The sequence below is a fragment of the Triticum aestivum genome, chromosome 3B, assembly GCF_018294505.1.
Source record: "Triticum aestivum cultivar Chinese Spring chromosome 3B, IWGSC CS RefSeq v2.1, whole genome shotgun sequence".
Classification (NCBI taxonomy): domain Eukaryota; kingdom Viridiplantae; phylum Streptophyta; class Magnoliopsida; order Poales; family Poaceae; genus Triticum; species Triticum aestivum.
In genome coordinates this window covers 119,692,444-119,764,360 of record NC_057801.1, presented here as the reverse complement: position 1 = coordinate 119,764,360, position 71,917 = coordinate 119,692,444, and the positions used below count along the sequence as shown (strand labels likewise).

Genomic DNA, 71,917 nt, shown 5'->3' with positions numbered 1-71,917 from the left:
TCAATCTCACGCATCAAAGGACGCCGCACTCAATATGGCGCGCGATCCGTCCAAGAATTCGCATCAGAAAACTGGCCCAACCAGATCCATCTATAGGCCAAGAAAGCAAGCTCCAATGAGTGATGCAACGCAAAAAATACCCTAACATCACGGCACACCTAAATACAGGGGTGCCGCACACCCCCTATGTTTTACCGATGAGGTGCTGGATCATGAATTCCCAGCCGGATTCAAGCCAGTAAACATAGAAGCATACGGCGGAACAACAGACCCTGGAGTCTGGATCGAGGACTACATCCTCCACATACACATGGCCAGAGGAGACGACCTCCATGCCATAAAATACTTACCCCTTAAGCTCAAAGGGCCAGCCCGGCATTGGCTTAAAAGCCTTCCCGAAAACACCATGGGAAGTTCGGCAGTGCTTGAGGATGCTTTCCGGGTAAATTTTCAAGGGACCTATGTCCGGCCCCCGGATGCAGATGATCTGAGTCATATAACTCAGCAGCCCGGAGAGTCAGCCCGGAAGCTCTGGAACAGATTCCTTATCAAAAAGAATCAGATAGTCGACTATCCGGACGCAGAGGCCCTAGCAGCTTTCAAACATAGCGTCCGAGACGAATGGCTCGCCAGACACCTCGGCCAAGAAAAGCCGCGAACAATGGCCGCGTTAACAAGCCTCATGACCCGCTTCTGTGCAGGAGAGGATAGCTGGTTGGCAAGAAGCAGCACCAGCGACCCGAATACGTCCGAACCCAGAGATGGGAACGGGAAGCCGCGCTGTAACAAAGAACCGCGCCGGATAAAGGACAACAGCCCGATGAGCACGGCAGTAAACGCCGGATTCAAAAGCTCTCGGCAAAATCAGAAAAAGCTGCCCCCCAAAGACGATAGGGATGAGCTATCCAACCTCAACAAAATTTTGGACAAAATATGTCAAATCCACAGCACTCCGGGTAGACCTGCAAACCATACCCACACAGATTGTTGGGTCTTTAAGCAGTCCGGCAAGCTCAACATCGAACACAAGGGGCTCAACACACCAAGCGAAGATGACGATGCACCCCACGAGCAGATCACCGGAGAACAAAAGAAGTTCCCACAAGAAGTCAAGACAGTAAATCTACTTCATGTGATGAAAGGGAAGAATAGAACGGCACCTACAATGACACGCGCCGTACAGCCAGGCCCGAAGGAGCAACCCCACTGGTTGTTACAACCAATCACCTTCGATCATCATGATTACTCTAGAGGAGACCAGAACGCAGGCTGGACTGCCTTGGTCCTAAATCTAATCATTAACGGACTCCAATTTACAAACGCCCTTATGGACGGCGGCAGCGACTTGAACCTGTTATATCAGGACACAGTCCGCAAACTCGGGGTAAACCCAGTCGTAATCCACCTCGGCAACACTTCCTTTCAAGGAGTAACGCCAGGTTCGGATACCCCAAGTATGGGTTCCCTTACGTTAGAAGTCACGTTCGGATCACCCGACAACTTCCGAAGCGAAATGCTAACATTCCACATTGCCCCATTCGTAAGTCGCTATCAAGCGCTACTGGGACGTGAAGCTTTCGCCCGCTTTAACGCAATACCGCACTACGCATCCCTTACACTTAAAATGCCCGGTCCAAAGGGCATCACTTCATTACAAGGGAACATAAATTGATCCCCAAAAGTACGGGCAGGGGTGCGGCTGCCTAGACAGCCGCCCACAAATCCAGCCCTACTATCCCGGACACGGCTAGACGAGTCCGGCGTCAACATGCTCAAATAGCCGCATACCCTTGTGTAAGGGACTCCATGTGCTCACGCCCGGAGACAATACGGCCCAACTCTTGCTCCAACTATATCTTGTTTATTTCGATATAGATTTCTCGCACGCTTATTTTTTACTAAGTTCCTCTCTTTCGCAGACGAACATCGTGCTACGCCCGTCCAGGATACGGCACAACGGAGACACAGGCGCAGACGTGCAGCAGGGACCCGTTCCAAGGATTCTTTTCAGATTAAGACCCTGCGTAAACCTTTTTTACTGTCTCTTGTTGATAACATCCCCCGGTTTTCTCTATAGCCGAGGAGGAGGCTGGCGTCTTGGCATGTGGCCACGCCAGAATTTTTGCACATACCTGGACACTAGGGGCTTTTTTACCAAGGGCTCTATTTCGGCCCGTCTTCATAAAGACCGAATACCTTAGGGAGTGTTCGGCGTCGCGAGTTTGGCCCTATATGCATCAGCTCCGAATCATGTCTTTGGTCAAATGTTGGGTTTGCCCGGCTCCTGTGTTTTGCTGCCTTACGTTCCGTTATATCGGCTAACGCGGCACCAGGAGAACTACTGCGATTGTGCCCCGGTTCGGCCGGGTGAGCACCTCAGTAGAGAAAGCCGAAAACTGACTGTCATGATATAGCGAGAGACTGGTCAACCACTCGATGACTTTCGGAATCTTTAGGATTCCCCCGCATTAACGAAGGGCCGCTTCCCGGTCAGGCACACTCGCGCCCCGAATTCGGGCGAGCGCGGTGCCCCTAGGGGCTATTCAGTAGTCCCACTGTCAAACTCCTATGGCTAAGTGAAAGTGATAAAGCATTATAGTCCGGTTGCCTAGTTCGCCGCGCCACCACCTCCTTTGTAGGACCAAGACGTTGGATTAAGTGTGAAAAGGCGCCTTTTTGCGAACACCCCCGCATTCTATGCGTGGGGGCTGAAGCCAACGACTGCCATCTTTCAGGTTATATACAAATATATACATTAAACGGCCGCACAGGAGGCATCATGATTCTTGCAAGCACAAGTATAAAAAAGCTTTTTTCATAAAAACACAATTCGTCTTACAAATAGTATAAGCTATTCGAACACAACATCCTTCGAGCACTGCGACTCTATTATACGAGCGCCAGGAAGAACTTCCTCAAAATAGTGCTTGGCAGGTACTCGGCTTTCGTCCGAATCCTGGGACGCAACAATACTGGCCTTCATATCTGCCCAGTATGTCTTGACACGGGCAAGAGCCATCTGTGTGCCCTCTATGCACGCCGACCTCTTCATTGCATCAGCATGCGGCACCGAACCAAGGAATTGCTGCACCAAGCCAAAATAACTCTTCGGCTCTGGCTTCTCCGGCCACAGACGACTCGCAACATACTTCATGGCGAGTCCGGATAATCTGTTCAGCTCCGCCCAGGCGGCTAAACGGTCGGATACTGACAGTGGGCGTTCTGGATTGTGGTACTGTGACCAAAAAAGCTCTTCCAATTCATGGTCACCTCGGTTGCGGAAGTGTTCGGTCGTGTCCGCCGCACTTGCGGCCAAATCCAGATAAGCGTTTTCCGAACTCCACTGCCGGTCTAATGGAGCATACTTGGGGTCTCCGAACTTCATCCGCAGCATATAAGGCTTTCCATCTGTGATATCTCCGGCCTGACATAGCTCCTCCTTCATCGCTCTCATGGCAGAGCGAGTATCCTTTGCTTCGGCAGTGATCTTTTCAAAACCCTTCTGAGCCGCCCTATCTTCTTGTTCAAGCAATCTACAGCGGTCGGTAGCATCCTTCAATTTTATGGCCATCTCGGCCATTTCCTTCTTGCTCTGGCAGTGAGCAGCCTGTTCGGCTTTTAGCTCTTCATCCGCTTTAACGGCAGCCGCATCACTCTTCCTTGCTTGCCCCTTTGCTCGGGCAAGTTCCGCCCGAAGGTTCTCCACGGCAGCAGCACCATCTACATAAAACATATATAAGGCCCAAGCATCAAGCTCCTATTACTGGGTGTCTTTTGGACATACCTTGAGCCTCGTCTAGCCGCTTATGTACAAGCGTGATGTCAGCATCTGCTACATCAAGTTGCCGCTTTAGTTCGACAGATTCATCAGTCCGGCTAGCCACCGAACGCCTCGCCACCTTCATGGAATAGGCGGCACATTATACCTGGGGTTATGATCCTCTGTGCGCCGTCACTCGTGACGACACAAAGAGTCTCAGGGGCTACTATTCATACAGGGCACATTTAATATGCGGCTCTACCAAAAGGTACACTATTTTACATACCTCAAAGCCTGTTAGTAAACTCCTGGCAGCCTCGTACAATCCGCTTTCCACGGATGAAATCCTTCCAATCACCGTATACATCAACATACGGTGTTCTTCTGAGATGGACGCCCTACTAAGCAGATCCTTCAGCCCCTCCGCCGATGCGCAAGAGGGTGCCGGACTAGTCTGACGACCTTTCCCAGGGTCCGGACTTGAAAAAACCCTCCGGGACGATACCTCGGGGTCGCCAGCCTCGTGAGACGGTGGAACAAGAGGAGGCATTTCACTCTCTATCATCTCTGGACGAAGATCCCCTGAAGATGAGCTCTGCTGAGAAGGGTTGAGACCCGAACTGCAAGATAATGTTTCAGTTATTTTCCTCAGGAATAAAACATGAATGTGATTCATTATGGAACCTCTCCCTTCACTTACGCCTCGGGGGAGAGCGGGTCCCCTTTACGGGGCGATTCGGCTGGGGCGTTCTCCGGTGCCGAACCCTTTGACGAAGATTTCTTTCCCCGTTTTGAGGTTATCACCTCCGGGTCTTCAGAGGCAGTCCTTTTCTTTCCCTGGTCGGGAGAATTTTTGATTCTTCCCTTCCTAATGGCCTCCTTCGTGGAGGTGTAGCTCCTTGGTTCCCCCCTTCGCCTTCCGCCAATGGCGCGGCCTCCACCATCCTGGTTAGCATGGGATCCGGTACGGTCTCCGGCAGGGAGGCTGGACACCTGATAAGCTTCGCCTTCGCTATCCACTCCTGTTCAAAGGGCAACTCTGTTAAAGGGTAGATTTGATAAAAATATGGATGGTGTGTTCAAATACGGGGCTACTTACTTTAGCATCCGGGCGGTTGCAGCTTAGACCTGTGTCCTCAGACAAATCCGGACACCTTGCTTGTGATCCGAAGAACAATTTGTACATCTCCATGGGTGTCATTCCCATGAAATGTTGTAGGACTCGTGGTCCCTCCGGATTGAACTCCCACAGGCGGAGAGGTCGACATTTGCAGGGCAGTGTGCGGCGAATCACCATGACTTGCGCCACTATGGTCAGATTGATATCTCTTTCTAGAAGATCTCGAATACGGCCCTGCAGCAGGGGCACGTCTTTTGGCGGCCCCCAGATAAGTCCTTTGTTAACCCATGACGCCAGCCGTGGTGGGGGACCCGAGCGAAAAGTAGGCGGTGCCACCCATGTGGTGCCCCTAGGGGTTGTGATGTAAAACCAGCCCCGTTGCCATAAGCCGAGCTCCTCTTAAAAAGAGCCTTCGGGCCATGGAGCGTCATCCATATTGCTTATTATAGCCCCTCCGCACTCAGCGTGCTGCCCCTCGATCATTTTTGGTTCCACTTTGAAAGGTTTTAGCCACAATATAAAGTGAGGGGTGATATGGAGGAAGGCCTCGCACACGACAATGAATGATGAGATCTGGAGGATGGACTCCAGAGCTAGGTCGTGGAACTCCAGCCCGTAGTAAAACATAAGCCCCCTCACAAAGGGATCGATCGGGAAGCCTAGTCCCCGAATGAAGTGAGATGCGAACACCACGCTTTCACCAGGCTGGGGAGCGGGAACAGCTTGCCCTTGAGTAGGCAGTCTATGCGAGATTTCGCCGGTTAGATACCTGGCATCTCTTAGCTTTCGCACATCTTCTTCCGTAATGGAGGAAGGCATCCACCGGCCTTGAGGGTCGGAGCCGGACATCTTCGAAGGTCTGAAGCGCCTAAAACTAGAGCTTTGGGTGTTGGAACTCGAAGCGAGGGGCAGATTTGATTGGTTTAAGAACAAGGGAGCCGGGTCTTGGTTCCTTTATAAAGGAGGTAAATACCAAGAGCCCTCCCCATAACCGTTCGAGACTCGCTTTTAATTAGGGAGTCATACCTAAGTCACTTAGGTTACCCATGCCCGTATTGATGAGAATCCCGGAATAAGGGGACACGATCTCTGCTTTGACAAGACGTGCCAAGAAAACTGCCTCGCTAAACGCTCCAAGGTGGAACAGTAAAATGAATAAAAACCTGGCCGTGGCATGATGTCACGCCGCGGAATACGTCAGCAGATTCGATTGATGCAAATATTATTCTCTCTACGATGGAATGTGGGGATTATTTTGCAGAGCCGGACACTACCCTAGTGTTCAACATCTTCTATGAAATGTTCAGAGGAGGAACCCGCCTTGCAATGACGAAGACAACTTGCGAACCGGACTCGTCATCATTGAAGCCTGGTTCAGGGGCTACTAAGGGAGTCCTGGATTAGGGGGTGTCCGGATGGCCGGACTAAGACCTTTGGCCGGACTCCCGGACTATGAATATACAAGATTGAAGACTCCGTCCCGTGTCCGGATAGGACTTTCCTTGGCGTGGAAGGCAAGCTTGGCAATACGATATGAAGATCTCCTCCCATTGTAACCGGCTCTGTGTAACCCTAGCCCTCTCCGGTGTCTATATAAACCGGAGAGTTTTAGTCCGTAGGACGAACAACAATCATACCATAGGCTAGATTCTAGGGTTTAGCCACTCCGATCTCGTGGTAGATCTACTCTTGTACTACCCATATCATCAATATTAATCAAGCAGGAGTAGGGTTTTACCTCCATCGAGAGGGCTCGAACCTGGGTAAAAACATCGTGTCCCTTGTCTCCTGTTACCATCTGCCTAGACGCATAGTTCGGGACCCCCTACCCAAGATCCGCCGGTTTTGACACCGACACACATCATTCGGCCGTCTTCGGTAGAGCTCCCCATCCCGAAGGGTATGTCGTGGCCTGCCGTGCCACACGCTCCACCTCCTCCTCCTTTTCCGGCAAGGTGCCTTTCGTTAGGTAACTCTTGAGCTTCGTGATCTAGCACCCCTCCTGAGGTTCCAGTGCCAGGAGCAGGCGCGCTCCTGATGTCGGGCCGCAAACCAGGGCTCCCGAGGCTGGCGGCTGGGGGAGCTCCCCCCAAGGCTGAGCAGTGCTTGATAGTGACGGCGTTGCCGAGGGCTTGAAGAGCCGCTCCTCGAAGACGCCAGGCTCCTAAGGTAGCCGCCTGGATGCCCTTTTCGTGATATCATCGGCCTCTTGATTGGTGCCGCGAGGCACATGCTGCAACTCCAGCCCCCAAAACTGCTTCTCCATCATGCGGACCTCCGCGAGGTAGGCTTCCATGTGCTCGTCCCTTGGTTCATATATTTTGTTGGAGAAGTTGACAAGGAGCTGCGAATCACCCTTGATGGTGAGGCGCTTCACCCCCAGGGCGACTGCAGCCTTCAGGCCCGCTATCAGGCCTTCGTATTCTACTATGTTGTTGGAGAACTTTTCCCCATGCTGAAAACAAAGTTGCACGGCATAGTAGATCTTGTCCTGAGTGGGGGATATGAGTATCGCACCAGCCCCTGCGCCGTGTCGGGAGAACACCCCGTTGAAGTACATGACCCATCCGTCCGGTGCCTCGCTCCCTGGGGAGAGCGATCAGTCCTCGCCAGCCTCGAGGCCTGGTGCCTCTGCCCATTCCGCCACGAAGTCCACAAGCGCAGCCCCTTTGATGACTCTGGTTGTGCTGAATTCTATCTGAAACGCCTGCAGCTCGATGTTCCACTCTGCGATTCTTCCAGCTGAATTGGGGCTCCTGAGCACCCTTCCAAAGGGTATGCTGAGACAACCTTGATGGGATGGCCTTGGAAGTAGTGTCGCATCTTGCGCAATGCCACCAATAGCGCGAGGAGGAGTTTCTGGGGCATGGAGTACCGCGCCCTTGCATCGCGCAATACCGTGTTGACGAAGTACACAGGGTGCTCGACTGGGTTGGGAGTGCCGGTGTCACTAGCGTCCTCCGGAGGCCAGTGCGTCTCCTGAGACAACGGAGCCCCCAGCGACTGGTCGTCTGGAGGAGGGGCCTCCTCTGTATCGGGTGTGCTTCCCTTCTATGGCTGATCTTCCTTGGTTGCAGCCACGGTCGCTGTGAGGCCCTCTCGGCCCTGCTTTGCTTTAACTCGGACGGTCATTGCGCTCTTGGTCCTACACTCCTCCCTAACAGCCACCAGGGCTGCGCTGGCAGAGTAGGGGGTGGCCGCCAGGTAGAGCGCCAGGGGCTCCTGAGGGCGCGGAGCTACCATCACCGAGGGGCTGGTCAAGTACCTCTTGAGATCCTGGAATGCCTTGTCGGCCTCTTCGGTCCATTCAAAGGGGCCCTTCTTCTTCATCAGCTTGACGAAAGGCAGCGCTCGTTCCCCCAGCTTGGAGATGAAATGCCCTAGGGCAGTCACGCGCCCGGTGAGCTTCTGCATGTTCGGTGGGCTCATATCCTCGACTTCCTTTACCTTTTTTGGGTTGGCCTCGATACCCCGGTGGGATACTAGGAAACCCAGGAGCTTGCCTGAGGGGACTCCAAACACACACTTCTCCGGGTTGAGCCGCAGGTCCACCTCGTTAAGGCTCGCGAAGGTTTCCTCCAAGTCCTGTATCAGGGTTTTTGCCTCCCGAGACTTCACCACAATGTCATCAACATAAGCCTCAGCATTCCTCCTGAGCTGCCGACCCAAGGCGATGTGCATTAGCCGCTGAAAGGTCGCACCGGCATTGCGCAACCCGAACAGCATACACGTATAGTAGTACACCTCGCACAGGGTCAGGAAGGCCGTCTTTTCCACATCTTCTATTGCCATCTTGATCTGGTGGTAGCCGGAGAAGGCATCCAGGAAGCACAACAAGTCACACTCGTCGGTGGAATCGACGATCTGGTCGATGCGAGGGAGCGGGAACGGATCCTGCGGGCAGGCCTTGTTGAGGTTGGTGAAGTCAACACAGATGTGTTCCTTTCCTCCCTTCTTCGACACAACCACAGGGTTAGCCAGCCAATCTAGGTAGCGAACCTCGCGAATGACCCCCGCCGCCTCCAACTTGCGGGTTTCTTGGATGATGAAAGCTTGCTTCTCGGTGGACCGCCGCCTCGCCTTCTGCTTCACCGGGCGCATGTTGGGGCACACATTGAGGTGATGCTCGATTACGCCCCTCGGGACCCCTGCTAGCTGATCAGGTTCCCACGCGAATACCTTCTTGTTCGCGCGCAGGAATTTTACCAAGGCCTCTTCCTGCTCGGGATCAAGGTTGGCGCCTATGGTGAAGGTGTCACTGGTGGATCCGTCCTCGTCAACCAGTACCTGCTTGGTTTCCGCCTTGTCCTGAGTGAACGCCTACTTCTTCTTGGCCGGTGCAGCCCCCTTGGGTTCAGAGGTGTCTGAGTCTGCGGGCTGCACAGCCGCCACAGCCTTGGAAGCGAGCTTGAGTGCTTGCAATGCGTCCCCGGTGTCCCCAGACATGGTGAGGACGCCGCTACTCCCGGGCATCTTCATGAGGTTGCATGTCGGGTGAGTTGCGGCCATGAACCGGGCTAGCGCCGGGTAGCCGAGGATGGCGTTGTATGGGAGGCCGATGGGGGCGATGTCGAAGTCGATTAGCTCCGTGTGGAAGTTGTCGTAGGTGCCGAAGGTCACCGGAAGCCGGATCTGCCCCAGGGAGTCGGCGTAGCTGCCTCCGACGCCCAAGAAGGGCCTGCTGGGCTGTAGCCATTCCAGCGGTACGTGGAGAAGGCAGAAGGCCTCCACTGAGAGCACACTGAGGCCAGCGCCGCCGTCGATGAGGGTCTTGGTGACTGCCACGTTGTAGATGGTGGGGGTGCACAACATTGGGAGCGCGCTCGAGCAGGCCGAGCTGAAGGGGTGATCATCTGAGCTGAAGACCAGATCGGCTTTAGGTGCCGCCCAACCCGGAGGCGCCCCGCACGGCACAAAGGCGGCGCCGATCTGGCGGACGAATGGCTTGATGTGGCGGCCTGAAGGTGGTGCCTGCGATCCGCCTAGGAGGGCTGGAACGACTGGGGGTGCCGGTGCAGCATGATGGGCGAGGAAGAGGCTGCGCAACTCCCCCCAGGAGGCCACAGAAGCCGCCGGCAGGTGGAGCAGCCACGTGCGCGGGACACCGGTGAGGGCCATGGGCAGCCAGTTAGCCATGACCCTGTCATCGCCTCTGGCCTTGAGGACGACTTTTTCATACGCTAGCAGGAAGGCCAGCGGGTCGGCTGCGCCGTCGTAGCGCGGCGGCATGTCTGGCTTGAACTTGTTCAGCCACTGCACCTGTCGCAAGGCGAGGGCCAGGGCTCGAAGCCCCCTGGTTCCCGCACCGGCGTCGACAGCCGGAGCGGGCGGTGCGTTGTCCGCCATGAGGGCGGAGCGAGGTGCTGATGGAGAATGGGTCGACGGAAGGGAGAGCTCCGGTGCACCCATACCTGGCGCGCCAAATGTCGGATAGGTTCCGGCAGACCCTTGAGGTTCGAACACTGGGGTGCGCGCGGAGATCACACCCCCAGCCTACTCATGTCTCACCGCCTCGGTGGGATCTAAACTACACGAAGAACAACACAAAGGACACAAGATTTATACTGGTTCAGGCCACCATTGTGGTGTAATACCCTACTCTAGTGTGTGGTGTGGTGGATTGCCTCTGGTGCTAATGATGAACAATACAAAGGGAAGAACAGCCTCACAAGGGTCCGTTCTTATGGTGGTTGAGGGAGTCCCGGACTAGGGGGTGTCCGGATAGCCGAACTACCATCATCGCCCGGACTCCAAGACTATGAAGATACAAGATTGAAGACTTCATCCCATGTCCGGATGGGACTTTCCTTGGCGTGGAAGGCAAGCTTGGCAATACGGATATGTAGATCTCCTACCTTTGTAACCGACTCTGTGTAACCCTAGCCCTCTCCGGTGTCTATATAAACCGGATGGCTTTAGTCCATAGGACGAACAACAATCATACCATAGGCTAGCTTCTAGGGTTTAGCATCCTTGATCTCGTGGTAGATCTACTCTTGTAAGCTACATCATCAATATTAATCAAGCAGGACGTAGGGTTTTACCTCCATCAAGAGGGCCCGAACCTGGGTAAAAACATCGTGTCCCTCGTCTCCTGTTACCATCCGCCTAGACGCACAGTTCGGGACCCCCTACCCGAGATCCGCCGGTTTTGACACCGACATTGGTGCTTTCATTGAGAGTTCCTCTGTGTCGTCACCGATAGGCTCGATGGCTTCTTCGATCATCAACAATGATGCAGTCCAGGGTGAGACCTTCCTCCTCGGACAGATCTTTGTGTTCGGTGGCTTCGCACTGCGGGCCAATTCGCTTGGCCAGCTGGAGCAGATCGAAGGCTACGCCCCTGGCCGTCAGGTCAGATTTGGAAGTTTAAACTTCACGGCTGACATCCGCGGGGACTTGATCCTCGACGGATTCGAGCCACAGCCGAGCGTGCCGTACTGTCACGATAGGCATGATTTAGCTCTGCAGCCGGACAGTACCCTAGAGGCCGCACTCGAACCCGCTCCGACCTTCGACTCGGAGCCGGCCGCGCAGACCAAGGATGGATGGCTAGACACTGCCTCGGGGGCTGCAACCTCTACGGCGATAGAGCCGAACACCGATCTTGTCCCCCATGAAGCTCGTGACTCCGAGGTGCCAGACTCCTTGCCGGACTCCGGACCTCCCGCGCCCCCTCCAGTCAAATCCGATTGGGCGCCGATCATGGAGTTCACCGCGGCGGACATCTTTCAACACTCACCTTTTGGCGACATCTTGAGTTCGCTAGAGTACCTCTTGTTATCAGGAGAGGCCTGGTTGGACTGCGGCCAGGACGGTTGGGATGCGGATGACGAAGAAATTCAGAGCCCACCCACCACCCACTTGATAGCCACTGTCGACGATCTAACCGACATGCTAGATTACGACTCTGAGGACATCGACGGTATGGACGACGATGCCGAAGACGACCAAGAACCAGCGCCCACCGGGCACTGGAAAGCCACCTCTTCATACGACATATACATGGTGGATATCCCAAAGGATGGGAACGGTGAAGGAATAGCGGAGGATGACCCCTCCAAGAAACAGCCCAAGCGCCGGCGTCAGCGGCGCCGCTCTAAATCCCGCCATAGCAAGAATGAGGATTCCGGCACCGGAGACAATAATACACCGGATAGCGCCGAAGACAACCCACTCCAGCAAGATCCAGCACAAGAGGAGGGGGACACCAGCCCTCATGAGAGAGCGGCCGAAGAAGAGGTAGAGGACTATATGCCTCCCTCCGGAGACGAGGCAAGCCTCGACGACGACGAATTCGTCGTACCTGAGGATCTCGTCGAACAGGAGCGTTTCAAACGCAGGCTTATGGCCACGGCAAAGAGCCTCAAGAAAAAGCAGCAGCAGCTTAGAGCTAATCAAGACCTGCTATCCGACAGATGGACCGAAGTCCTCGCGGCCGAAGAGCATGAAATCGAACGCCCCTCCAAAAGCTACCCCAAACGTAAGCTGCTCCCCTGATTAGAGGTGGAGGCATATGATCCCGCTTCACCAGGAGACAATACGGCTGATCGACCACCCCGTGATCGCGACAGAGAGGCCTCAAGGCCCTTCACTAGACCCATACCCCGGCATCGCTCGAAAAGCACAAGGCCACAGGCGAACACTCCGGACCTGCGAGACATATTGGAGGATAAGGCAAGACAATCAAGATCGATCTATGGATCACGTGGGCGCCCCATGATACGTGACGATCACCGTCACCCCGGACACAGTAAGTCCGGCCGGGCCGAACACAACAGACAAAGCTCTTTTGAGCTCCGTCGCGATATCACCCAGTACAGAGGCGCCGCACACCCACTATGCTTCATAGATGAGGTAATGGATCATCAAATCCCAGAAGGGTTTAAACCCGTCAATATTGAATCTTATGATGGCACAACAGACCCCGCGGTCTGGATCGAGGACTATCTCCTCCACATCCACATGGCCCGCGGAGACGATCTTCACGCCATCAAATACCTCCCCCTCAAGCTTAAAGGACCAGCCCGGCATTGGCTCAACAGCTTGCCAGCAGAGTCAATTGGGAGTTGGGAGGACCTGGAAGCCGCATTCCTCGATAACTTCCAGGGCACTTATGTGCGACCACCAGACGCTGATGACCTAAGCCACATAATTCAGCAGCCAGACGAATCGGCCAAACAATTCTGGACACGGTTCTTAACCAAGAAAAACCAAATCGTTGACTGTCCGGATGCCGAGGCCCTCACGGCCTTCAAGCATAACATCCGCGACGAGTGGCTTGCCCGGCACCTGGGACAGGAAAAGCCGAAATCCATGGCAGCCCTTACATCACTCATGACCCGCTTCTGTGCGGGTGAGGACAGCTGGCTAGCACGCAGCAACAACCTCAACGAAAATTCTGGCAGTCCGGATATCAAGGACCATAGTGGCAGGTCGCATCGCAACAAAAACAAACACCGCATTAACGGCAATAACAGGGAGGATATGGCAGTCAATGCCGGATTTAGAGGCTCTAAACCCGGTCAACAGAAAAAGCCATTCAAAAGAACAACTCAGTGTCCGTCCAATTTGGACCGAATTCTCGACCGCTTGTGCCAGATACACGGCACCCCTGAAAAGCCAGCTAACCACACCAATAGGGACTGTTGGGTGTTCAAGAAGGCAGGCAAGTTAATTGCCAAAAACAGCGACAAGGGGCTACATAGCGACGACGAGGAAGAGACACGACCGCCGAACAATAGAGGACAGAAGGGTTTCCCCCCACAGGTGCGGACGGTGAACATGATATATGCCACGCACATACCCAAAAGGGAGCGGAAGCGTGCACTCAGGGATGTATACGCGATGGAGCCAGTTGCCCCGAAGTTCAATCCATGGTCCTCTTGCCCGATCACCTTTGACCGAAGGGACCACCCCACCAGCATTCGCCATGGTGGGTTCGCCGCATTGGTTCTAGACCCAAACGTCGATGGATTTCATCTCACTAGAGTCCTGATGGATGGCGGTAGCAGCCTAAACCTGCTTTATCAGGATACGGTGCGCAAAATGGGCATAGACCCCTCAAGGATTAAACCTACCAAGACGACCTTTAAAGGTGTCATACCAGGTGTAGAAGCCAATTGTATAGGCTCAGTTACACTGGAAGTGGTCTTCGGATCCCCGGATAACTTCCGAAGCGACGAGTTAATCTTCGACATAGTCCCGTTCCGCAGCGGCTATCATGCCTTGCTCGGACGTACCGCGTTCGCAAAGTTCAACGCGGTGCCGCACTACGCATACCTCAAGCTCAAGATGCCAGGCCCTAGAGGAGTCATCACGGTCAACGGAAACACTGAACGCTCCCTCCGAACGGTGGAACATACAGCGGCTCTCGCGGCAGAAGTACAAAGCGGCCTTTTAAGGCAATTCTCGAGTCCGGCTGCCAAGCGGCCGGACATAGCTAAGCGTGCCCGGCTCCCATGTTTTGGTACCTTACGTTCCGTTTTATCGGCTAAGGTAGCACTGGGAGAACCACTGCGATTGCGCCCCAGTTGAGCTGGGTTAACGCCTCGGTGGAGAAAGCTAAAACTGACCGTCATGATGAGGCGAGAGGTGGTCGCTGTTCGAGAGGTTCTTTGCGAGTCCCTAAAGACTTATGCCGCTTCGAGCGAGGAGCCGGATTCTGTCCGGCCAAGGCGTGCATAGCGCCCCAAATTCGGCCTTCCAAAAACTAGGGGCTTCATCGAAATTTAAAATTATAGAATTCTATGGCTAAGTGAGAGTGTTCAAGCATTATAAGTCCGGTTGCCTTGTTCGTTGTGTTGAGCGCCTCCCTCGACGGACCCAAATATGGGAACAAGAGTGCCCAAATTTATCCCGAACACCCCAGCACTCGTGGCATGGGGGCTGAAGCCGATGACTTGCCATCTCTCAGATTTGATAAACAGCCGCACAGAAGGTAATATTTTAAATTAACAAGCGTTGCTTAGCGCATATGAACCAAGTTTTCAGCGCACAGGATAACAAAATGCGAGTCTACTCAAATATTACATATTTGGAGCACTCACCCGCAATAGTGCGGGCGCCCTTCAGCACACTCTTATAATACATCTCGGGCATACGATACTCCTTGCCCTCTGGTGGTGGGTCCGTCACAAGCTTCTGGGCATCCATCTTGCCCAAGTGCACCTTTGCGCGGGCAAGGGCCCGACGGGCACCTTCAATACAGGCGGAGTGCTTGATGACTTCAACCCACGGGCACGCATCCACCAGCCGCCGCACCAGGCCGAAGTAGCTCCCAAGCATGGCCTCCTTAGGCCACAGCCGAACTATGAGGTCCTTCATGGCATGTTCGGCCGCCTTGTGGAGCTCGACCAGCTGCTTCAGCTGGTCGCTAAGGGGCACCGGATGTTCGGCCTCAGCACACTGAGACCAGAAGACCTTCTCCGTTGAGCTCCCCTCCTCGGCCCGGTAGAATGCGGCAGCATCGGACACGCTGCGGGGAAGATCTGCGAACGCTCCTGGAGAGCTCCGAATTCGGGTAAGCGACAGGTAATTAGCACTCACATGCTTACTTTGCATGAAAAATGCCTTACCCGCTGCTATTTTCTTCACCGCCTCTATCTCCTGGAGGGCCTTGTAGGCTTCGGCCTTAGCGGCTTTGGCACTCTCAAGAGCCGTTGCAAGCTCAGACTCTCGGGTCTTCGAGTCACGCTCCAGGCTCTCGTGTTTCTTCACGAGATCCTGGAGCTCTTGCTGTACCTCCGCCACCCGCGCCTCCTGTTTCTCTCGGTGCGCTCCGCAGCCGCATTGCGTTCGGCCGTGGCCACCGTCTCCTTCAGGGTCGCCACCTCGTTAGTGGCCCCTGCATTACTCCAGTTATCCTTGTCATTTTTTTTGCAACCAAATCCTTTTCTGTAAGGTACAATTTTCATAAGGTATTACTCACCTTCTTTTTCCGCGAGCTGCTTCTTGGCATGGCCGAGCTCGTTCTCGGACCGCTCGAGGTTTTCCTTCAAAGTATTGACCTCTGCAGTCAGTGCGGCAGAGGTCAGCAGCCCAGCCTGCAATCCCATATTGACATATTTTCATGACTCCTGCGTTTATCTTTCTAAAGATCCTCAGTCCGGCTTTTCTTTCCGAACACCGAACCGAGCATCAGGGGCTACTGTCTATGCGGTACCATTTTACATATATTGAAATTCTTACCTCAAAGCCTGTTAGAAGGCTGCTGCAGGCTTCGGTCAGCCCGCTCTTGGCGAGCTGAACCTTCTGAATCGCTGCACTCATAACAGTGCGGTGTTCCTCTTCGATGAAGGCGCCGTTGAGCGCCTCCAGCAAATTATCCGGCACCTCCGGTTGGACGGAGGCAGCCGGCGTCGCGGTCTTGTCCTTCTTACGAAGGGGTCTCCCGTCGGATTCCGGAGCCACTATGGGTTCTGGGGCTGAGTCCGGTGCAAAGTCCGGGAGGTTGTCCGGCGACACCTCCGGGGCCCTCTCCTCCTGGTGGGTCCCTTCCTGGGATCCCACCTCGGCATCGTTCGCATCACGGGGGGTGGAGGCAGTCGGAAGAGAATCCATATCCGACGCCCCTAAGGACCCTCTCGACGAAGTGGGGAGATCATCCTTAGGCGGACTGCAGGGTTGTATGCGGCATTAGAAAGACATAACATGGCGGAAAACAAAAACCTTGAAGTTATTCGGGAGTCCGGATACTTACGATCTCGCCAGAGGCTTGGCCCTTGGAGGCCAGTCCTCGTCGTCGTCACTGGCGTTGGCGGAACAGTCCAGGGGAAGAGTTTTTCCCCTCTTGGACCCTTCGGCCTCCCTTGTTGGGGAGGCCTTCCTTTTCTTCCCTCCCCCCGCTGGGGGAGAGGCTTTCTTCTCCTCCTCGCCTTGGTGGGAGGAGTCGGCGTCGGATTCATCGTCCGATAGCACCTGAAAACGGGAACTCTTCCGAGTCCCCGTGGCCTTCTTCTTGGCCTTCTTCTCCGGCACCACATGGGGTGCCGGAGCCAGCAGCCCCGTTAGGCAGGCGTCAGTTGGGTCCTCTTGCAATGGGGCCGGACAGATAGCATGTGCGGCCTTCTTCAGCCAGTCCTGTCAAAGGAAAGGGAGTTTAGATCCCGCATAGAATCAAACTATGAATAACAAGCGTCCCGTAAAGGACAATATCACTTACCTCGTCGGTCGGACGCTGCGAGCTGAATCCGCGATCTTCGGTAGCGGATGCGGGAGCCTCGGCACCTTTGAACAGTACCTTCCATACATCTTCGTACGTAGTGTCGAAGAGCCCACTCAAAGTCTGGTGCTGCGCCGGATCGAACTCCCACATGTTGAAGCCCCGTCGTTGGCACGGGAGAATCCGGCGGATGAGCATGACCTGGACTACATTGACAAGCTTGAGCTTCTTGTCCACCAGCTTCTGGATACAGGCTTGGAGTCCGGTCAGCTCCTCCAAATTCCCCCAGATCAGGCCACTCTCTTTCCAGGAGGTGAGCCCTGTAGGGATGCCGGATCTGAATTCAGGGGCCGCCGCCCAATCGGCGTCACACGGCTCGGTGATGTAGAACCACCCCGATTGCCACCCCTTGATGGTTTCCATGAAAGTGCCTTCCAGCCACATAACGTGGGACATCCTGCCCACCATGGCGCCTCCGCACTCCGCTTGGCTGCCCTTCACAACCTTCGGCTTGACACTGAAGGTCTTGAGCCACAAGCCGAAGTGGGGCTGGATGCAGAGGAAGGCCTCGCACACGACGATAAACGCCGAGATGTTGAGGATGAAATTCGGGGCCAGATCATGGAAATCCAGGCCGTAGTAGAACATGAGCCCCCGGACGAAGGGATGAAGTGGGAAGCCTAGTCCGCGAAGGAAATGGGGAAGAAACACTACCCTCTCATGGGGCCTGGGGGTGGGGATGAGCTCTCCCTCGTTGGGGAGCCGATGTGCGATGTCGCTGGACAAGTATCCGGCGTCGCGCAGCTTCTGGATCTGCCCCTCCGTGACGGAGGAGGCCATCCACTTGCCTCCCGCTCCGGACATAGTTGGAGAAGGTTGAGGTGGGATGTGCGGGCTTGGGCACTGGAGCTCGGGTTCACAGAGATGGATAAGCTAAGGAGGAAGAAGGCGCAGGGAAAAGGGTTGGATCTTTATCCCCTTATATGGGCGGACGGAAACATGCATCCCCACCGGCCTGATAAAACTCGCTTATCTCCCAAGCGCCGCAATCAATGGCGCGGTTGGGTTACCCACGTCCGTATTGATGGGAATCCCGGAATAAGGGGAACATGATCTCTACTTCGACAAGACGTGCCAAGGAAACCGCCTCGCTAAACGCGCTGAGATGGAACAATAAAAACAATTTGAAGGGTTGGTAGTGGTGTGACGTTACGCCACAAAATACGTCAGCAGATTGAACTTGTATAATATTATTCTCTCTACGGTTGTATGTGGAATTTATTTTTGCAGAGCCGGACACTATCCTGGTGTTCACGATCTTCTATAAATTATTCGGAGGAGGAACCCGCCTTGCAATGCCGAAGACAATATGTGCGCCAGACTCGTCGTCATTGAAGCCTGGTTTAGGGGCTACTGAGGGAGTCCTGGACTAGGGGGTGTCCGGATAGCCGAACTACCATCATCGGCCGGACTCCAAGACTATGAAGATACAAGATTGAAGACTTCGTCCCGTGTCCGGATGGGACTTTCCTTGGCGTGGAAGGCAAGCTTGGCGATACGGATATGTAGATCTCCTACCTTTGTAACCGACTCTGTGTAACCCTAGCCCTCTCCGGTGTCTATATAAATCGGATGGCTTTAGTCCATAGGACGAACAACAATCATACCATAGGCTAGCTTCTAGGGTTTAGCCTCCTTGATCTCATGGTAGATCTACTCTTGTAACCTACATCATCAATATTAATCAAGCAGGACGTAGGGTTTTACCTCCATCAAGAGGGCCTGAACCTGGGTAAAAACATCGTGTCCCTCGTCTCCTGTTACCATCCGCCTAGACGCACATTTCGGGACCCCCTACCCGAGATCCGCCGGTTTTGACACCGACAGTGGTGTTGTCCCTTTGGAGGGGTCGATTCGAGATGCCTCTATACTATGGTGGGTAGTCCTATTTATAGGTGGAGGCCCTGGGCCTCTTCCCAAATATTGAGCGGGAAGGGCGCCAACAATTGGCCATTTGAAGGGGAACATCTAGTACACTTATCCTGACTAAAGTTGGTCCTCGCCTGCCAAAGACCCTGACGATGACGCTGGCTTGGGCTCCATGATGACCTCCGTTCTGTCGCCCTGCTGGTCTTGGTCTTGTTGCACCGAAATGGTTGCCTTTGCTTGATACCCTTGCTTGCGCTTGCCCCCTTTGCACCAAAGGGGAAACAAGGACTCTGCACAGGCCGGCGCCCGGCTGGCGCCCTCTTGGCCTTGGTCGTCATGGCTTGCATCACGGGCACCTCGTGAGGTACCCTGCCTTGATCCCTCCGCCTCCTCGCGAGCCAGCCTGATGAGGCCGTGCCTGGGGAAGCCTCCTGTCGTCCTTCCCCGTGAGGCTTGGCCCCTCGCGAGGGTCTTGAGCAAGTGTCGTTGAAGATGGGCCGTACTGGGCCATTCCTCGAGCCACGCCGCAGGCCGTAGGTAGGCAAGTCTGGGTACCCCCGTTCCCAGAACGCCGACAGGTTGTAGTGCTCCCACTCACTTTCTTGTAAATACAGGCTTCACTGCAAGTCTGTATAAAACTATATGCTTTCATCAACTCATCAAAGCATATATTCCAACTCCGAGATGCTTGCACCAGTCCATAGATGGATCGCTGGAGCTTGCACACCTTGTTAGTACCTTTAGGATTGACAAAACCTTCTGGTTGCATCATATACAACTCTTCTTTAAGAAATATCCATTTAAGGAATGCAGTTTTGACATCCATCTGCCCGATTTCATAAAATATGGCAAGTGCTAACATGATTCGAATGGATTTAAGCATCGCTACAGTTGAGAAAATCTCATTGTAGTCAACACCTTGAACTTGTCAAAAACCTTTTTGCGACAAGTCGAGCTTTGTAGATAGTAACACTACTATCAGTGTCCGTCTTCCTCTTGAAGATCCATTTATTTAATATGGCTTGCCGATCATCGGGCAAGTCCACCAAAGTCCACACTTTGTTCTCATACATTGATCCCATCTCAGATTTCATGGCCTCAAGCCATTTCGTGGAATCTGGGCTCATCATCGCTTCCTCATAGTTCATAGGTTCATCACGTGGTCTAGTAACATGACTTCCAGAATAGGATTGCCGTACCACTCTGGTGCAAACTGTACTCTGGAAGACCTATGAGATTCTGTAGTAACTTGATCTGAAGTTTCATGATCATCATCATTAGCTTCCTCACTAATTGGTGCAGGAATCACTGGAACTGATTTATGTGATGAACTACTTTCCAATTTGGGAGAAGGTACAATTACCTCATCAAGCTCTACTTTCCTCCCACTCAATTCTTTTGAGAGAAACTCCTTCTCTAAAAGGATCCATTCTTAGCAACGAATATCCTGACTTCGGATCTATGATAGAAGGTGTACCCAACAGTTTCCTTTGGGTATCCTATGAATATGCACTTCTCCTATTAGGGTTCGAGCTTATCAGGTTGAAGCTTTTTCACATAAGCATCGCAGCCCCAAACTTTAAGAAGCGACAACTTTGGTTTCTTGCCAAACCACAGTTCATAAGGCGTCGTCTCAATGGATTTTGATGGTGCCCTGTTTAACGTGAATGTAGTTGTCTCTAATGCATAACCCCAAAACGATAGTGGTAAATCGGTAAGAGACATCATAGATCACACCATATCCAATAAAGTGCGGTTACGATGTTCTGACACACCATTACACTGTGGTGTTCCAGGTGGCGTGAGCTGTGAAACTATTCCACATTGTTTTAAATGAAGGCCAAACTTGTAACTCAAATATTCTCCTCCACGATAAGATCGTAGAAACTTTATTTTCTTGTTACGATGATTCTCCACTTCACCCTGAAATTCTTTGAACTTTTCAAATGTTTCAGACTCGTGTTTCATTAACTAGATATACCCATATCTGCTCAAATCATCTGTGAAGGTCGGAAAATAACGATACCCGCCACGAGCATCAACACTCATTGGATCTCATACATCGGTATGTATTATTTCCAACAAGTCACTAGCTCGTTCCATTGTTCCGGAGAACGGAGTTTTAGTCATCGTGCCCATAAGGCACGGTTCGCAAACATCAAATGATTCATAATCAAGTGATTCCAAAAGTCTATCTTTATGGAGTTTGTTCATGCGCTTTACACCGATATGACCCAAACGGCGGTGCCACAAATAAGTTGCGCTATCATTATCAACTTTGCATCTTTTGGCATCAATATTATGAATATGTGTATCACTACGATCAAGATCCAACAAACTATTTTCATTGGGTGTATGACCATCGAAGGTTTTATTCATATAAACAGAACAACAATTATTCCCTGACTTTAAAAGAATAATCGTATTGCAATAAACATAACCAAATCATATTCATGCTCAACGCAAACACCAAATAACATTTATTTAGGTTCAACACTAATCCCGAAAGTATAGGGAGTGTGCAATGATGATCATATCAAACTTGGAACCACTTCCAACACACATCGTCATTTCACCCTTAACTAGTCTTTGTTCATTCTGCAACTCACGTTTCGAGTTACTAATTTTAACAACTGAACCGGTATCAAATACCCAGGGGTTGGTATGAACACTAGTAAAGTACACATCAATAATCTGTATATCAAATATACCTTTGTTCACTTTGCCATCCTTCTTATCCGCCAAATATTTGGGGTAGTTCCGCTTCTAGTGACCATTTCCTTTGCAGTAGAAGCACTCAGTTTCAGGCTTAGGTCTAGCTTTGAGCTTCTTCACGGGAGTGAAAACTTGCTTGCCATTCTTCTTGAAGTTCCCTTTCTTTCCCTTTGCCCTTTTCTTGAAACTAGTGGTCTTGTTTAATCATCAACATATGATGCTTTTTCTTGATTTCTACCTTCGTCGATTTCAGCATCACGAAGAGCTTGGGAATCGTTTTCCATATCCCTTGCATACTATAGTTCATCACGAAGTTCCAGTAACTTGGTGATGGTGACTAGAGAACTCTGCCAATCACTATCTTATCTGGAAGATTAACCCCCACTTGATTCAAGTAATTGTGGTACCCAGACATTCTGAGCACATGCTCACTAGTTGAGCAATTCTCCTCCATCTTTTAGGCAAAGTACTTGTCAAAGGTCTCATACCTCTTGACACGGGCATGAGTCTGAAATACTAATTTCAGCTCTTGGAACATCTCATATGCTCCACGATGTTTCAAAAACTTTTCTGAAGTCCCGGTTCTAAGTCGTAAAGCATGGTGCACTAAACTATCAAGTAGTCATCATATCGAGCTAGCCAAACATTCATAACGTCTGCATCTGCTCCTACAATAGGTCTGTCACCTAAAGGTGCATCAAGGACATAATTCTTCTGTGCAGCAATGAGGATACACCTCAGATCACGGACCCAGTCCGCATCATTGCTACTATCATCTTTCAACTTAGTTTTCTCTAGGAACATATAAAAAACATAGGGAAACTATAACACGAGCTCTTGATCTACAACATAATTTGCAAAATGCTATCAGGACTAAGTTCATGATAAATTAAAGTTCAATTAATCATATTACTTAAGAACTCCCACTTAGATAGACATCCCTCTAATCATCTAAGTGATCACGTGATCCAAATTAACTAAACCATGTCTAATCATCACGTGAGATGGAGTAGTTTCCAATGGTACTATGTTGATCATATCTACTATATGATTCACACTCGACCTTTCGGTCTCAGTGTTCCGAGGCCATATCTTCACATTCTAGGCTCGTCAAGTTTAACCCGAGTATTCTACGTGTGCAAAACTGGCTTGCACCCATTGTATGTGAACGTAGAGCTTATCACACCCGATCATCACGTGGTGTCTCGGCACGACAAACTGTAGCAACGGTGCATACTCAAGGAGAACACTTATACCTTGAAATTTAGCAAGGGATCATCTTATAATGCTATTGACGTTCTAAGCAAAATAAGATGCATAAATGATAAACATCACATGCATTAAAAATATGTGACATGATATGGCCATCATCATCTCGTGCTCATGATCTCCATCACCGAAGCATCGTCATGATCTCCATCATCACTGGCGTGACACCATGATCTCCATCATAGCATCGTTGTCGTCTCGCCAACTATTGTTACTACGACTATCGCTACCGCTTAGTCATAAAGTAAAACAATTACATGGCGATTGCATTGCATACAATAAAGCAACAACCATATGGCTCCTGCCAGTTGCCAATAACTTTGTTACAAAACATGATCATCTCATACAACAATTTGTATCCCATCATGCCTTGACCATATCACATCACAACAAGCCCTGCAAAAACAAGTTAGACGTCCTCTACTTTGTTGTTTCAAGTTTTACGTGGCTGCTACGGACTTCTAGCAAGAACCGTTCTTACCTACGCATCAAAACTACAACGATTTTTCGTCAAGTGTGTTGTTTTAACCTTCAACAAGGACCGGGCGTAGCCACACTCGATTCAACTAAAGTTGGAGAAACAGACACTCACCAGCCACCTGTGTGCGAAGCACATCGGTAGAACAAGTCTCGCGTAAGTGTACGTGTAATGTCGATCTGAGCCGCTTTATCCAACAATACAGCCGAATCGAAGTATGACGTGCTGGTAAATAGTATGACTATTATCGCCCACAACTCTTTGTGTTCTACTCGTGCATATAACATCTATGCATAGATCTGGCTCTGATACCACAGTTGGGGAACGTAGTAATTTCAAAAAAAATCCTACGATCATGCAAGATCAATCTCTAGGTGATGCATAGCAACGAGACGGGAGAGTGTTGTCTACATACCCTCCTAGACCGAAAGCGGAAGCGTCATGACAACGTGGTTGATGTAGACGTACATCTTCACGATCCGACCGATCCTAGCACCGAAGGTACGGCACCTCCGTGATCCGCACACGTTTAGCTCGGTGACGTCCCATGAACTCTAGATCCAGCTGAGGTCGAGGGAGAGTTTCGTCAGCACGACGGCATGGTGACGGTGATGATGAACTTACCGGCGCAGGGCTTCGCCTAAGAACTACGACGATATGGCCGAGGTGGAAATCTGTGGAGGGGGCACCACACACGACTAAACAATCAACTTGTGTGTCCTAGGGTGCCCCTACCCCCGTATATAAAGGAGCAAGGGGAGGGGGCCGGCAGCCTCATAGGGTGTGCCCCAAGAGGGGGAATCCTACTCCTACTAGGAGTAGGTTCCCCCTTGCCTAGTCCAACTAGGAGGGGAAGGAAAGAGGAGGATGGGAGAAGGAAAGAGGGGGCCGGCCTCCGAAGCCCTAAACCAATTCGGTTTGGGCCTAGGGGGTGATACGTCTCCAATGTATCTATAATTTTTTATTGCTCCATGCTACTTTATCTACTGTTTTGGACTATATTGGGCTTTAATTTCCACTTTTATATTATTTTTGGGACTAACCTATTAACCGGAGGCCTAGCCCAGAATTGCTGTTTTTTGCCTATTTCAGTGTTTCGAAGAAACGGAATATCAAACGGAGTCCAAACGGAATGAAACCTTCGGGAACGTGAATTTCTCACCGAACGTGATCCAGGAGGCTTGGACCCTACTCCAAGAAGTGCCAGAGGCGGTCACGAGGGTGGAGGGCGCGCCCCCCTACCTCGTGGGCCCCCTGTTGCTCCACCGATGTACTCCTTCCTCCTATATATACCTATGTACCCCCGACAGATCAGAACAGGAGCCAAAAACTTAATTCCACCATAGCAACTTTCTGTATCCATGAGATCCCATCTTGGGGCCTATTCCGGAGCTCCACCGGAGGGGGCATCTACCACGGAGGGCTTCTACATCAACACCATAGCCTCTCCGATGAAGTGTGGGTAGTTTACTTCAGACCTTCGGGTCCATAGCTAGTAGCTAGATGGCTTCTTCTCTCTTTTTGGATCTCAATACAATGTTCTCCCCCTCTCTTGTGGAGAACTATTCGATGTAATCTTCTTTTTGCAGTGTGTTTGTTGAGACCGATGAATTGTGGGTTTATGATCCAGTATTATCTATGGAAAATATTTGAATCTTCTCTGAATTCTTTTATGTATGATTGAGTTATCTTTGCAAGTCTCTTCGAATTATCCGTTTGGTTTGGCCAACTAGATTGGTAGTTCTTGCAATGGGAGAAGTGCTTAGCTTTGGGTTCGATCTTGCGGTGTCCTTACCCAGTGACAGAAAGGGTTGCAAGGCACGTATTGTATTGTTGCCATCGAGGATAACAAGATGGGGTTTTTATCATATTGCATGAATTTATCCCTCTACATCATGTCATCTTGCTTAAGGCGTTACTCTGTTTTTAACTTAATACTCTAGATGCATGCTGGATAGCGGTCGATGAGTGGAGTAATAGTAGTAGATGCAGAATTGTTTCGATCTACTTGTCTCGGACGTGATGCCTATATACGTGATCATTGCCTAGATATACTCATAACTATGCTCAATTCTGTCAATTGCTCAACAGTAATTTGTTCACCCACCGTAGAATACTTATGCTCTTGAGAGAAGCCACTAGTGAAACCTATGGCCCCCGGGTCTATTCTCATCATATCAATCTCTATCGCTTTATTTACTTGCTTTGTTTTTACTTTGCCTTTTACTTTTCACTTTGCATCTACCTATCAAAAATACCAAAAATATTATTTATCATCTCTATCAGATCTCACCCTCGTAAGTGACCGTGAAGGGATTGACAACCCCTAATCGCGTTGGTTGCGAGTAGCTATCGTTTTGTGTAGGTACGAGGGACTTGTGCGTGGTCTCCTACTGGATTGATACCTTGGTTCTCAAAAACTGAGGGAGATACTTACGCTACTTTACTGCATGATCCTCTCCTCTTCGGGGAAAAACAACGCAGTGCTCAAGAGGTAGTAGGGGGGCGCGCCCCATAGCTCCCTTGCTGCCCTCTATTTCCACTAAGGCCCATTGACCCCCGGGTGTTCCGGTAACCTCCCGGTACTCTGGTAAATGCCTGAACTCATCTGAAACCACTCTGGTGTCCAAACATAGTCGTCCAATATATCAATATTTACGTCTTGGCCATTTCAAGACTCCTCGTCATGTCCGTGATCACATCCGGGACTCCGAACAACCTTCGGTACATCATATCACATAAACTCATAATACCAATCGTCATCGAACGTTAAACATGCGGACCCTACGGGTTTGAGAACTATGTATACATGACCGAGACACGTCTCCGGTCAATAACCAATAGCGGAACCTGGATGCTCATAGTGGTTCCTACATATTCTACGAAGATCTTTATGGGTCAAACCGCATAACAACATATGTTGTTCCCTTTTGTCATCGGTATGTTACTTGCCCGAGATTCAATTGTCGGTATCTCAATACCTAGTTCAATCTTGTTACTGGCAAGTCTCTTTACTCGTTTCGTAGTACTTCATCCCGTAACTAACTCACTAGTCACAATGCTTGCAAGGCTTATAGTGATGAGTATTACCGAGAGGGCCCAAAGATACCTCTCCGAAACACGGAGTGACAAATCCTAATCTCGATCTATGCCAACCCAACAAACACCTTTGAAGACACCTGTAGAGCACCTTTATAATCACCCATTTACGTTGTGATGTTTGGTAGCACACAAAGTGTTCCTCCGGTATTCGAGAGTTGCATAATCTCATAGTCTGAGGAACTTGTATAAGTCATGAAGAAAGCAGTAGCAATGAAACTGACACGATCATAATGCTAAGCTAACGGATAGGTCATGTCCATCACATCATTCTCCTAATGATGTGATCCCGTTGATTAAATGACAACACATGTCTATGGTTAGGAAACATAACCATATTTGATTAACGAGCTAGTCAAGTAGAGGCATACTAGGGACTATATATGTTTTGTCTATGTATTCACACATGTACTAAGTTTTCGGTTAATACAATTCTAGCATGAATAATAAACATTTATCATGAATTAAGGAAATAAATAATAACTTTATTATTGCCTCTAGGGCATATTTCCTTCAAATTTGTGTCATATGCTAATCACCCAACACATATATATGTGGAAAAGTTTCTTATGCCGATGGTCGTATATACTCCCTCCGTTCGGAATTGCTTGTCTCGAAAATGGATGTGTCTAGGCGTATTTTAGTTCTAGATACATCCATTTCCGAGAAAAGTAATTCCGAACGGAGGGAGTACTATATTGGTCATAGTGTGTTGCCTGTTGGTGCTTCTTTTTGGCCCAGTTGGTGAGAGGGTGCACGGAATTGCTGAATTTTTATAGCCTGGTTTTGTTGCCGATTGATTCGAGAAATGGTTGATCCAATCAAAATTATGAACCAAATGCAAAATTGAACACCTCAATCATATGAAAGAGTTACTTGAGAAATCGTTAACCCCGTCAAAATCGTAAACCAAATCTAAAATTAAACACCTCAACTGAGTGAGAGAGCTTCAAAATTAGGGAGCATAATGAATTTAAAGATTCCAACTATATTAAAGATATCATGTTGTAAAAATATATCAATCATGATAGGGAAAATTTAACAAACACTACAAATAGGTCAGAATTCGAGATCGGGGAATTGTAAGGTAAAAGTTTACAGGCTTTATATATTGCTTATGTATCTCAATGTCATATTCTATTTTCTGTATTTTTCTTTCCTATCTCAAAAGGCGACTAGTATCTCAAAAGGCGACTAGGGAAAACCTTTATTCCCTCGATTTTCGCCGGCCAGCCCGTGGATTCGCCTCCCCTCTTCCTGCCGCTCTAGCGACCGGTGGCGGGGAGGAGATTTCTGGTGCCTCGTCTCTGGCTAGTAGATAGACATGGTTTTAGTTCTCGCAGGGGCGACGTTTTTGACGGACGGTGGCGCTTATTTGCATGACCTGCTTTTTTTTAATTAAAAAGGGAAATACTATAAATCACCCCGCGGATCATAGCCCTGCATCCACCGGCTTCTTTGCACGCCACATGCCCCATGGCCACCGCCACTAATTTTTGCAACCGGCATGTTGTTGTAATCTCTCTCACCACAACAAACGTCTTTATTGCAGGATCTGGATCTTGAGAGAAGTCACTTGTCATGCTCCTCCCGAGCTCCGTTGAGTCGCCGCCTCCCCACGCTGCTCCGACTGCGTCGAGCTGTTGTCGAGTCACCGCCTCCCCGCACTGCTCCGACTGCCCCGAGCTCCCGTCGAGTCGCCACCTTGCTGCATTGCTCCGAATACCGCCACATGTGCTCGTCGCCGACTAGCATGCCGGCGAGCTTCTTTGGCGAGCTCCACGATGTTGCAAGGCATGCAACCAAAGAGATCGAGCTCCCTCGTCGAGTTGTCGCCTCCCTGTGTTGCCCTGACTGCCGCCATCGGCGCTTCATGCCGGCAAGCACGCCGACGAGCTGCACGCAACCACCACTGGAATGTTCTCCCCAACATGTTCGATGTTGCAAAAAGATTTTTTTGTAACACGAGTTTTGTTGCAAAAAATTATGTTAGAAAACGATCAAGAACGTTTTCTGCAACACATCATCTGTTGCAAAATTTCTTGCAACATTACCTTTGTAGCGAAGATTTTTCAGAAGATAATAAATGCTTCGAGGTGATTGCAACACGCATCATGTTGCAGAAGGCCTTCTGCAACATCAGTCTTGTTGCAAAGGGGTGGTTGCTTACCCGGATAGATCGCACGTCCATTAGTGTGTGCTCATACGATGATCTGCGATGCGGCGTTTTTTTTGAGAGAGAAGGCGGTGGATATTTTCTAATTATCTGCCGATCGACCGTAGAGTCGTCCATTAAAAATGGCCCAAAACAGCCTGTAAGCCCTACAAAGCACCCTGCCACGCGGGCTAAATGTGCTGGTGGGCCGGCACGCTGTAGTGCCTTGACTGGGCCTTCGAGAGAGGTACGCGTGCTGTCATGGGTCGTGTTGTCCCCTGTCTGCTCGCAACCGCCTCCTCGTCGAAAAATAAAAGGTAAGCGTTTGGGTACGGCCTGCCGGCCGAGCGTTCAGCCAGTCACGTACCGCACGTCGGATTCAACTTATATCGTGCGGCTTCCAGCATCCTGCGCTAGACACATACACAGTGGGCCACACACACGTCATCCTATCTGGTACGATCTGGAGAGTTCGCTTCGTTCCTTACTAACTCATAGTTCTTATCCTCTCCTCACACCCAACCTTCCCTCGCGATAGATTGATCTGGCCACCATTGGCATCGCACCCTACTGCAAATTCCCCTCTCCCACCCCCATTCCTTTCTCCCTCCCTCCCACGGGCAACCGAGCGCTGGTGCCGGAGCTGGGACCGGCGCCGCCTGGTGCTGGGACTGATGCTATGCGATGCCGCAGCAGCAGCTACAATACTGTAGACGACGGCGGCAAGTGCTCCAACCAGCAGCCACCAGTGCTGGAGACGGTCGCGATAAGTGCCGGAGAACCGCGGTGGCCGGCGTTCAGGGCGACAAGTGCTGGAGCCGGCAAGTTTTTTGCTAGAAGCAGCCCCAGTTTTTGCTACCATTGTCTTCTTTTTTTGCTGGAACCGGTTTTTTTTGCTACTGCATTGCGTGTTTTGCTGGAACTAGTGTGCCAATCTGCTACCGCCATCTTCATTTTTTGCTGGAACCATTCCAAAATTTGCTACCATCATTTGTTTGGTGTAACCGGGCGTATCAATTTTGCTACCACCATCTTCAATTTGTGTTGGAGCCAATCAAAAAATTGCTACCATATCTTTGTTTGGTGGAAATAGTCCACCACTTTTTTGCTACGACCGTTTTGAGTTTTGCTACTATCGGCGTTGTCAATTGCTAATCCATTTTTCATGACACACCGACACGCGTGAAAATATGTTTTTGCTGCAACCGTTGTTGTTTTTCACTATCACGGTGTTGACAATTGATACATACAGGGGAAGGCCATGGAAATGTTGCTGTAATGGCGACCACAGGCGGCACCGGCGAGCTTTATTTTTGCTGGAAACGATCCCCTTTTTTGCTACAACAATCGATTTTGTTGCTGCTACCGGCAACCCGAGGGAGAGTACAATTTTTTTTGCGATCTCGTCGTCAGATGCTGTGACCTGCAACCGGAGCATGTCGGAGTTGCGCCCACCTCCACCCGAGTTGTGACCGGTGTCACAAGGAGCTGCAACTACGGCTGCTGCATGCACGGAGCCAGCGAGAAACAAGGGAGACCGACGGCGGCGATGGGCGGTGGTGACCGGAGGTGATGGGCGGTGACCGGCGGCAAGAGCGGAGACCGGCGAGATGTGAGCTCCTGCTGCAGGCCGCGGCGGCAGCGCTGCGTTCCCAAGAGGAAGGGCGTTCGATTCTTTTTTTTTGTCTGTTGCGAGACTCAGATCGAACGGGTCAAATTTGCTGAATCGGATGCTCGAGCGGTGACCGGCCCAACTGTTCGGCCGGCGCGCCGGCGCCTATAAGGCCCTGTACAACGGCAGGTGCTTAGACAGGTGCCAGAGACAGGCTCAAAAAAAAGACAGGTGCCAGAGAAAAAAACCCGGTTTTTTTTCCAAGATTGGACTGCACGGGTGCTTAGAAAGGGGGGGGGAAGCAAACATTTGCTTCCGGTGCCAGCCGGTGCTTCGAAGAAATGATTTTTTGTCCAAAAGGACCCCCTGCCGAACGCTATTGTCAAAAAGGACTATCTGCAGATAAAAACGTCAAAAAGGACCCCCTCACTAGTGGCGGCAGGCGCGGCAGGCGACACGTGGCACCTGCCGCCACGCCAGGAGGCTGCGGGCCCCGCCGCCACCGCAGGAGGCGGCCGCGCGGTGCACAACGGGTTCTTGCACAGTGCAGTAGCTGGGACGGAACGGGCCAGGAGCGGTGGGCCCGGCCGCCACTAGGTGAGGCGGCGAGCTCTGCCGCTGTCGCTCCCCGTCCGACAGCCTCAGCTGCGCGCGGGCCGAGGCGTGGGCCAGGCCGCCACCGGAGGAGGCGGCATCTTTCTTCACGCCCGACGCATTTTCCTGTTGCAGATGGCGCTGATTCCCGTGTGCAACAGCGACCCTGACGGCGGTGATTCCCACGAGCGGGAAAATGCACGCTGATGCTTCTTTCGCCCAAGAATCAGTCCTGCTTTAGCTTCTTTTGCCTCAGCGGATAGGACCGCACTGTGAGAATCGCTCTGGCTATTGCTTGAGAGGATGCGATGGCATCAGTCACTCGTTGCGGGAATCCGATACTGCGGGAAGCTATTGTGCCGACACTACAGGGATCCTAAAATTTACTGCTTAATTTTCTCGCCATTATTTATCGTCTGGGCTTATAAAAGGAGACACCGAGGCTCTCGTCCAGCCATCCTTGAAATCGCCACTGCGCAAAGTGTATAACACAATTTTTTTCAGTCGGTATGAGTTTGCCTTGCTCGGATCAAAGCATTAGGCCGAGGAAAATGAAGAACGCAAGTTTGCCTCCTGGGGTGGCAGTCCTGCGATGTTGGTGTGGCGATCTTTGCAAGGTGAAGGAGGTGACGGATTTTTCAGATTGGTTGGGCATGAAGTTTTTCATGTGCGCCAATTATGAGGAAGATCCTGCCGTAGCTATTTCAGAGTCGACAAGCCTCCGGTATGCTTTAACCATTACGAATAGATATTGTTGGTATTTTCATTGATTCTTTAGTAACATTCTTGTTTCTTGTTGTAGTCTCCTCCGCCTCTGTGCATGTACTATCATTGGATTGACACGGAGAAGCCGGCTTGGGCAGTGACTGAGATTCGTGAAAGAAGTCGCCGTGCGTGGAATAGTTTATTTGCGGAAGAGCGACGCGAGAAGGCGGAAGCTGAGGAGAAAGCAGAGCAAGAGAGAGAGTTAAAAGAATACTATGCGGAGCAACACCGTTTTTTTGAGGAAATGGGAAAGAAAAACAGGGAAGAGGCTCGTCGCATGGAGGAGCAGGAACGACAGCGAAAGGAGGCTCGTGAGGCAGAGAGGCAGAGAAAGAAAGAAAGGGCTCGTCAGGCCAAGGCAGCAGAAGAAGCTGGCGATGGAAAAGGAAAATATCCACGCTGGACTCAGTAGATTCCTGTGGTAGTATTTAAAATTCCGCAATCATTTGTATCTTTATTTCTGCACTTTAATGTAGCTTTATTTCAGGAGTTAAATGTAGGTATATTCCTACAATGTATCTTATTTTCAGTTGTGCCGTGTCGTAATGGAAAAAAATATAGTTTAAGAATAAAGTAGTGGCATTTTCTTTCCCTCCACTAATATCGAACATCGTGCAACAACTACAAAATAAAATTAAGATAGAACATAATGCCCTACAATAATAGAGTACAAACTAATAATGCAAGTACATCCGAATTAAACGGTAGAACTGGAATAAAACTACATGAAGGCATCATCGTCATCCTCCATCGATGCAGAACTCTTGCCCTTCGAGGATGTAGAACTCTTACCCTTGGACGATGCAGAACTCTTGCTCTTCGAGGATGCAGTACTCTTGCCCTTAGACGATGCAGAACTCTTGCCCTTTGATGATGCAGCACCCGGAAGCGGCGGCATGAAGATATCATCTTCATCCTCGCTCTCCTCAGTCCATAAAAATGGATGCATTTCTGCAGTCCTTCTGAAAGTTTCACTCTTCGGCTCCACTACATTCTTCCACCTTGCATGCAACCTAAAAAGTTCTTTACGTACCTCCTCATAGGTCCTTTCAGGCCACCCAGACCTACGTAATTGGTGAGCCAACTCATTCATTATGGTGTCACTACCGGTGAGTTCGTCCCATGGAACTATCCTATTGTCCATCCTGAAATCGGTAGCTACCCTCAGAAGAGTCCTGCTCATCCCAGGGTGAAAACTACGATCGAAAGGATAATGGGACATCTCGACTACACTACACTCGAATGCTTATCCACCTCCGTCTGAAGGGGGTTTTATAGGTAGAGAGGAGAAAATGGCGGGAAAGAACGAGTGCAGTATGGAGGGAAAGGGTTGGCGGGAACATATGGCGGGAAACGAGTGGCGGGAAGATATGGCGGGAAGGGGTTGGCGGGAAACGGGTGGCGGAATATATGGAGGGAAAGCGTTGGCGGGAAAATATTGAGGGGAAAGCGTTGCCTGAAAATATTTTTTTTCAATGTCTAAGACGGGCAATGGTTGCACAGTATTCATCAGCCAAAATATTAAAAAAAATTCATTTCGGCCTAACATAAGCAAAAGAGTGGAGCGGGATAGTATGGCGGGAGATATAGGCGGGAAAAATTGTTCCTGACTGGTGCATTTTTATTTCAGCAAACATAGATGTTCAAATCGAAAAGTCTGATACACACATATATAGATACAATGGGTCGTGCACGTGCATAGATGAATCACCCTACTTTACGACGACCACCTGGCCTTTCCTTACGACCGGAAGGCGACAAGCGATTAGGTGGCCGAGTCACACGAAGACCGCGGCCGTACTCCAATTCGGCTTCATGTGTCTGCGAGTCCTGCGTAGGTGATGGAGTCGCGAATCCTTGTTGCGAACCTGAAGCGTAATTGTAGGCGTATGGTTGTGACTCCGGGGGATAAAAGATGGGCCAATAACATCCTCTCCGAAGAACTCTGTAACTAATGATGTAACCGTGTCGCCAAGATCATGTGATGCTCCCCGGAGGCCTGTGTTGACGCCATGATCATGTGATGCTCCCCGGAGGCCTGTGTTGACGCCGCGTTGGGTGTTCTCATCGTCCCAATTAACATCAGGTGTGTCCTGCACATAGAAACATTTTAAACAAACTATTAGAGGATAATATATGATATCATTGTAAATGCATTGAAATGTAAACATGACTACCTAAGCATATCCCTCTCCTATACTGTCTGGCGATTGTACTTGGTGCTGGTTTAAATCTGGTACACGAGTCTCCTCGGGCATGGGGATCCCTCGCGTGGAGAGAAACGGCTGAGATCCCTCATCTTGGGTGTATGCATCATATCCTGTGTACGCATATGGGTTAGGGGAAAGAAACTACACGGGCATCGAATCCAAGCCCGTGCCATGGTCCTGAGATGTTTGCCCCTGACGAAGCTGCATCGAACAAGAGCGATGCAGTGGCAGAGATGAGTCATGTCGTGGCAATGTCGTTCTAGTACTCGGACCCTCCCCCCATTGCTCATGGCTCGTACGCGCCTCGCTCGGTCTGGACGACGGTGCCGCACTCGGTCTGGCTGACCTCGCTACCGGCATGTATGCTCCAGTGGCAACGTCGTCGCCTCTACCGCATCTGAACTTCTTTGCCACGAATTGTTGCAAAAGTTTCTGGAATGTCTTGCGATATGGGCCCTGGGCCGGCATGCTATCCGTAGCCATCTGCCCTACTTCGTTGACATTTTCAAGCTGAACAATATTTGGATGTTATTTAGTTCAAATGAGGAAATGATGGACCTAAAAAAGTTACAAGTGATTACCAGATGGTCACGATAGTAAGCTGCATGCAGCTCAACATGTCTCCGCGCCTGCTCCTCTTGTGTGAGATGTGTTGGTATAGTAGCTGGCTGACTGGCCAGGCTAGCACGTGTGTTCATGCAGTACCACTGCTTGTACGCTTGATCTGTACTTCCATCGTACAGCCTGCAAAATTAAATAATTACATAAACCGTTGTGATGAAAGCAAAGCATCTTCACGCATCGTATGATCATCGTAAAAAAATAATGTACATAAAATATACCTAAGTTGACGCACTATATCTGCTAGCGCTTCATTTGTCCACTTGTGTACCCATTAACTGTTCTCTTCCCTCCAATCGTATAAACTCCAACCCCTGCCCATATTGGTTAGCCTGCAAATTATGTAACAAAGTGTGAGTTTAGTAAATTAAAAATGACACTAACTATTTAGGGATGTCACATCTTACTTATGTGTTTCCTCATCGATACGTCTGGGAAAAGGTGGTGGAATTTCTTGATAGAGACCGAACTGTCTCATTACACGCTCTGGGTTGTAAGGTTCAACACACCACAGGAACAATAAGTTGCAGCGAGTCAGCCAGAATGCACTATCGGTCAACATGCCTGGTGTGAAGTGTCGAGCATCAAAGACCATTTTTAGCTGGTCCTGAGTCCACGGGTTCCATGTGACTTCTGCCTCATCAAGTATCTCAAACTGCTGGTGGTACATAGGGTAACAATTTTTCGCAATATCTGGAGACCAACGTTTCCGTGCCTTTGTCCACCTGGTGGCCATAGTTGCGCTAGCACCCTCGCCAAAGTCATATGGGTATATGGGTTGTACTATACGAGGTCGTCCTACAGGGAGGTATTCCCAGGACCACAACTGTAGAAACTCATAGGCGACACAAAGTAATGGAGCTTTTTGTGCGAAAGAGGTTTTTTGCGTGGCATCACACAAGCCTCTGTATGTATGAGATAGCATGGCAGAACCGAAGCTGTATTTTGGCTGCTCGGGTAAAGGTTCATCTACCATATTCTCTGCAATGTAGATGAGACCAGGGACAACAACGTCCCCATGTGAATTTGGAAATAGATTCCCGAGGAGCCACAACAAATATGCAAACAGATGTCTTTTTCTCGTCTCCTCATTGGCGAAGCTAGATAAATTAAGAAAGTTATCACGAAGCCAGACGAGTGGGATGCCCCGAGGGTTACCAGAACGTTGTGATTCTGGCATTTCCATCCCAAGACGGGCTGCTATATCTAATGCCCAAGATGGAGACACTCGTGGAGAGACTACCGGCTCACCTCTAATTGGTAGAGCAGTGATCATAGAAACATCTTTCAGTGTAGGTGCAAGCTCCCCAAAACGAAAGTGAAAGGTGTGGGTTTCAGGTCTCCACCGGTCAACGAGGGATGTCAAAAGGGATGGGTCCGAACGTACTTGGTCGTCGCATGATGTGAGCCTAGCAAAACCTTGTAGTCCATAAGCGTCAAGGTGAGCAAGGAAATGATTGTGTATTGGCCATGTTTTCTTTATGGTTCGAAGTCTGAAAGGCCGATAATCATGCTTAGTATTTGGTTTCAAAAATAGGTGGCAACGGTGCCGGCGTCATGGGGCCCCTGCAAAAGCACTGGCACTTCACCCATAACCTGCACACAAACATACAAATATAAATTACGAGGAAGACAGAAATACAAATGCAAATCAAAATTAACTTAAAAAATACAAAGAGATACGATTTACATTAATTATCTGAAGTTAACATCAGGAGTACAATAATACAAAGAGAATCAATTTAAATTTAATATAAGTACACATAACGAGTAGAAATATAAATAGACATGGCGAGTACATATATATCAACATCATGCGTTGTTGTTGGCTCGATACGGGCAGTCTTTGCGTGAATGTCCAGGACACCTGCAAACGCGGCATCGCCTTGGTTCTCCCATCTGGCTATGGTCCATGTCATTGCGATGACGCCTAGACTGACGTCGTCCCTTTGCGGTTCTCATCAAGTCGGTGTTCGGAACCCATTTCGGCCCATCTGGCCACAACATTTTGTAGTTCATATCAATGCCCCAAGCCCAGAACTCACCGTTCCAAGTGTTGTACAGATTGTACATGTTGAAGTACGGCGATATGTATGGCTCGACGCTGATTTTTTGAACAGCAGCCGCCCGGAGCACATGACTGCAAGGGTAGCCCTCAAGCTTGGGCTTGTTACAAGTGCACTCACAGGAGGTTGAGCCAAGGGTGACAGCTTGCTTTTTTGATCCTCTGTGGTGACCCTTAACGTACTTGGCTCGCACATTGACCTCCCACTTATTCCTAAGTGCGTCCACTTTCCTGCAGCCATGACTTTGGGACTTCTTTGCTTTCTCGTCCAGATGTCTTTGCATCTTCTCGGACCATGGCTTGTTCAATTCAACTTGTGCTTTGGCGACGGTGACCCTGTCTGCAAAGTATGACAGGGTCCGGTTCCAAGTTTCTTCAATTAGGGCTGTGATAGGCAGTGCTCGCACCCCTTTAAGAACACCATTGTACACCTCTGACATGTTGCTGGTCATTATTCCATACCGAGCCCCGGTGTCGTGAGCCTGCGCCCACTTCTCCAAATGAGGGCAATTCTCGGTGATCCACTGGCTCAAATTTATGGCCGTCCTACGACCCCTCCGGTCTTCTCTCTGCGGCAAGGCCGCGCGGTCGATCTCACCATTGATACCTGCCCATATCGCATTCATTTTGGCTTCAGTTTTTTGCATGCACATCCTCTTGAATAACTTGAACCAATCCTTGTTTTTGAATTTGGAGTAAAAGTTTGCTGCCAAATGCCTCATGCACCACCTTCCCTCTAGATCGGGCCAGCCCCACTCTTCTTCCGACGCCTTAATTATTTCAAGAGCGCTTAATAATCCAGTGTTGCGATCAGAAATGATGCAAACACCTTTACGCTCTTTCACGACACCAATCTTCACGCAGCTCAGGAACCACAACCAGCTATCTTTGTTCTCGCTCTCGACCAATGCATATGCAATAGGAAGAAGCTGATTATTTGCATCCGCTGCAATCGCCACCAATAGTGTGCCCTTGTACTTTCCAGTGAGAAAGGTACCATCAACAGATAATACCGGGCGACAGTGCCTGAAGGCTTGTATAGTCTGGGCGAATGCCCAGAATAAGCGGTCCAGGATTAGCTCACCCGGGTTCATTGGGTTTGGACGTTCTCTCCGCCAAACTTGAGTCCCCCTATTAGCACTTGCTATTTGATGAAGCATTCTAGGGGCATAAGAATATGCCTCCTCATAGGTACCATACAAGTTCTTGAATATATTTTCCTTCGCACGCCTAGCCTTGCTGTAGCTAACAGGGAATCCAATTAGATCCTCTGCATCTTTTTGCAGAGCCCTAACACTAATGTTGAGACTTCCCTGCACAATTGTTTCCATCGTCTGTGCCACAAATTTTGCTGTCACATTGCAGTGATCTGAAAGAGTCCCAGTTTGCTCACAGGTATGCTCCACTATTTTTGTGATATGCCATGACTGACATACCCCAGGCTTCAGTCTAGCGAGAACTCTTCCGCGGCAACCTTTCGCGGTGTGGATGCATATGACCTTCAACTCTTTTTTATCAGACTGCTTCACTCTATGCTGGCGGTGGATGCCGATTGCATAGCTACCCATTGCCTGGTAAGCAGACTTCTTATCTGGGAAAACTTGCCCAACCTCCAGGCTTCCCGCTCCTAGGCCAGAAGCAGAGTGAAATTCGTTGGTGATGCTCATATCCTGTAAAAACCCAGGTTGCAGTGCCGCCGCGACCGCCCTCTGAGGAGGAACATCTTCTTCTCCGCTTGACTCCGAAGACGCAGAAGAATGATCATCATCATCTAGCGCCTCCGGCAATCCCTCCACGTGTTCGCTCATGTCAACGGCCGCCGACCAATATCCTGTGTCATACACAGGCTGGCCGCCCGTCGGTTCCGATGGGCCGATGCTAGGGGCTGATGTGATGGCCAACTCGACCTCACCACCCCTGCTACTGCATCCGGCAACATCAGTGACTGAAATGAACTCCACATACACCATCGGCTGACCATACATTGAGTTATTGGGATTGCTTGCAAACCTCATGTACGACCCCCACGACCGATCACCTGTGACAGGCCGCAAACCCCAACGGGCAACTGTCCCATCATTTCCTCCGTCAACGACGAAGGCCTCCATTGTCATTTTTTTTCCTGCATCACTGGGCCAAACACCGCTCGGATGCACCTTCTAACAGCTGCGTAACCCACGTTGACCATGTCTCTCACCACAACTATAGTCGACTCGCAGAAGGACACATCCACCCCGCATGGACCGTCGCGTAAGACGTTCCCATAGTACACTACTAAATTTTCCATAGTACCTAACCAACATACATGTTTACATTTCAAATAATTAGTAACTGAACATTTAGTAACGATGACAACATTTACATATCTTATGACTAAAATAATAACCGTATTTTCGTTATAAATATTCGGTTTGTTTTTAGAATCATTTGCTTAGACTTTAAGGGGTTGTTTGGTTAACGGGTATTTAAAGATCTATTTTTCTCAAACTTGTCTACGAGCGTAACAAACTAAAACTCTGTTTGCTTTCTCTAACTACCCCAAAATATCCTAAAATAGTTCTCGTAACATGCAAAAACTTAGCTTCTGGAAAAACGACTATTAGTAAAATATGGTTTTCTACATAATTTCCTTACAACAGGTTATGACAAAACTGAGAGTAAGTACTCGCTATCCAAACAACCACTAAACATAATATTACGATAATAACATTTAAATATCATATGAGTAAAATATCTAATTTCTTCCGGCATGATATAATGTTTTTCATATCATACGATAAAATTCATTTATTTACAAATAATAATATTTGCAGCGGCATGACAATACATCAATATAAAAAATATTAACAAAATTATGGCGTCATTTTATACCTTAGGTCCAATATGGATGTGCTTGCAAATGCAATTAAGCGTCCAAATAGTTCGAATAAATATCCGTCACCAGTAATATATGAACAGAGTCAACCTATTATCACATGAACATCAATATTACACACGGATTTTTCTTTCTGCTATCAAAAGTATGAAAATAGCACTTGCATGTATGTGGTCATCATCTCAAAAGGGATAGCGAAGATGGTAACACAATTTCTTCAATCACGTCATCTCCTCCTTGTTTGCTACTAAGATGAATTATTTTACCTAATTACATATATCATTAAGTACATTACCACCTAATCTTAAAATGTAAAATTTAGATTATTGTGACATAACAAAGTAGACCTACGATTTCCTAACCATAGACTTATTAATAAACATACCACATGAAATATCATACCACATGCAATGAACAATTACAGTGTAATTTTTTCTTAATTACCGTATTAAGAGCTTCTCGCATGTCAATACAAATGTATGCAACTAACATTGATACAACATCTTCAACCTACTCTTATCAAAAAATAGTTTAAATGTTGTATCCGTCGTTTGAATTTTTTCCGAACCTCTAAGCACTAACATCACATAGCTAATGACGAGCTAAATGACTAACTAATTACCACCATGCATCACAAAAAAAATCCATGTATTGCAAAGCTCATACCTTGATCTCCCCCTTCGTACTTCACTTAGCACGGCAAATCCTACTCCAGAAACTCCAAATGACTCCTCCAAGTGCTGAAATAATGCCTAAAACAACATAGAGTACACACTTAGGAACTAATCAAATAGAACAAAAACATCATGCATGCAAACAAAACCAACAAAAATGGATAGATCTTACCTTAATCTATCTTTTCTTCAACTTCACCATCTTCGAAAACCAACTCTAAATCGGCCAAAATCACGAGTGAAAGTAGCTACCAAGTATTTCCTTCTGTGTATTCTTGTAGACTTAGACAGAGTAGAGAGGCAGTGAAGGCAAGGAGAGATATTCGAGAGAGTGTATGCGCAGCCGCGGTTGTGCGTATATAAAGAAGAGGAGCACTGTATTGTCGGCAGAACGAGGTACACTCAGCTACCGCAGCCTCGAATTCCAGCATTGCGGTGTCTCATCACACGCAGCAACTACACCGCTCTCGGGTGTCGGCAAGAAGCGGAAATCACGCAGGCTGCAGGAATCAGATTCCAATTTACAAAGCATCTGCGGAAATCACGCGCTGCAGCAGGCCGTCCAAATTAGCGCCGTCAGGTCGCTGTCATAGAAATCAGCGCCCTAGAAATCAGCGCCGTCAGGGGCTGTCGGGCCGCATGTGCGCTGCCGCCTCACCCGGTGGCGGCCGGGCCGCGCCTCACGTCCCGTGAAGATGCTGCTGTCGGCCTGGGCGCGGCATGGGCAGCAGTGGCCGCCTCAGCCAGTGGCGGCGTGGCCCACCTGGCCTCGCCCGTTACGTTGCACTGTGCCGAATCTGTTATACCGCGCGCGGCCGCCTCCTGTCGTGGCGGCCGGGCCCGCCGCCTCCTGGTGTGGCGGCAGGTGACACGTGTCACCTGCCGCGCCTGCCGCCACTAGTGAGGGGGTCTTTTTTGACAATTTTATCCGTAGGTAGTCTTTTTTATCAATAGCGTTCGGCAGGGGGTCCTTTTGGACAAAACATCCGAAGAAATAACCGCTCCCGAAAAGTCACGGGTGCTTCACTCGGTGCCTCCATCGGCAAAAGAAAGAAAGAAAAAGTGCCTCCATGTGAGCAGCAGAGATTCTTCACGTGAGCAGCTGACCAGCTCTGTCATCAACAGGGACATCAAAGTATAGTAGCCAGATGGAATCTTTTATGTCTAGCCACTTGACTATTCATCTAGATCCCTATACGTAGTTTCCCACTGTGGACACAGAGCTGACAACATAAACAAAAGTTAGTATGCTGCCCTGATTATATAGCAGAAGAGAGGAAATGCATGTGCCATGTATCAAAAATAAATTCATCTCATGGTTGCCAAAAGAAGATTGTTAATTAGTCAAATCCAGTAACGAATCTCCGTCCAGAAGGGGTCATTCATGCAGTTTTCTTTGGAGGACCTTTTCAAGGTAATACTGGCCACATGACTTGTGATATGCAGCACCGAAGCGGTCAAATATTTTTACATGCAACTTGCGAAGAAGTTGTGTTGGTTCAGACCCTTTATATATAGGCTACTTCTCATAGTTTCTTGTGCAGTCACTCTCTTTGCATAAGATCATGGATTCTCAGATCCCCTTCATGGATTTGATGAATGATGGGTCAGCTGCATATGAGGCTGGCTATGGTGGGAATCACAATAGTTTAGGTGTTGGAGGGGATGGAGATGAACGGGAGGACAACAACGACGAAGAAAAAGGTAGCAAGAGACTACCATGGACCGAAGAAGATAACATTCGATTGGTAACTATTTGCCTTATGTTATCTACTATTTTTATTTTAACTTGTCCATTACAATTGTTTATAATGTAGTGCATTGAACATGTAGATTAGTGCTTGGTTAAACAACTCCGTCGATTCAACGGAAATGCAAAGAAAGGTGAAGTTTATTGGAAAGATGTAACCAAAAAGTACAACAACAATAGTCATGTAGATCGGAAGAGGAAGGCGGCCAACTGCAAAGACCATTGGGGAAAGATGAACCGCAAGATTGTGCTGTTCAACGGCATATGGTGTAGGCTCAAGGAAGTGTACGTGAGTGGTCAATCTGATGACCAACTCATGAATAAAGCTCATGACATGTACAAGTCCGAGCAGAAGCAAACTTTCACATTCGGGAATCTATGGAGAGAGCTACGGCAACACCCAAAGTGGACAAGGATATATGCAGAGGAGAAAACGGGCACAGCTGATGATGATGTAGTAAATGAGATTCAAGAAGAAACAAGGCCACCAGGGAGAAATATTGCGAAAGACAAAAGGAATGGAAAAGGTAAAAGTTCATCTGAATTTTCTTCAGGTCTTTCTCATGATGACATTCAATTGTAGTATGTGGCGTAGGGTGAGAGATTTGTACATTACTTGCAGATCTAGTGATGAATTAGTGTCTAGAGCACTTGATATGTACAGGTCAGAAACAAACAAGTCCTTCAAAGATCTGAACTCATGGAGTGTGCTAAGGAATGAGCCCCACTGGAACTTGATCAACTGCCAGTGAGAAGACAATGACGCATGATTTGATATCATTCTAGGCGATTGTAGGTTCAAATAAGGTTGAATCAGTAGTTTAGTTAATGGTACCAATTTTTTGAATCAGTAGTTTTTTTTATGAGGACATCGATGTTTTATTTTTGCCAAGTGATAGATGAGATAAGCAAAATCACCCTATTCTCGTATCTACACGCCCGAATAAATTAGATCAGCTGTATGAATCAGATCATATCAATGAGACATGTCACTTCACAAATCCTAGTCTGTACTAAAAGCTCTAGTAGCTTCTGATGAGATGAACATGAACAGATGATCTAAATTATGCAGCATATGACATGAGAACTAAGTACAGGCAGGCACAGAAAACTATATAATCTACGAATGATCAAATAATCAACTCTATGGTCAAGCAATCCAGTTTTTACCACCATACTAAAATATATAGCAGATTAGGAGGGTCAAGTACTCACCCTGCAGCACTTTGCCAACGCCTCCTCCCTTCCTCCAGCAACCCAATCCCCGGACCTGAAACCAAACATGATGGAATAAAAAATATGATGTTTAGGCCGAACAAACATCAAGAATCGGAACAGCAGCAAGGGAAGCCTCTCCATGTGGCAGGCGCAGATGCACAAATCGAGCTAGTACCTGAAAACGCAACACCAAATCAACCTCGCTCCGGCAGAGCTCCGGCAGCGACCTCGCTCTCCACACCCTTCTCGTTTTTCCTACCCACACCCGGCAGCAGCCAGCAGTCACATCCTTGCAGGAAGAACGGTCGAGCGAATCAACGAACCTCAGTTACTCACCTCTGCTAGAAGACGGATCCTGCTCCCCTATGCACACGGCTCGTCGAGAACCACCTGGGCCAGGTCCTTTACCCCCGGCGTGACCCCGCGCGACTCCTCCCCGTCACCGGCTGCATCGTCGAGAAACGCCTGGACCCCTGCCCGAAGGACTCCCACGGATGCGCCACCGGCGAAGCAGCGCCGGGCAGCTTGAGGAAGAAGCCGCGCCATGGGAGCACCGGAGGGAGGGGCGGCCCTGTGCTTTGGAATCGGAGCTGTCGCCGGCGTGATTTGGGGATTACTGTTGTGGTCAGGATACAGACGAGATGAGAAGATAGCGCGAGGAGGAGGGAGCTGAGCGTGTGAGCGTTATTTTAGTGGAGGGAGCTGAGCCTGCGAGCGTTATTTTAGTTGCGTAGCATCCCGCATTGAAGAGAACGGGTGCCAGGCCAGGTGCTACGCCTACGTCAAAGCAACTGAAGCACCTCTGATTAGCACCTCCCCATTGCGAGACCATGTTTATTTGCTGACGTAATGCTAGTCTTTTTTCCTTAAGCACCTGGCATAAGCATCCACCATTGTATAAGGCCTAAGGCCTTCCACTATGTTGGCCAAAAGCGATGCCAAATTGACTTTTGGAGTATTTGGCACCGGTGTCCTCCGTTGCCCAGCCAGTGCCAAATTCATCGAGCGAATAAAAAACTTATTCCACACCTGTCTCTCGTCCTTCTCGCGCGAATCAACTGTCGTGACTACCTTCGCTTCGTCCACCACCTCCGGTGAGCTCTTCGCTGCTCGCCTCCAACGCTGGACCACCACCCTTTGGCCATGACCTCCGCCCCAAGACGCGAGCTTGGACAGCCTGCACAGCACCTGTGTGTGGCCCGACGCTGACAACTCCGGCCGTGAGCTTGGCCTGCCCACAACCAGAACCCTCTCGCCACGACCTCCGTCGTTGGATGCGAGCCCGGCCAGCCCGCACAGCTAGGCAGCCCGACCCCGGTAGCCTCCGTTGTGAGGTCGTCCAGCTCAGGATGGTCCGATCTCCTCCGCCACATGGTCTCCTGCTCGCGACCTCCACCCGCTTCGGCCCATTCACTTCCTCCGCCAGTTTCTGGCTGCACAAGCTTGGATTTGGAAAGAGGGAGGATACAATTTTCTGATTTGGTTTGGATAAGGGAACTGTTTAGGAACGGCGCACCGGCCGAACCGTTCCGCCGGTCCGACGCGGGCCACTCGATCGAAGCGACGCGCAACACATCGTACGCTCGCGCTCCTCCCGATCCCCTTCTTCCTCCTCCCGATCCCCTTCTTCCTCTTCCTCTTCCTCGCGTCGCGCCGCCCTCTTCTTCTGCCCTCTCCTCCCCACCCCTTCCCCATCCCTCCCCCCCCGCCCCCCGGTCGCAGCGCCACGCGCTCCCCTCCCCGCTCGGAGCTCGCCGGCGACCATCCCATCTCGCCAGCGATCGAGGGGCGGTGAACAACGGGAGATGCTGCAACCGGTGCTATGGGGTGCTACCACGGCGACGCCTCCCTCGCATGCATCGGAGCTCTGCCTACCTCGCCGGACCCGACCACGCCGGAGCTGCAGCCAGCCATGGCAGACTACAAATCATCGGTGGAACCAGTTGTAGCAAATTCAATCATCGGTGGTAGCGAAAATCTACTACGGTTGCAGCAAAACGACGATGGCCATGGGCAGGCATGGGAGCTCGGTGAAGCAGCACAAGTAGCTGTGATAATGGTTGTAGCATTTTTCAACGCCGTTTGTAGCAAAACCAAACTATAGTTGCAGCAAAACGGTGTCATCGTCATCGCGGGTTCACAGCTAAGACAATAAGTTTGAAGCTTTTTTCATTGCCCGTTGTAGCTTTTGTAACCGCCGTTTGCAGCTTTTTCGTTTGTCGTCCATGGGTACGGCTCCACAGTTGAAGCTTTTTTCATCGTCGGATGAAGCTTTTTTCATAGCGAGATGAAGCTTTTTTTGTCACCGGTTGTAACTTTTCTTTGGTCGTTCATAGTTTCCGTCGTACGAGTTGAAACTTTTTTCATAGCTAGTTGAAGCTTTTTTCGTCAGCGATTGTAGCTTTTTCCGTCGTCGGTTGCAGCACTGGGCATATTCCCCCGGGGCTTGATTTTTTGTTGCAAGCGGGGGATGAGCACCAGCGAGCAGACCGGCGAGCACGCCGGTGAGCTCCGGTCGTCGCCACCGGAGCTACAACGGTTGCCACAGAAGCTACAACCGCAAGGGTGGGCTGTTGCATGGGCGAAGCCGGCGACGAGGACGACCGCCCAGGGCTGGGACCGGCGACCATGGCGGCCGGCGAAGACGGCCGGCGAGGGCGGCGAGGGTGTCGATGAGCTCGAGAGACGAGGAGGGCAGGCGGGGGGCCGACGACGAGGGAGAACGCGCGCGCCGGCGAGATGGGGTTCCTTTTCTCGTACGCGCTCGCGAGAGGAAGACGCCGCCCAAGGATAAGGATCCAACGGCTCGGGACGGGCCGATCTGACGGCTAGGGTGCGACCGGCCGAAACGTTCGGCCGGTGCACCGGCGCAGATCGTTGCCCTTGTTCAATGATCTTTCGGGCGAGAGGAGGAAGAACTCGGCGAGGCACTCTGAAGGCTAGCTCAATGATTATTTTTTTGCGTGGGGTCATCTACTTTTAGATCGAGCGGTGCCCTACGTTGTGAAGCCGGTGCCACAAAATTTTCATTTGGCATCAGAAGTGACGTGGCACCCTTTTCAGTTATTTGGCACCGGTGACATAGTGGAGGGCCTAAGCGTCCAAAATAAAATGTTCGCAACCGCCCGGTGCCACTTCTCGGTTCTCGCTCCCTTCCGGCCACAATACGTCGCGCAGACGCGATCACAGCCTCCCCGCACCACCGATACCTTAGCGCCGCCTCGTCCTCGCCCTCGCCCTCGCCGCACCTCCGCGAGACGGGACCCCGCCATGCCGATCTCATCCTCCCTCTCCGCGCGCCTCGGCCCCGGTCTCGCGGCCGCGCCCGCACGGTGGAGCCCTTACGCCCGTCCCTCCGAACCCCGCAGGGGCGGCGCTGGAAGCGGCTGCGCCAAGGCCTCCCGCCCGCCCCTCCGCCTCGAACCCGCGACGGCGAGACTCCTCGGCCCCGCGCGGAGGGCCGAATCCCGCGGATCGAGTCGCGGCGCCGCGTTCGGCGCCGCAGCCCCTACACCTGCACGACGGCTGTTTGGAGATCTGAAGAAGTCGGACCAGAAGACGGATCCCAAGCCGGCGGGCACGAATCCAGAGCCAATCCAGGAGTCGCGCGTCGAGGAGAGCCGTGGCTGCGGCGGTTTCGCTTTCCTCTGCGCCCTCGCTGGACACAAGGAGGTGCGTGACTGTTTCCCTGCGACCCTGCCCCTCTTCGAAATCGATTGTCGTAACGCCGCGCTGTTCTGATTGGATACTCAGATACTTGTGCGTCAAAATTAGCAAGCCCGCATTTACTTTGCAATTGCAAATAATTTGTAATTGCTTGGATAATTAGCAACCCCGTTGCGACTTTGTAATTGCAAATAATTTGTAATTTGTAATTAGCAACCCCGGTTCGACAAGCTCTACTCTGTCAGTGCCGATGGCTCTGTTCGCGTATGGGACGGCAACTCTGGCAAGGTAGCTGGGCTATCCGCTCTCGGGATTCCCCTCAGACTCTTTATGCTCGGTTCACCTTTGGGGTCGTGTCTGCGTTGATTCCTGCATTGCCTCTGGTGGTTGATTTCTGCTGCCTGATCAATTTGGGAGTAACTCTGGTTGCTTGAGGTGGTCGATGTGCCGATGGGCTCAAATAGTGCATCGCCTATGATGGTTGATGTGTGCTGACTGCTTGATCAATTGGGGAGCTCTCTCATTCCTCAGTGCGTCTGATGTACTTGTTGATTCAGATCAGGTTGTCATTTGGCACGCCTGGGGTTGACGACATGTCAGATTGATTTGCCTTGGAGGCTTTTCGCCTGCTTGTGGTAATCAGTGTCCACCGGATCAGTCTCAGGAGGTGATCAGGCTGGTTGACTGACAAGCAAAGCTCTCTGGGGTTAAAGTTGTACTCTCATTGCCAGATGGCCATGCATTTAATAGCAAGAAAGAAAAAGAGTAAAAAAAATGAAAAGAGAGATGAGCTTTAAGGAGAGAAGGTTCTTCAAGAAAATGGAGAAACTTTATGAAAAGATTGCTGTGTAATAGAGAAAAAAAGGAGAGAGTTTCTAATCTACTATTTTGCCCTTTCTATTCTTAATGTTTCTGCAATAGTGCGTTGATGTCATCAAGATAGGAGGGAAGATTGGTTGTATGATCACTCATGACAAGTGGGTATTTATTGGAATCCCAAAATCCGTGGAGGTATTCTCAATTTTACTATGAGTGCTAGTCAATTTTATGCTATATATTGAAGCGCTATTGGGTGTTGAACTATTGTTCTTTGTTGTTCCGATGGCTTCTAGGCATGGAACATACAGACAGGGATGAAGCTAAGTCTTCAGGGACCTTCTGGGCTTGTTTGTTCCATGACTATCAAGGATGAGATGCTGTTTGCTGGCACGGCGGATGGCCGCATCATGGCTTGGAAATTTCCTGCTAAGGAGATCAACTTGGAACCGGTGGCAATCCTCGCTGGCCACGACCGTCATGTGATTTCACTTGCTGGCTCAGCAAATAGGCTTTACTCTGGTTCACTTGACAAGACAATCAGAGTATGAAAATGCTGCAGACCTGCTGATTTCTGTTGGCTGCTAAACATTATGTTTGTGTCTGATATATTCTTGGTATTTATCAGGTATGGGACCTTAAAAATCTTCAGTGTGTCCAAAGTCCAAACACTCTCTGAGCATAAAGCTGCTGTTACTTCTGTGCTTTGTTGGGATCAGAAGTTACTATCTTGCTCTCTGGATAAGACCGTAAAGGTCTGGGCTGCTTCAGAATCTGGAAACCTTCAACTCATGCATACCCATTCCGAGGAGCATGTAAGTTCTGCAGACTTAATCTACATGGATATTTCCATCAGCGTTATTTTCTGAAAACTTCATTGAAAATTCGAACATGAAAGATTGTATTAGCTGCAACTTTGTGTTTTTATCAGTGATAGTATGATATTGTCCTTAACTAGTCTGATTGAACAGTGTAAACTGTATGTGTTGAATATTTATGGCTTATGTATTTCTTCAGGGGCAGTAACATAGATGATATTAAGGCTAATTTTAGTACTAGGTTAGGTAAATATTTCGTGGTGATGAGTAGGCTAATCTTTAGCCAGAGAAGATGCACGATTATGTGCAAAATCATGGGTGTAGCTTAGGTATCAGTCGACTGAGATATAATCAAGTCTCAGTCAAGTGACATAACATTCAAGAGGGAAAAAGAAAAAAACTGAAAAGAAAATTTTGCACGGATCTCAATGTAGTATCTCACGGATATAGCATCGACTGAGACTTAACGAAGTCTCAGTCGACTGAGACTTAGCAAGACTGTTACTGAATTGCACTTGCTACATATAACTATGTTGTCGTACTTTTGTTTTTCTTTATTTCGTTTAATTTTTTGCTTGATATGTGCTAGTGGATTGAGCAGCTTCTATCTGTTCTCACTGATCCGACAATTCAACCTAGTCACAATTACTTGTCTAAAATCAAGTGGAAGATCTTTGCAGCTACTTGATATGTGTTACTGGATTAAGCAGCTTCTATCTGTTCTCAAGTGATCCTACAATTCCAGTAGTCACAGTAACTTGTCTAAAATCAAATGGAAGATCTTTTCTCATAGTTATTATCGCTGGATCAATCTTCTGATGTTATTGCCGTCGGTGCATGAAGGTCTCCATTTCTGGAAGTTGTGACTCCATCTGCATTCGGTCAAGCATTATAGTTTGCACAGTATGGCCTTTGTTACATGTTTGGCACGTAGTCGGTGTTCTTCCTAGTATGCTGGGAATTTATCTGCTGCTATTGAGTAGCAGATAAAGGGTTTGAGCCTAATAGAAGCTCTGTTTCTTGGGAACTTTAGATGGCTGCCATCAGCCCATCAGTCTGCTGAGCTCATCTGTTTCCCTGAAGAGTTAGTATGGGAGTATCAGATAGACATGTATCAGCAACGTCATTGAGCTCATCTGTTTCCCTGACTGAAGAGTTAGCAAGGGAGTACCAAATAAAAATGTACCGGCAACGTCAGAATTGTTAGGAACCGTCATACAGCAGGAACTAGATGCAACACCAGAGCAATTTGTTCTTCGAAAGTCTGAATGTCCCTATGTCCGGTTATTGGCTTTCTCAATATTTCCCTTCCTGGAAGCATGTTTGTCAGTGTACGTTCGTAAGCTCTGTTGAGATGTAGTGCATGATGCTATTGTCCTTGATAAACTTTCTGCTTTGTTATGGTTCTTGGGCAATGGTTTGTTCCTGAACTTCCTTTCCAACAGTGTTAATCAGTTGTTGGTTTCAAGTGTTGCTAAACCTGCATCCACCCTCCGTTGCAGGGAGTACGCACCCTCTTTGGCATGCATCGTCCGGGAAAGACGCCGGTTCTGCTCTGCTCCCTCCACAAGAGCAACTGCGTCCGCTTGTTGGGCCTGCCATCGTGAGTGCCATTCAGAACACGCTGTCAGTTGTTTTGCTTCCTCCTTTCCAGTAACCTACAATTACTTGTTCCCGTCTTTCAGGTTCGAGGAGATTGGCACGCTCTCCTCCAAAACAGAAGTGAAGACCATCGAACTCGCCCAAGGACCATCGAGGCTTCTTTTCACTGGAGACGGCGCGGGCGAGCTCAAGGTGTGGATGTGGGCGCCCCGGGACGAGGATAAGGAGTCCCCCAACACCGGCGCTGTCATAGACGTCAGCTAGACATGCATAGTCGATCATGCTCATGCATGCGCTGAGCTGAGCTAGCTCCACCGCTGTAATGTCTGTAAATTATTATGCCATCCAAGTAAAATAACAAGTCGTCATTTCCCCATGCACGGTCTTGGAAGCCTGACGAGGAGTAATCCATCGATCCAATTCCCAACGCCGCCGCGCCATAAACTACCACGGCCCGCTTGAGTTGCGTGCCATCCATGACGTCAACTTATATATGGTATGGTGTGGCGTCCAAACAAGTGTTTGCTCCATTTACGTACCAGAGCACAACGGTATGGCAAGCATCTACACTAGCTTTACTAAGAGGCCTCAACCATGCTTGCCCTGAAGCATCGCTGCCTAACAATTCTAGTTCCTGCGATCCAATGATAGGCTCTGGCATGGGCTTCCGTATGTGCGATGGTCACCGATGCTAATCTAGTCTGGTATATGACCGACCGCCTTTTATTCAGGTCAGCAGTGCTGTTTACCTTTGCTAGTTTGCTTCCTGAATATACGTACACAACGTGGTTTAGTCAGCGGCCCGGTGCATGCATCTGGCAAGTGCTTGCGAAAACAAGCAAAAGTTCTGGCCGAACCGCTCTCTACTTATAGCGGCCGGCCGGGCAGCAGCTGGAGTTCCAGAGAACCTGAGCATGCACGTACCTCTCCCCCATTTACATGCCGATGCTGCGGTGCTCCACTGTTGACAAATTGGCCTGGCTGTCCGCGCGCGGATAGTGGTGGTAGTAAACTCATTCGCACCAATGGTAACGTGTGGCTAATTCCCGGCCGACAGGGTTACATCTCTGTCGACTCAACTTAGCGCGGCGTCAAGCTGAAGCTGCAGTCTCAAGTTGTGTGCGATTTTAGCAGGTGCCTATCTTTTTTCTTTCTTTCTTGTTTGAGCTGGAGGAGCCTATCTTGTTATCGGCGTCAAATGATAGTTAATCGTGTGTTGGCCATTTGGCCTCGTATTTTAAGCAGATGCCAGTGCAGTTTTAGGAAACACGTCTCAATCTGTGCTAAATCTCGAAGCAAAAGACAGTTGGACCTTTTTTATTTCAGTAAAAACGAAACGTCCGTTGCAAATGACGGTGCCCGCCTTTGTCAAGCAAACGAACGTGGCGTGAGTTGTCGCCTTGCATGTTCTTTCCATCACACGCCCACTTTTTTTCCATGAAACTTTCGACGTGTTCATCATGCCATGGAGGTACGAAGAACACAAAAACAACAAAAAAATACATTTTATGTCTGTAGACCACCTAGCGACGACTACAAACACTGGAGCGAGTAGAAGGCGCGTCACCGTCATCGCCTTCCCTTATCGGAGTCGGGCCAAACTTGTTCTAGTAGACAGTCGGAAGTTGTCGAGCTAGGACCCACCAAAACCAGTGCATGATACAACACCCGTTGCCGATGAAAAGAAGTATAGATCGAAAGAAAACAACCTATAGACATGTAAACAAAGATGGAAAAACAAAATACCGGATCCAAACAGATCCACTGAAGACCAGCACTGACGGAATCTCACGAGATCCGTCGGAGACGCACCCCCACACACCCTCTGACGAAGCTGGACACATCACCAAAACAGGGGCTATGCCGGGAGAGCCCTTGTTCCATTTTCAGGAAGCCACCACCGCCTCGTCTTCCCAAGCAGGACACACACCCTAAATGAACTCACAAAAACACGTAAAAACGGAGTAAGATCCCTCTCGTCGGCAAGGGCCAGGTGGACCGCGTCTCCATGGCCCTAGGGCCATCGGAGACGAGGTGAACTGGCAGCGGCGCCGGCGGGAGGCAGAGAAACCCTAAACTTTTTTTGTTGGAGAGGTGGTCGTCGCTCACACGCCTACTTTTCTTCACTACTTTGGTACACAAGAGGAACTATGCATTTTACACTGGCAAATTTTAACATGGTCCCTCTTACCTTCTCTTTTCACATGAGAGATAAGAGTATATAATAGATCTGAGTTGTTGATTTCACTAAGTAGTGGGTGTAAGTAACTCTTACATTCTCACGTCACATGGTCTCTCTTACCTCCTCCTTTTCACTTGAGAGGTAAGAGTATATAATAGATCCAGGCCGTTGATTCTTAGTGGGTCTGAGTAACTTTTACCTTCTCGCATCACATGGTCTCTCTTACCTCCTCTTTTTACATGAGAGGTAAGAGTATATAATACCTTCTCACCTCTTATATGAAAATATGAGGTGTGACGGACCATTTTTAAATTGTTTGCGTTGTCGACCGAGATTTTGTAATAGCGAGCTTAGCCACCGGATTTGCCCTTGGGCTCATATTTTGTTTGATTTTATCCTTGCTCCAATACAAATTTGTTTTTCTATGGTGACAGGGATCCGGCGGTTCAATGGTCAACTGGTATTTCATCCTAGTTCTTAATTCTAAATTAGTTCTGCTTTCCAATCTTAGTTCCTAATTCTAAGCTAATTATTATTTCTAACACACATTTTCAAAATCATATGCAATTTTAGATATACTTTTTGCGAGCATGATATTTTAGATTTAGAGATGTGTTACATATTTCCACGTGTAATAGTCGCCTTGAAATCAATTATTCTTAAATGTCTGCATGGTGTCTTTTTTTTTTAACAACAAACAGAGATATTTTAACACACACCTTACATCATGTTCGGTAAGAGTGTGTCAACGACCATTGTGCACAAATAAGGAACTTAATAATACAATACATCATTAAGGATGGCGACGAGTGAGAAAATAAGTGAGGCTAATTAAGGGTAACTAATTCTGTTATGATCTTTTATGCGTTGCTACCAACCCCGCTGCATGAATATGTGCTCCTAGACTATATGTTCAAAGTAGTTCACATGCCATTAGTAAAACATTCATAAAATTTGTGAGTTTTCAAAAATACTACTTCCTCCGTTCCTAAATATTTGTCTTTCTAGAGATTTCAACAAGTGACTACATACGGAGCAAAATGAGTGAATCTACACTCTAAAATATGTCTATATACATCCGCATGTGGTAGTCCATTTAAAATGTCTAAAAAGACAAATATTTAGGAATGGAGGGACTAGTTTGCTATGAATAGGACACATCAGAATTTGCTTTTCATGTATCTACTTTTGGTGTTTGACTTTGAATAGTGAGCTTGACGGGGTAGACATGTCACATGGACGTGGTAGACGTCATGTACACAATTCATCACAAATATGATATGTTCAAACATGAGATGCTTTGAGTACGAATCCCTGGTCTGGATGGATGTCATATGAGACTACCAAACATTATCAAACACGATATCTTAGCTTTGGAGGCTGCACAACAAAAGGCACAAAGATACTTCTAGCTGCCACGACCCGTTCATGGTATGAAATAAAGTGCGGAAGATCTCTAATATATTATAGTAGAAAATGACAATTAGTCCACTAAAAATCTTCCAGTTTTAGCACATCAAAATAACTTGCCTTAAGTGGATGCTCATTTTTTGCAGTGAAAGTGGAAGCTCATTTAGCCAAAACCCTTGATCAGTCATGGATTGCTCAGACTAAACACTCCTCTTATACCCCCTAGGAGGTAAGTAAGTTGGAGCAATCTTATAAAAGCGCTCAAACAAACAAAGGAACAAGACATGCGAAAGTCCTCTTCTGCTCCTGAGCTGAAATGAAACATTTATCTGGCAAAGTGTACATTGGTGGAGCTCTGTTCACACTTTTGCTTACAGCACTACTACTAATTGGTAACGGGTACACGTGGAGATTAAAGTTCGACAGAGCATATTATTACCGTATGACCTACTACATGAGTAAAAACGGGAAATTAAAGTTAAACTGCTGTGTTACTGTCCACACGTTAATCCACAAGTAGTAACAACTAATTGCATCTACTCAAAGGAGTAGGTTGAAGATGTCTTGGCCAGGGGAGAGCAGCCTCTTGGGGTCGTACTTGTCCTTCATCTCCACGAAGCGCTGCCACTTGCCGCCGAAGTGCCGGACCCAGTCGCCGTGGGCCGTGTAGTGCGCCAGGTACTCCTTGTACCCTATCCCGGCGAGGTCGCAGAACCGCAGTATCTTCTGGTTCTGCGCCTCCAGCCGCTTCAGGTCGTTGGCCACCGACGAGAAGAGCAGCGACACCGCGTAGAACACCTCCTCCGCCGGCGTCACCGCCGACATGCCGTCGTCCCACCTGAAACCACGACCGAGCCAGTGTCAGTTAAGTGCGTGATACATACCATGCAGGATCGCATGCATGCATGCACGATGGACGCGTAGTGCGTACTTGGATTTGTTGAGTGGGTAGACGACGAGGGGCCCGGCGATGTCGGTGCCCTGGAGGATGCCCTTGAAGACGCCGCTGTCGAAGTCGGCGATGCGGGAGCGGGGCACGAGCACGTTGAGCCAGGGGTGCGGGACGCGCCACAGCCCGATCTTGTCCAGCGCCACCTCCTCGCCGTGCACCCGGTCCAGGAACTCCAGGTACGACGCGTCACGCACGAACGCGAGCCCCTCCTCGTGCCTCAGCGTCGCCACCACCGAACTGAGCTCCTGGTCCACGGACGCGGCCGTGGCGTTGTCGTAGTTGAGCGTCGCCTCGATGACGTACACGGTGGTGGCGTTCCTCGCCGCGGCGACGGCGACGATCCTGGCGACGTCGGCGTCGGTGAAGAACCCGCCCGAGTTCTTCAGCCCGGCGGCCAGGCTGTGGTTCACGTAGACCGCGCCCTCGAGGTAGCTCATCGGCCCGAACGCGCCGTCGGGCCCGGGCGCGACGAGCCGCTCCTGGTCGGCGGAAAAGGTGGCGAAGTCGGTGTAGACGAGCCGCGCCCACCGCGCCCGCGTCGGCGCCGGCTCGAGCGCGATCCGTGCGCGCACGATCACGCCGAACTGGCCCAGCCCGCCCAGTACCGCGTCGAACAGGTCCGCGTTGAGCGACTTGGAGCACGTCAGCATCTCGCCGTAGCCTGCACGCACGGCACGCGCGTTAATTGCACCGTGTCAACGCAAAGGTGCATGCGGGCCGGTTAGAGTAATGGAGTAATTTAACACAGAGGGGAAATGTCAAAGTCAACGTGTTGTTGGCCGCCGGCAAATCTATTGAAATTTGAAAGACGTCGACGCCGGCTGCCCGGCCGGCCCAGCAGCCGCCAGCTGGTCAGCTGTAGTAACTACCACTATCAATTTACACTGTAGTATTAAACCATCCATTAATTAGTACTCACTGCCATTTTTTTACCGGCACCTTTTTTAGACTACCGTGTGTGTAGAAGATGAACGTGATTCCACGCCGCAGCCGGATTACGGGTTGCGAGTTGCACCAAAACAAGTTAGCCATTTTTGCAACATTGCAGTGTGGGGTACGGAACTACTACTTTGCGAGAGGGAGTTGCTTGTGAGCGTGGTGCATGCTGGTGCCCATATCGTGCGCGCGTACGTACCGGTGATGACGTCCAGCTCCAGGACGTTGGAAATCTGGGGGCCGTGCCGGTAGGTCTGGCCACTGATGCCGGCGTTCGAGAGCGTGCCGCCGACGGTGAGGTGGAGGTAGTCCGTCCACGACTGCGGCGCCACGCCGCGCTCCAGCGTCGCCCGCAGCACGTCGATCCACATCTGCTCGCCGCCGGCGTCGACGTACTGGCCGTCCGCCGACACGTTGATGCGCGCCGCGGAGGACGGGCCGCCCAGGGACGGCATGTCGACGACCACGCCGCCGAGGGCCAAGGCCTGCCCCATCACGGAGTGGCCGCGGCCGCGGAACGAGATGGTGTACGGCCACGCCACGGTGGTGTGCGCGGCGCGGAGGAGCGCAGCCACGTCCGCCGGGGACGACGGGAACAGCACGGCCGCCGGGAGCGCCGCCGTGATGTTGCCGAAGTCCGTGGAGGCCGCCAGGGTGGCGTTGGGGTCGCTGCGGAGCTTGCCGGCGGCGGCGAGCGCCGCGAGGTCGCCGTGCCACGTCTGGCCGTGCGCGCCGTGCGGCGCATGGGACGCCGCGGTGATCAGCGCCACCAGAAGCACGTAAACGATCGCCATTAGCGCTTCGCGTTTAGCTAGCTCGGCGCGTTAATGTGATGATGATGATGATCTGCTGGTAATTATCCTGTGGTGTTTTGCTCTTCGCAGTTGCACCCCGTATATATAGGGGGAGAGACGGATCGGCCGGTGCAACATAAACGTATGCGTTAATTCTCTGAGATGCTGCTACGGTGAAAGCTCAGGCCTTCTTCCTTCGTAGAATAGGAGTATCATAGAATCATATACAGGAAATAAAATGGCATGTTCCTCTGGTACACAGCACAGGATTTTTTTGTTTGGTAAGGTATAAGCTATTCTTTTCTTCTTCTGAAATGTGAAGGATAGAAACAAATCCCATATACCCCGCAAAAAAAGAAACAAATCCCATATAGAAATAAAAATCCAATACTTCCCCCGCAAAAAAAAAATAAAAAATTCCAATACTTCAAATCAGGGAACTTCAAAGGAAAATTTTATATAAGAATCATAGAATTCCTATATAATTATTTATTGCCTTTTTTATTGTTTGACCAGAGATGGAAAAATACGTGTTTGTTTGTGACCTACGTGTGCTGTGTGTGCTCGTGTAGTTGTGTGTATTGCACTGATCAGATTGGACTTTTTTACCCCTAAAAAAATGGATTTTTTTGTGTGTGTGTGTAACCGGTACTGCAGGCCGGCTGTCTAAACATTTGGCCACCATGGACAGCAAGCTCTTGCCACGTGGTGAGTTGGATATTTTATGTTTGACGTCACTTCTTTCTCGTCTTGGCATATTTATAAACAGCGTTTGATGGAAATGGCAACAAATTGGACCAAAAAAAAGGTCAAGTTTTCATTACTCCACCTACTATCTTTAAAAGTTGCTTAGCACTTGGCTAAAATATCCTAGAATTTAATTTGGCAAATTGCCATTGATTTCATGTCATTTTAATCAGATTTTCAATATTTAAAGCACTGCTTGAGAAAATATCAATAATAAAATTTAGTTGATTGTGACATACTCTCTCCATTATAAGGTGTATTAATTTTTTCAAAAGTCAAATCTTTCTAGGTCCGACCCATTTTATAGAGAGAAATATCAACATGTACGATACCAAATAAACAAAATATAAAAATATATTTTATGGTGTGTTTTTGACATAATACAATCGTAGGTGCCCACATACACGCACATATACTCACCTATGAACGTAAGCACGCACACCTATCCATATAGCCACCTTCGAGATACTGAAATTGATGAAGTCACCATAGGCGTGTTGTAGTCGATGGGAACGTCTCCTCCCACTGAACAAACATCACCGAAAAGTCTCAAATAAATCCAGAAAAATGAAACCTAACCATCTGAGCTAGGCTCAGTTCACTATTTTTATGGTGAATTTAATGGTACTAATTTGGTATTGAAGATATTATTATTTTTCTCTATAACCCTGTTTAGAGATAGAGATTTGACTTAAAAGAAACTAATGCACATGGTATTTTGAAACAGAGGGAGTACTGATTTTCTTTGACATGCCTATTTTTTTTTAATTTATTGTTAGCTCATGACTATAATAACCTAGAAGTTACTGCCATACTGAGGCACCACAAGTTCTAAAACGGATAATATATATTGGATGTGATCGAACTATGTTATAAAATTTAAACTTTTAAAATTTCATAAAAAGTATGACCATTCGCAAGCATCTATGGGAAAAGTTATATTTTTATAATAAATATAAACCGGCCTTCCCTATTTCTATCAATAGAAACCAAAAGCTGCAAGTTCTCACTTCGACAACACATCAACCACTAAGTGCCATCCTTTCAGAAACTTATATGTCATACTGTAGTGCATGTATGAATGTTTCTTTTTCAGCCACAAATGGTCATATTGTTTGAATTATACTTTGACATGTTCACACATTATATACTACAACATGTGCACTACGTGTGTCCACAATCTCTCAGAGCTTCAGGCACTATCAAATGTGTTGTCTCGATCGATGGATTCAGAGATCATAAGAGAGGCATGCGACAAACGCATCTTTCCAACAAGTTCAGGCAGCCATAACATGCACGTATACGCACCACATCTAATCTGAAGAGGCCATTAATACGCATAACGTTGCAGTCCGCTGGATCGAACGTATCATTGACCATTTCCAGGTCACAGCACACAATCTATGCATCTATGCCTACAGCGATCGATCGGTCTTGGGAGCATGCCCCTCTCACACGCACCGAAGCAAGCAGTGGCGTGTCAGGCTCTTCTTAATGCTATTTCTGGCCTGGCCGCCCAAGCTAGCTAAGCTATAATTCCATGAGTATCTGCCAACGCTACTTTAGAGCATCTCCAACAGATGTCCAAAATTTGACGGTCCAAAATTAAAGATGTAAAATTTAGACCAGCAAAAAGTGCGTTTTGGAGCTTCGAAAAAAGCTCAAACTCCAACAAATGGTCCAAATTGATGGCCCAAAAGAGCAACTCTAATAGATGGTCCAAAATAAAGATGTAAATTTTTTAAAACGACAAACTACTAGTCCATTCAACATAGTTCAAACATCAAATTCAACATAGTTTCATACATAAACTTCAACTACTAATTATTCAAACTACTAGATAAACTACTCCTCATCGTCGGAGCTGCGGAACTGCTCCCAGAACTCGTCCTTCTCCAGGTCGTCGCACCCCTCCTCCTCCTCCTCCTCCTTGAAGTCTGCCCAGTCCTCCTCGGAAGAGGACTCGATGGGGATCATCGTCGAGGGACCGGCCTCGTCCTCCTTCTTCTTCTGCTCCGCCTCACGCTTCCAGTAGTGCTCCAGCTCGGCCTGGACGTACTCCGGATGCTCCCGAGCAAACCTCGCCATCGCCTCCTCGTCGGTCTCGCCGGCATTGATGAAAACCGACGGCTTCTTCATCGTCTTATTCTTCGTCGTGATCTCCTTCATCTTGATGCCCTGCGGCACAAGCATCTCCGCTTCCACCCGACTCTCGATCTCCGGGAAGTTGAGGTGCTCCCGGCACGCCACGCCGCCACGTCGTAGGCACGCGCGGCCTCGTGGGCGGAGTGGTACGTGCCGATCCACCAACGCCTCCCGGCATTGGAGAACTCCACTCCCCAGTTACTGGAGGGCTTCTGCCTCACGTCGAAGAAGCCGGACTTGACCTTCGGCATCTTCTTCGGCGGCATCGGAGAGCGGTGAGAGCGATGGAGCGGCGGCGGCGTTCGGCCAGAGCGGTGGCGGACGGAGCCGGCGGGGTGGAGCTGAGGGGCGGCGGACAGAGGGGCGGGGCTGCGGAGCGGTGGCGGACGGAGCCGGGTGGGGTGGAGCTGCGGGGCGGTGGCGGACGGCGCCAGGCGGGGCGGAGCTGAGGGGCGGCGGACAGAGCGGGCGGATGAGGCGGCGACACACGGGGCGGGTCGGAGCTACGGCGGGCGGGCCGGGGCCGGGCGAAGCTACGACAGCAGACGGGGTGGCGACGCACGGGGTGGGCCGGATCCGTGGCGGGCGGGCCGCGGGGCGACGTGGAAACAACGGCGGGCAGCGGGGCGGGGCCGGATCTGATGCGTGCGGTGTGCGGCGGGGCGGCGACGGGTTGTGGGGGGCGGCGGCGGACGGGCGGGAGGTCGCGAGCGGGTGGGCGGGAAAGGAAATGAAGTGGCGGTTAGGCGTTCGCGGCTGGTTTTGAACCAGATGCATCTCGTGATGTATATTTGCATCGCAAGGTGTGTTGGAAATATGCCCTAGAGGCAATAATAAAAGCATTATTATTATATTTCCTTGTTCATGATAATTGTCTTTTATTCATGCTATAATTGTATTATCCGGAAATCGTAATACACGTGTGAATACATAGACCATAACATGTCCCTAGTGAGCCTCTAGTTGACTAGCTCGTTGGTCAACAGATAGTCATGGTTTCCTGACTATGGACATTAGATGTCATTGACAACGGGATCACATCATTAGGAGAATGATGTGATGGACAAGACCCAATCCTAAGCATAGCACAAGATCGTGTAGTTCGTTTTGCTAGAGCTTTTTCAATGTCAAGTATCTCTTCCTTAGACCATGAGATCGTGTAACTCCCGGATACCGTAGGAGTGCTTTGGGTGTACCAAACGTCACAACGTAACTGGGTGACTATAAAGGTGCACTACAGGTATCTCCGAAAGTGTCTATTGGGTTGACACGGATCGAGACTGGGATTTGTCACTCCGTATGACAGAGAGGTATCTCTGGGCCCACTCGGTAATGCATCATCATAATGAGCTCAAAGTGACCAAGTGTTTGGTCACGGGATCATGCATTACGGTACGAGTAAAGTGACTTGCCGGTAACGAGACTGAACGAGGTATTAGGATACCGACGATCGAGTCTCGGGCTTGTAACATACCGATTGACAAAGGGAATAGTATACGGGGTTGCTTGAATCCTCGACATCGTGGTTCATCCGATGACATCATCGAGGAGCATGTGGGAGCCAACATGGGTATCCAGATCCCGCTGTTGGTTATTGACCTGAGAGCCGTCTCGGTCATGTCTGCGTGTCTCCCGAACCCGTAGGGTCTACACACTTAAGGTTCGGTGACGCTAGGGTTATTAGGAAGACTTGTATGTGATTACCGAATGTTGTTCGGAGTCCCGGATGAGATCCCGGACGTCACGAGGAGTTCCGGAATGGTCCGGAGGTAAAGATTTATATATGGGAAGCTGTCATACGGACACCGGAAGGTTTCGGGGGCATATCGGTATTGTACCGGGGCCACCCCTCCCGGGGGGCCACATGGGTTGCGTGGGGCAGGAGCCAGCCCCTGGAGGGCTGGGCGCGCCCCCCCTTGGGCCCATGCGCCTAGGGTTGGGGGGAACCCTAGAGGGGGCGCCCCCCTTGCTTGGGGGGCAAGTTCCCCCTCCCTGGCCGCCGCCCCTCCTCTAGATCCCATCTAGAGGGGCCGGCCCCCCTTGCCCCTTCCCTTATAAATAGAGGGGTGAGGGGAGGGCTGAACACCCAAGCCAAGGCGCAGCCCCTCTCCTCCCCAACACCTCTCCTCCTCCGTACGTGCTTGGCGAAGCCCTGTCGGAGTACTGCTGCAACAACAACACCACGCCGTCGTGCTGCCGTTGGAGCTGTCTTCCTCAACCTCTCCTTCCTCCTTGCTGGATCAAGACGGAGGAGACGTCGTCCGTACCGTACGTGTGTTGAACGCGGAGGTGCTGTCCGTTCAGCACTTGGTCATCGGTGATCCGAATCACGACGAGTACGACTCCATCATCACCATCCCCTTGAACGCTTCCACACTCGATCTACAAGTGGTATGTAGATGCAAACTCACTCCCTTGACTCGTTGCTTAGATGAACTCATAGATGGATCTTGGTGAAACCGTAGGAAATTTTTTAATTTTCTGCAACGTTCCCCAACAGTGGCATCATGAGCTAGGTCTATGCGTAGTTCTCTATTGCACGAGTAGAACACAATTTTATTGTGGGCGTAGATCTTGTCAACTTGCTTGCCGCTACTAGTCTTATCTTGCTTCAGCGGTATTGTGGGATGAAGCGGCCCGGACCAACCTTACACGTACGCTTACGTGAGACCGGTTCCACCGACTGACATGCATTAGTTGCATAAGGTGGCTGGCGGGGTGTCTGTCTCTCCCACTTTGGTTGGAGCGGATTCGATGAAAAGGGTCCTTATGAAGGGTAAATAGAAGTTGACAAAATCATGTTGTGGTTATTCGTAGGTAAGAAAACGTTCTTGCTAGAACCCAATTGCAGCCACGTAAAAGATGCAACAACAATTAGAGGACGTCTAACTTGTTTTTGCAGCAATTGTCATGTGATGTGATATGGCCAGAAGTTGTGATGAATGATAAATGATATATTGTGATGTATGAGATCATGTTCTTGTAATAGGAATCACGACTTGCATGTCGATGAGTATGACAACCGGCAGGAGCCATAGGAGTTGTCTTTAATTTTGTATGACCTGCGTGTCATTGAAGAACGCCATGTAAATTACTTTACTTTATTGCTAAACGCGTTAGCCATAGAAGTAGAAGTAGTCGTTGGTGTGACAACTTCATGAAGACACGATGATGGAGATCATGATGATGGAGATCATGGTGTCATGCCGGTGACGAAGATGATCATGGAGCCCCGAAGATGGAGATCGAAGGAGCTATATGATATTGGCCATATCATGTCACTATTATATAATTGCATGTGATGTTTATTATGTTTATGCATCTTGTTTACCTAGAACGACGGTAGTAAATAAGATGATCCCTTACAAAAATTTCAAGAAGTGTTCTCCCCTAACTGTCCACCGTTGCTAAAGTTCGTCGTTTCGAAGCACCACGTGATGATCGGGTGTGATAGATCATTACGTTCACATACAACGGGTGTAAGACAGTTTTACACATGCAAAACACTTAGGGTTAACTTGACGAGCCTAGCATGTACAGACATGGCCTCGGAACACGGAGACCGAAAGGTCGAACACGAGTCGTATGGAAGATACGATCAACATGAGAATGTTCACCGACGATGACTAGTCCGTCTCACGTGATGATCGGACACGGCCTAATCGACTCGGATCGTGTAACACTTAGATGACTAGAGGGATGTCTAATCTGAGTGGGAGTTCATTATAATAATTTGATTAGATGAACTTAATTATCATAAACTTAGTCTAAAACCTTTGCAAATATGTCTTGTAGATCAAATGGCCAACGCTCATGTCAACATGAACTTCAACGCGTTCCTAGAGAAAACCAAGCTGAAAGATGATGGCAGCAACTATACGGACTGGGTCCGGAACCTGAGGATCATCCTCATAGCTGCCAGGAAACAATATGTCCTAGAAGGACCGCTAGGTGACGCTCCCGTCCCAGAGAACCAAGACATTATGAATGCTTGGCAGTCTCATGCTGATGATTACTCCCTCGTTCAGTGCGGCATGCTTTACGGCTTAGAACCGGGGCTCCAAAAGCGTTTTGAGCAACACGGAGCATATGAGATGTTCGAGGAGCTGAAACTAGTTTTCCAAGCTCATGCCCGGGTCGAGAGATATGAAGTCTCCGACAAGTTCTATAGTTGTAAGATGAAGGAAAATAGTTCTGTCAGTGAGCACATACTCAAAATGTTTGGGTTGCACAACCGCCTGTCCCAGCTGGACATTAACCTCCCGGATGAGGCGGTCATTGACAGAATCCTTCAGTCGCTCCCACCAAGATACAAGAGCTTTGTGATGAACTACAATATGCAGGGGATGGTGAAGACCATTCCTGAAGTATTTTCAATGCTGAAGTCAGCAGAGGTTGAAATCAAGAAAGAACATCAAGTGTTGATGGTCAATAAGACCACTAAGTTCAAGAAGGGCAAGGGTAAGAAGAACTTCAAGAAGGACGACAAAGATGTTGCCGCGCCCGGTAAGCCAGTTGCCGGGAAGAAGTCAAAGAATGGACCCAAGCCTGAAACTGAGTGCTTCTATTGCAAGGGGAAGGGTCACTGGAAGCGGAACTGCCCCAAATACTTAGCAGACAAGAAGGCCGGCAACACTAAAGGTATATTTGATATACATGTAATTGATGTGTACCTTACCAGTACTCGTAGTAACTCATGGGTATTTGATACCGGTGCCGTTGCTCATATTTGTAACTCACAGCAGGAGCTGCGGAATAAGCGGAGACTGGCGAAGGACGAGGTGACGATGCGCGTCGGGAATGGTTCCAGAGTCGATGTGATCGCCGTCAGCACGCTACCTCTACATTTACCTACGGGATTAGTTTTGAACCTTAATAATTGTTATTTGGTGCCAAGTTTGAGCATGAACATTGTATCTGGATCTCGTTTGATACGAGATGGCTACTCATTTAAATCCGAGAATAATGGTTGTTCTATTTATATGAGAGATATGTTTTATGGTCATGCTCCGATGGTCAATGGTTTATTCTTAATGAATCTCGAGCGTAATGTTACACATATTCATAGCGTGAATACCAAAAAAATGTAAAGTTGATAACGATAGTCCCACATACTTGTGGCACTGCCGCCTTGGTCACATTGGTGTCAAGCGCATGAAGAAGCTCCATGCTGATGGACTTTTGGAGTCTCTCGATTATGAATCATTTGACACATGCAAACCCTGCCTCATGGGCAAAATGACCAAGACTCCGTTCTCCGGAACAATGGAGCAAGCAACCAACTTGTTGGAAGTCATACATACCGATGTGTGCGGTCCAATGAGTGTTGAGGCTCGCGGAGGATATCGTTATGTTCTCACTCTCACAGATGACTTGAGTAGATATGGGTATGTCTACTTGATGAAACACAAGTCTGAGACCTTTGAAAAGTTCAAGGAATTTAAGAATGAAGTAGAGAATCAACGTGACCGAAAGATAAAATTCTTACGATCGGATCGTGGAGGAGAATATTTAAGTCACGAATTTGGTACACACTTAAGAAAATGTGGAATCCTTTCACAACTCATGCCGCCTGGAACACCTCAGCGAAACGGTGTGTCCGAACGTCGTAATCGCACTCTATTGGATATGGTGCGATCTATGATGTCTCTTACCGATTTACCGCTATCATTTTGGGGATACGCTCTAGAGACAGCTACATTCACTTTAAATAGGGCACCGTCTAAATCCGTTGAGACGACACCGTATGAATTATGGTTTGGGAAGAAACCTAAGCTGTCGTTTCTAAAAGTTTGGGGATGCGATGCTTATGTCAAGAAACTTCAACCTGAAAAGCTCGAACCCAAGTCGGAAAAATGCGTCTTCATAGGATACCCTAAAGAAACCATTGGGTATACCTTCTACTTAAGATCTGAGGGCAAGATCTTTGTTGCCAAGAATGGATCCTTTCTGGAAAAAGAGTTTCTCTCGAAAGAAGTAAGTGGGAGGAAAGTAGAACTCGATGAAGTACTACCTCTTGAACGGGGAAGTAGTGCAGCTCAGGAAAATGTTCCTGTGATGCCTACACCAACTGAAGAGGAAAATAATGATGTTGATCAAGGCACTTCGGATCAAGTTGCTACTGAACTTTGTAGGTCCACAAGGACACGTTCCCACCAGAGTGGTACGGCAACCCTATCCTGGAAATCATGTTGTTAGACAACGGTGAACCTTCGAACTATGAAGAAGCGATGGCGGGCCCAGATTCCAACAAATGGCTAGAAGCCATGAAATCCGAGATAGAATACATGTATGAAAACAAAGTATGGACTTTGACTGACTTGCCCGATGATCGGCGAGCGATAGAAAACAAATGGATCTTTAAGAAGAAGACGGACGCGGATGGTAATGTCACCATCTATAAAGCTCGACTTGTCGCTAAGGGTTATCGGCAAGTCCAAGGGATTGACTACAATGAGACTTTCTCTCCCGTAGCGAAGCTTAAGTCCGTCCGAATCATGTTAGCAATTGCCGCATACTATGATTATGAGATATGGCAGATGGACGTCAAAACGGCATTCCTTAACGGGCATCTTAAGGAAGAACTGTATATGATGCAGCCGGAGGGTTTTGTCGATCCTAAGAATGCTAACAAAGTATGCAAGCTCCAGCGATCCATTTATGGGCTGGTGCAAGCATCTCGGAGTTGGAACATTCGCTTTGATGAAATGATCAAAGCGTTTGGGTTTATGCAGACTTATGGAGAAGCCTGCGTTTACAAGAAAGTGAGTGGGAGCTCTGTAGCATTTCTCATATTATATGTAGATGACATACTTTTGATGGGAAATGATATAGAATTCTTGGACAACATTAAGGCCTACTTGAATAAGTGTTTTTCAATGAAGGACCTTGGAGAAGCTGCTTATATATTAGGCATCAAGATCTATAGAGATAGATCGAGACGCCTCATAGGTCTTTCACAAAGCACATACCTTGATAAGATTTTGAAGAAGTTCAAAATGGATCAGTCCAAGAAGGGGTTCTTGCCTGTATTGCAAGGTGTGAGATTGAGCTCGGCTCAATGCCCGACCACGGCAAAAGATAAAGAAGAGATGAGTGTCATCCCCTATGCTTCAGCCATAGGATCTATTATGTATGCCATGCTGTGTACCAGACCTGATGTAAACCTTGCCGTAAGTTTGGTAGGTAGGTACCAAAGTAATCCCGGCAAGGAACACTGGACAACAGTCAAGAATATCCTAAAGTACCTGAAAAGGACGAAGGACATGTTTCTCGTTTATGGAGGTGACAAAGAGCTCATCATAAAGGGTTACATCGATGCTAGCTTCGACACAGATCTGGATGACTCTAAGTCACAAACCGGATACGTATATATGTTGAATGGTGGAGCAGTAAGCTGGTGCAGCTGCAAGCAGAGCATCATGGCGGGATCTACATGTGAAGCGGAGTACATGGCAGCCTCGGAGGCAGTGCATGAAGCAATTTGGGTGAAGGATTTCATCACCGACCTAGGAGTCATACCCAATGCGTCGGGGCCGATCAAACTCTTCTGTGACAACACTGGAGCTATTGCATGTCCCTAGTGAGCCTCTAGTTGACTAGCTCGTTGGTCAACAGATAGTCATGGTTTCCTGACTATAGACATTAGATGTCATTGACAACGGGATCACATCATTAGGAGAATGATGTGATGGACAAGACCCAATCCTAAGCATAGCACAAGATCGTGTAGTTCGTTTTGCTAGAGCTTTTTCAATGTCAAGTATCTCTTCCTTAGACCATGAGATCGTGTAACTCCCAGATACCGTAGGAGTGCTTTGGGTGTACCAAACGTCACAACGTAACTGGGTGACTATAAATGTGCACTACAGGTATCTCCGAAAGTGTCTGTTGGGTTGACACGGATCGAGACTGGGATTTGTCACTCCGTATGACGGAGAGGTATCTCTGGGCCCACTTGGTAATGCATCATCATAATGAGCTCAAAGTGACCAAGTGTTTGGTCACGGGATCATGCATTATGGTACGAGTAAAGTGACTTGCCGGTAACGAGACTGAACGAGGTATTGGGATACCTACGATCGAGTCTCGGGCTTGTAACGTACCGATTGACAAAGGGAATAGTATACGGGGTTGCTTGAATCCTCGACATCGTGGTTCATATGATGACATCATCGAGGAGCATGTGGGAGCCAACATGGGTATCCAGATCCCGCTGTTGGTTATTGACTTGAGAGCCGTCTCGGTCATGTCTGCGTGTCTCCCGAACCCATAGGGTCTACACACTTAAGGTTCGGTGACGCTAGGGTTATTAGGAAGACTTGTATGTGATTACCGAATGTTGTTCGGAGTCCCGGATGAGATCCCGGACATCACGAGGAGTTCCGGAATGGTCCGGAGGTAAAGATTTATATATGGGAAGCTGTCATACGGACACCGGAAGGTTTCGGGGGCATATCGATATTGTACCGGGGCCACCGGAAGGGTTCCGGGGGTCCACCGGGAGGGGCCACCCCTCCCGGGGGGCCACATGGGCTGTGTGGGGCAGGAGCCAGCCCCTGGAGGGCTGGGCGCGCCGCCCCCCTTGGGCCCATGCGCCTAGGGTTGGGGGGGAACCCTAGAGGGGGCGCCCCCCTTGCTTGGGGGGCAAGTTCCCCCTCCCTGGCCGCCGCCCCCCTCTAGATCCCATCTAGAGGGGCCGGTCCCCCTTGCCCCTTCCCCTATAAATAGAGGGGTGAGGGGAGGGCTGAACACCCAAGCCAAGGCGCAGCCCCTACCCTCCCCAACACCTCTCCTCCTCCGTACGTGCTTGGCGAAGCCCTGTCGGAGTACTGCTGCAACAACAACACCACGCCGTCGTGCTGCCGTTGGAGCTGTCTTCCTCAACCTCTCCTTCCTTCTTGCTGGATCAAGACGGAGGAGACGTCGTCCGTACCGTACGTGTGTTGAACGCGGAGGTGCTGTCCGTTCAACACTTGGTCATCGGTGATCCGAATCACAGCGAGTACGACTCCATCATCACCATCCCCTTGAACGCTTCCGCACTCGATCTACAAGTGGTATGTAGATGCAAACTCACTCCCTTGACTCGTTGCTTAGATGAACTCATAGATGGATCTTGGTGAAACCGTAGGAAAAATTTTAATTTTCTGCAACGTTCCCCAACAAGGTGTTGCATTTTACATCACGAGAAGGCTACGGTCCAATTTTTTCTACATATAAACCGTCTGTTGGAGCTGCGTTTTTTACCTTAGACGATCCAAAAGTTAGTTACTTCTACATTTGGACCATTTATTGGAGATGCTCTTACAACCATATTTTTTTTGAAAAGGGGGAAAACCCCGGCGTCTGCATCAGTACGATGCATACGGCCCTCTTATTAACAAAATAAAGTAGTGCCAACATGGTTCCCAAGGTCCTCATAAGTCTTAAAAAAGCAGAAAAAGCTCACACAGAGCCAAAAGAGGCTAGAAACATCAACTAGCCACATCAAGATGCCACAACCGGCTGGGTAAACTAGATAGGAATACTAAATGCCTATCCTATTACATGACCGCCATCCAAACCGGTTGAAGATATCCCGAGCTACCATCTCCTAGCGGACAGACCCAGTAACCAAATGCTCCCTGGCCTCCGTCTGGGTGAGTAGCGACCACGAACGAATCAGTGTCGTAGTCCGGAATAAAACCTGCAAAAAATATATACATGATATTCTGTTAAAGACCAAATCGTTTCTGCAATTCCAGATAGTCCACAGCAAAGCACAAACCCCAACCCGAATATGTCTGGCTAAGTTAGGCTCAATCCCATTAAGCCATGTCCTAAATAACACATTAACAGAATTTGGGGGTTTGATACTGAAAGCAATGTGGACCGTCTGCCAAAGTACCTTGGCCAGCGGGCAATCAAAAAAGAGGTGTTTAATAGTCTCATCCCGATCGCAGAAACTACACCTAGTAGGTCCTGTCCAATTACGCTTCATCAAGTTATCCTTAGTTAAAATTACTTGTTTATGGACAAACCACATAAACACTTTTATTTTCAAAGGAATTTTGACATCCCAAACATGTTTGGACGTAGGAATGGAGTTCGAATTAATAACATCAATATACATTGATTTAACCGTGAATGCTCTAGACTTAGTCAACTTCCAGCGTAATTCATCGGGTTGTTGAGAAAGCTGGACGTCCATCAGTCTCCTAACTAGACGGAGCCATTCTTCCCAACGATTGCCCGCTAGCACTCGTCTGAACTGAATATTAAGGGGGGTAGATTGGAAGACCGAAGCAACGAACACCTCCCTTCGTTGAACAATGCGGTACAAAGAGGGATATTGGATGGCCAAGGGTGTGTCACCGAGCCAAGTATCCTCCCAGAAATGTGTACTCGTGCCGTTTCCAACAACAAACTTTGTCCTATTAAACAATGCCTGCTTGACCTTCATGAGACCCTTTCAGAATGGCGAGTCGGTAGGCCTTACAGAGACCTGTGACAAAGTTTTTGACTGGAGGTACTTGCCGCGAAGGATCTGTGCCCACATAGCATCAGTCTTCGACGAAAGCTTACACAACCACTTGCTAAGAAGGCATTTATTCTTAATTTCGAGATTCTCAATACCTAGACCCCCTTGGTCTTTCGGTCTACAGATGATATCCCACTTAGCAAGCCTATATTTTCTTTTAAGCTCATCACCCTGCCAGAAGAACCGCGATCTATAGAAGTCCAGTCTCTTCTAACACCAACTGGTACCTCAAAGAACAAAAGAAGAAACATCAGCATACTCGTGAGTACTGAATTAATTAGGATTAATCGGCCTCCATATGACATGAGCTTGCCCTTCCAGCAACTCATTTTCTTCTCAAATCGGTCCTCGATGCACTTCCATTCTCTGTTTGTTAGCCTACGATGGTGGATAGGAATCCCCAAGTATGAGAATGGTAGCTCTCCCAACTCACATCCAAACAATTGCCTATAAGCATCCTGTTCATCTTTAGCCCTACCAAAACAGAACAACTCGCTCTTATGAAAGTTTATCTTTAACCCGGTCAATTGTTCAAATAGGCATAACACCAGCTTCATATTTCTTGCCTTAGCCAAGTCATGCTCCATAAAGATGATTGTATCATTAGCGTATTGTAGGATAGAGACACCTCCATCAACAAGATGAGGCACCAATCCACCTACTTGACCATTTTCCTTAGCCCTTCCTATCAAAACTGCCAACATATCTACCACAATGTTAAACAAGATAGGGGACATCGGGTCTCCTTGTCGTAGGACTTTATGTGTCTGGAAATAGTGACCTATGTCATCATTAACTCTAATTCCCACACTACCTTTTTGCGTAAATGATTGAACCTGTCTGCGCCAGGCTTCATCAAAACCTTTCATACGCAGAGATTGTTGGAGAAATGGCCACTTGACCTTATCATACCCTTTCTTGAAATCCACTTTAAAAATCACTCCATCTAATTTTTTGGAGTGGATTTCATGGAGCGTTTCATGCAGGACTACCACCCCTTCTAGGATATTTCTGTCTGGCATGAACACGATTTGGGACTGTTGCACCACAGAATGCGCAATCTGTGTGAGCCTGTTGGTCCCGACCTTGGTGAAAATTTTGAAACTAACATTAAGGAGACAGATCGGCCTGAATTGCTCAATTCTGATCGCATCCGTCTTCTTAGGAAGTAGTGTGATAGTTCCAAAATTCAAGTGGAATAATTAAAGCTGTCCAGAGAATAGATCATGAAACATAGGTAGTAAATCCCCCTTAATAATGTGCCAGCACTTCTTATAGAACTCGGCCGGGAAACCATCCGGTCCCGGAGCCTTATTATTTTTCATCTGTGCAATAGCATCAAAAACCTCCTTCTCCGAGAACGGGGCAACCAGAAGCTCATTATCAGCAGCCGAAAGCTGAGGTATATCCTCAGTTCTGGACTCATCGAGGGACACCGTATTATCCTCCGGTGGACCAAATAGCTGCTTATAATAGTCGGTAATGTATGTTTTTAGGTTATCCTGACCTAAAATAGTACCCTCGTCCTGCTCAAGCTGAAAGATTCGCTTCTTTCTGTGTTTGCCATTAGCAATTAAATGGAAGAACTGAGTATTCGCGTCCCCCTGGACCACTCTGCGTACTTTAGCACGTAAAGCCCACTTCAGTTCTTCTTCGCGGAGTAGTTCTTTTAACCTCTTCTCTGCCTCATTTTTAACCTGAAGCTCCACAGGTAACAAAATATTGGATTCGGCTTTTATGTCCAGGTCATGTATAAGAGAAAGGAGTCTATCCTTTTCAATCTTATACACCCCGCTAAGGTGCTTAGCCCAACCTCGTAAGAAACTTCTCAAGTTCCTAATCTTATTCTGCCACCGCTCAATAGGAGTTTTGCCTCGAACATCTTTAACCCATTCCCTGGCTATCAAATCTAAGAACCCCTCACGTTCAAACCATGACGTCTCAAAGGAGAAGGTGTTCTTGTTACCCACGTGGTTCGGCTCCCCTGAGTCCACGAACAATGGGGTATGATCAGATATTCCCCTCGAAAGAGCTTGCACCGTAACCAGGGGGAATTTTTGTTCCCACTCCACGCTTGCAAGAACTCGATCAAGTTTTTCGTAGGTTGGGTTTGGCAGAGCGTTAGCCCATGTAAACTTTCGACCCGAGAGCTCTATCTCTCTCAGATCCAAGCTTTCAATAATGGTATTGAACATGAAGGACCATCTGCCGTCAAAGTTATCATTGTTCTTCTCCTCTTTCCTCCGGATGATATT

The 71,917-nt window shown here is 49.1% G+C and overlaps 2 protein-coding genes and 1 pseudogene across 3 annotated transcripts; 1 reads left to right on the top strand and 2 right to left on the bottom strand.

Moving 5' to 3' along the window:
* Positions 1-33,259: 33,259 nt before the first annotated feature.
* Positions 33,260-36,035, bottom strand: LOC123068929 (serine/threonine-protein phosphatase 7 long form homolog). Of its 2 annotated transcripts, XM_044491625.1 has the most exons (5): positions 34,898-36,035; positions 34,712-34,822; positions 34,451-34,613; positions 33,837-34,379; positions 33,260-33,752 (listed from the first exon to the last, which is right to left on the bottom strand). In XM_044491625.1, exons 1-2 carry the CDS (start codon positions 35,764-35,766, stop codon positions 34,765-34,767), a joined length of 927 nt encoding a protein of 308 aa, XP_044347560.1. In that variant the 5' UTR covers positions 35,767-36,035; the 3' UTR covers positions 33,260-33,752; positions 33,837-34,379; positions 34,451-34,613; positions 34,712-34,764. The 2 variants fall into 2 exon arrangements, with proteins under 2 accessions (XP_044347560.1, XP_044347561.1); XM_044491626.1 differs by lacking the exon at positions 33,837-34,379.
* Positions 36,036-46,019: 9,984 nt separating this feature from the next.
* On the top strand, positions 46,020-50,350 carry LOC123068928 (zinc finger CCCH domain-containing protein 17-like; annotated as a pseudogene).
* Positions 50,351-53,978: 3,628 nt separating this feature from the next.
* On the bottom strand, positions 53,979-56,399 carry LOC542876 (cytokinin dehydrogenase 1). Its single transcript, XM_044488373.1, has 3 exons — positions 55,654-56,399; positions 54,498-55,179; positions 53,979-54,404 (listed from the first exon to the last, which is right to left on the bottom strand). The coding sequence occupies exons 1-3, from the start codon at positions 56,246-56,248 to the stop codon at positions 54,107-54,109; spliced, it is 1,575 nt and encodes a 524-aa protein (XP_044344308.1). The 5' UTR covers positions 56,249-56,399; the 3' UTR covers positions 53,979-54,106.
* Positions 56,400-71,917: the final 15,518 nt, after the last annotated feature.

Bases quoted from the DNA above. Each gene is read 5' to 3' on its own strand.
- LOC542876 (XM_044488373.1), bottom strand. From the start codon at position 56,248: ATGGCGATCGTTTACGTGCTTCTGGTGGCGCTGATCACCGCGGCGTCC. The intron at 55,180-55,653 runs GTACGTACGCGC...CCGTGCGTGCAG, and splicing joins GGAGCTGGACGTCATCACCG to GCTACGGCGAGATGCTGACG. The intron at 54,405-54,497 runs GTACGCACTACG...TCGTGGTTTCAG, and splicing joins TACCCACTCAACAAATCCAA to GTGGGACGACGGCATGTCGG.
- LOC123068929 (XM_044491625.1), bottom strand. From the start codon at position 35,766: ATGATCACTGCTCTACCAATTAGAGGTGAGCCGGTAGTCTCTCCACGA. The intron at 34,823-34,897 runs GTAAGATGTGAC...CATAATTTGCAG, and splicing joins ATCGATGAGGAAACACATAA to GCTAACCAATATGGGCAGGG.